General features: G+C 32.9%; 6 protein-coding genes across 29 annotated transcripts; 2 read left to right on the top strand and 4 right to left on the bottom strand.

The window, feature by feature from the left end:
- Positions 1–5,940: 5,940 nt before the first annotated feature.
- LOC107946250 (vignain) lies at positions 5,941–7,880 on the bottom strand. Its single transcript, XM_016880497.2, has 4 exons — positions 7,220–7,880; positions 6,744–6,976; positions 6,518–6,658; positions 5,941–6,378 (listed from the first exon to the last, which is right to left on the bottom strand). The coding sequence occupies exons 1-4, from the start codon at positions 7,680–7,682 to the stop codon at positions 6,109–6,111; spliced, it is 1,107 nt and encodes a 368-aa protein (XP_016735986.1). The 5' UTR covers positions 7,683–7,880; the 3' UTR covers positions 5,941–6,108.
- Positions 7,881–15,011: 7,131 nt separating this feature from the next.
- On the bottom strand, positions 15,012–19,786 carry LOC107946247 (uncharacterized). Of its 20 annotated transcripts, none has more exons than XR_005921723.1 (6): positions 19,241–19,659; positions 18,864–18,949; positions 18,718–18,792; positions 18,251–18,628; positions 16,280–16,365; positions 15,214–15,486 (listed from the first exon to the last, which is right to left on the bottom strand). XR_005921723.1 is itself a non-coding variant. In XM_016880495.2 (3 exons), the coding sequence occupies exons 1-3, from the start codon at positions 19,459–19,461 to the stop codon at positions 15,459–15,461; spliced, it is 282 nt and encodes a 93-aa protein (XP_016735984.1). In that variant the 5' UTR covers positions 19,462–19,642; the 3' UTR covers positions 15,214–15,458. The 20 variants fall into 20 exon arrangements, 3 of the variants coding, with proteins under 3 accessions (XP_016735984.1, XP_016735981.1, XP_016735982.1); XR_005921725.1 differs by having other exon boundaries at positions 18,251–18,631; positions 18,718–18,750; positions 19,241–19,648; XR_005921728.1 differs by having other exon boundaries at positions 18,718–18,750; positions 19,241–19,648.
- Positions 19,787–21,457: 1,671 nt separating this feature from the next.
- LOC107946246 (cytochrome P450 71B36) lies at positions 21,458–35,129 on the bottom strand. The gene is made up of 2 exons (XM_016880491.2): positions 33,827–35,129; positions 21,458–22,405 (listed from the first exon to the last, which is right to left on the bottom strand). The coding sequence occupies exons 1-2, from the start codon at positions 34,739–34,741 to the stop codon at positions 21,773–21,775; spliced, it is 1,548 nt and encodes a 515-aa protein (XP_016735980.1). The 5' UTR covers positions 34,742–35,129; the 3' UTR covers positions 21,458–21,772.
- Positions 35,130–41,174: 6,045 nt separating this feature from the next.
- LOC107946243 (protein PECTIC ARABINOGALACTAN SYNTHESIS-RELATED) lies at positions 41,175–47,121 on the top strand. Of its 2 annotated transcripts, none has more exons than XM_016880483.2 (11): positions 41,175–41,746; positions 42,038–42,088; positions 42,181–42,271; positions 42,927–43,003; positions 43,715–43,803; positions 44,478–44,597; positions 45,150–45,266; positions 45,402–45,545; positions 45,638–45,761; positions 45,853–46,044; positions 46,336–47,121. In XM_016880483.2, exons 1-11 carry the CDS (start codon positions 41,447–41,449, stop codon positions 46,693–46,695), a joined length of 1,665 nt encoding a protein of 554 aa, XP_016735972.1. In that variant the 5' UTR covers positions 41,175–41,446; the 3' UTR covers positions 46,696–47,121. The 2 variants fall into 2 exon arrangements, with proteins under 2 accessions (XP_016735972.1, XP_016735973.1); XM_016880484.2 differs by having other exon boundaries at positions 41,236–41,746; positions 46,145–47,121.
- Positions 47,122–51,636: 4,515 nt separating this feature from the next.
- LOC107946244 (uncharacterized) lies at positions 51,637–57,067 on the top strand. 4 transcript variants are annotated; one of them, XM_016880485.2, is made up of 15 exons: positions 51,637–52,129; positions 53,006–53,161; positions 53,273–53,384; positions 53,490–53,627; positions 54,285–54,389; positions 54,856–54,939; positions 55,057–55,172; positions 55,310–55,411; positions 55,519–55,632; positions 55,728–55,784; positions 55,879–55,945; positions 56,029–56,082; positions 56,225–56,299; positions 56,388–56,423; positions 56,633–57,067. In XM_016880485.2, the coding sequence occupies exons 2-15, from the start codon at positions 53,142–53,144 to the stop codon at positions 56,729–56,731; spliced, it is 1,179 nt and encodes a 392-aa protein (XP_016735974.1). In that variant the 5' UTR covers positions 51,637–52,129; positions 53,006–53,141; the 3' UTR covers positions 56,732–57,067. The 4 variants fall into 4 exon arrangements, with proteins under 4 accessions (XP_016735974.1, XP_016735978.1, XP_016735975.1 ...); XM_016880486.2 differs by lacking the exon at positions 51,637–52,129 and adding an exon at positions 52,206–52,229; XM_016880489.2 differs by lacking the exon at positions 54,856–54,939.
- Positions 57,068–58,022: 955 nt separating this feature from the next.
- Positions 58,023–60,777, bottom strand: LOC107946245 (uncharacterized). The gene is made up of 2 exons (XM_016880490.2): positions 60,269–60,777; positions 58,023–59,521 (listed from the first exon to the last, which is right to left on the bottom strand). The coding sequence occupies exons 1-2, from the start codon at positions 60,347–60,349 to the stop codon at positions 58,427–58,429; spliced, it is 1,176 nt and encodes a 391-aa protein (XP_016735979.1). The 5' UTR covers positions 60,350–60,777; the 3' UTR covers positions 58,023–58,426.
- Positions 60,778–71,061: the final 10,284 nt, after the last annotated feature.

Below are 71,061 nucleotides of genomic sequence, written 5' to 3'. Positions count from 1 at the left end.
AGTACATTGTCTGATGGTGGTTGTTAGCCCATGTTTCCAGACAGAAAGCCCTAGGCATAAATTATGAAGGAATTTATGCGCCTGAAGGTTGTTGCTTATCAATATATGTGTAAACTAAAAAGTAGACATTTTAGATCCTAATGTTGGGATAAGGTAGATTTTCTTATGACATTCATGAACCACATTTTGCCATAAAATATTATGATTGTTTTCTTAAGGAATTAAGTATCTAAAGATCATGTTCGAACATGTTCTCAAAAAGGCAAAAACAAAAGTACAGATGAAAACTTGGATGAAGTAGACAAATCTTAGGGACAAAGATGCATGCATCTATCACCGCCGCTGATGCTCCTTACACGACATTCTCAACCTTTAGGTTATCGAATGTTCTATTTGCCTTTGTTTCCTCACCAAGTTTCAATACTAATTTACTATGTATACGAAGAGAGATTACTTTATATTTCAGTAATTTACTTTGTTTTATAATTTTTTATATAATTGATATAAAAATATTTTTTAACCTGATAATTATATATATTACTTTTTTCATATTTATCTTGTAAGATTATTTTATTTCATAGTTTATTCTTAGAGATAATGAATGTCAAACCTCAAAATAAAATAAAATTTTTTGACATATTATTTATTTGTTACATAAGAGTTTCAATATTGATGTAAAAGATAAATTTTTTTAATCAATATAATCGGAGGAGAAGCTAAAAAAATATGTTTAGGAAGGGTCGAAATTAAATTATAATTTTTATGATAATAAAAATACAATTTTACTATTTTTAAGGAATTAAATTAAATTTTTATTATTTTTAAGGGTACAAAATACAATTTTACTTTTAAAAATTTAAAAGAATTAAATAAAAAATGCCCTGTGACCCCTACGCTCTCAAAATAATATAGCTAATATTGCCACATTTAATGATCAGCTAAATTAAAACACGTTGAAAAGTAATCAATTGACAGTCATGAATATATATATATATATATATCACAAAACAAGGAGATTTGGCACATGGATGAATCCTCTACCGCTTAATATATGCTTTTTGGTTGATTATCCACTAAACTTTGGTAAGAAACGTAGCAGTGGACACACGTTATGTTTCCACGTGCAATGGTATCGGTTCCTAACATATTTTATTATGTTAATAATGTAGTAAATTTGATAGTTTTTCTTTTAAAAATGTTAATCCAACTAATGTGATTAATAAGTTGATATATATAATAAAAGCTACAAACTTGCACCAGCAAGTCTTGAGGTTATTTGTGAGTTCATCTTTCCAGGATAACCATCTAAATAACGAATGGCCTAATTTTCATCGGGAACATGAAACTGTTGATCACCAGACATCACGTGTGCTTAGCTACTCCATATCATCAAGTCAAAACAAGTGACAGGGTTTGCCCCATCACAGGCATCCCCATGCCATCAAAGATATCCACCCCACATGTTTCGTTATGATGGCTTAATGGCAAGTCCAACGCGTTAACTTGACTTTACATTAAACCTTCGCCTATAAATACCTCTAGAGACAAGGGGAAGGGGATCGACTCTTCAATAATACTAAGCCTACACTCTATCAACATTCCTTCAGCCTTCAGTCTTTACATTCTCTTCACCTCCACTCTCGATAACCTTTGACTCTTCACTTCGACTAGGTGAATTGGCCTCTATAGTATCCACCACCCTTTCATCTTTACTCCTCCCTTGTTGTGCATTATATCAACAATTGGTGCAATAAGCATGGGCAACACGGCCTCATAGTTCCAAAGTGGTACCCCCGCTAATCAAACCAACCAAATAAACAACCCAACCCACCAGATCAATTCCTCCGCCCCACCCAACACACCTATCCCACTTGTTTCAAGAGTCTCCATTGGCCTGAACACCACTCAGATTCCTCTCTCTTCTACCCCTGCAAGAACTTTTTTATAGTATACGAGTATCCTCCTCCTTGCCCTAGAGCAATTGATAAAGGCTTTGAAAGATCCTTTAACCAATCCTGTTACTCCTACTGCACCAACAGGATCTACTCCCTTGATTACCTTAACTCCCTTATTGGTTGCAACACCTCAATCACAATCCGGTGTACCCACTCCAGGACCTTTTGACCATATAGCCTGTTGCCTACAGGAAGCTATAACCTGCCTCATAGCCACATAATCCTAACCAGTCGTGACTTCGATTCTAGTGAATCAAGGTTCCCACTAGTAAGCATTTAGCCCTCACCCCCATGACTTAAAAATCCAAAGAAATTGTGACATTAGGAAGAGCAGTTTACTCAACAAGAGCGTCGCTTTAAGGAGCAACTACGCATCCTGAACCAGAGGAATGCCTAGAATGAGCAGCTCATTGCTGAGCTAATGGCTTCACAGGAGGTTCCTAGACGAGAGAATCCAGCTCGCCAAGAAGATGAGGCTCAATCTGCCCTTCGTGAGGAGCACAAGTGCAATAATATGAAAGGCCATTCGATTGTAATTGATATTTTTTTAATTAACCAAATTAATATGTTTACATTAATTATTTTGTTAGTAATATTTTTCGTTCTATTGGGAAAATAAAAAGTTAAGCTATGACTATATTTACTAAAAATTAGATATTATTTTATTTCTTCTAAATTAATATAATTTTATTTTAATTATAATTTTTAAAATATTTTAGCACAAACATAATTTATAATATTTAAAATAGTAAATTTATTATAAAATTTTTAAATACTATTAGTAATTTAAATATTATACAATATTTTAATATTGCGTCTTACTAATAGAATTGTCCATAGCAAAAAAAATGTTCTTGCTTAGCCTAATTTAGGTTGTTTGACATCTAAAACAAGGTGAAAGCACTCACGAATTTTTTTTATTATAGGGATCCACCCCATATTATTAAATGGATGGTTTAAGTGAAATTATAATAGAATTAATATTTATCATTTAAAAAATGACATGAAAATTATAATTTTTTATTGTAAAAAAATATTTCATTTGCATAATTAATCATAAAAAAGAAATTTTAAAATACAATTTTGTTAAACAATAAATTTTAAATCTATTGAAATTTGGCTTTATTTAGTTATTTTTAATAACGCATTGGCTAAATTGATTCATTTAATAGTAGGGAGACTAATTTAATCCGATCTCTATAATTCCCTCTAAAAATATCTTTCAATTAAAATAGAGCAAAAATGAAATACAAATTTTCTATTTTAAAAAATAATAATTTGGAGTGAAGACAAATAATATAGCTTAACAACTCTCTTTTTGGGTTTAAATCTATCTACCTATATAATGAATACATATTCCAATCCTATAACAGTCTTAACATCTTGTTTGAACAAAACTTTTGACTTGGTAATTGCAAATTCGCTTTAATCTTTAATTTATATTAGATCAACATTTCCAGTAAATTAGAAATAATGACACATTTAATTCTCGATATTTACACAATCCTAATTCCAAACAATTCACTACATTTATCCTTTATACTTATAAATTCTGTCAAAATTATAACTATTTTAATATATCTACTTCAATAAAAAGCCAAGGCCAAGCATGGAACCATACTAGTAACCATGATTGATAATACGATGTCTAACGTTATGTAATATGTTGGCATTACAGGAAGGTGCAATAAATGATGCTCTATCCAAGCAAACCCAACCTGTTGGGCCTTTCTTGACCCATTAAAATTGTTTGCTTTTGTGGCAAAATCCTTTACGTGGTCTTGAAAAATGTTAATCTAAAAAATAATTTTGAATAAAATTAATTAAAAAAATCCATCTAATTCACTGTTTTATTTTTAATAATTTTTTGTGTCATATTAATTTAAATGACACTTTGTTCAAGGACATAAAAAAAGGAAACTTTTTTTAATCGAAGGCTCAATTTTTCTTTGAATTTTCCTTCTTAGTTATTACTTTTTCTTATTTTTAAATATTGTAAACTTATCACGAGGAAAAAAATTCTAAATTAATTATCTTATCATTTCCAATTATTTTTATAAACATCTACCCAAAAATTTAATATGGATTTATTAAACATATTATTATTAAATACAATAAATATGTATACAAAATAATTTTAATTATATTTTATTATATCATATCGTATAAATATCTAAAATTAGTAAATTTACAATCAGAGTCCAATTTATTTGGGAATATGAAATTTCCTTCAAAACTTTAAAATTTTACTATTAATAATTTACATGTTTTAAAATAAATGTTAATAATATGGAAAATAATATAAAAAAATTATAAATGTAAATTACAAATACTTGTTAATAGTTAATATTTACCATATTCAAGTTTATAATCAAAATTATAAATTCTCCCATTTCAGATAGTATATTAAACTTATATTCAAAAAAAATAGTTTCAATTAGTTGTAATTAGTATTTAACATCTTCAATTTATAATAATATTTTTTCCTTCAAAATTATATTATTCAATTGACATAGTTTTATAATCTTATTATAAATAGTTTAATAATAAAATAATATATTAGAAAACCTATAAAAAATACAAAATAAAGTCCATTTATTTGTGATATTGTTGATAAATTTTATAAAAAAAATTATTAAATAATATAATAAGATACACAAGCAACTTGTGAATTGTGATACATAGAGCACAAGTAAGGTAACAAAATAATATGTGACAATTTTAGTTACCCAAGCTCTGTGTATCAAAATTTTAAACAAATTCATTGAAATTTTGACCCGTGCTGTATACATCAATTAAACCTGTGATACATATTGCACGTTACATATAAACTTGAGTATTTTAAATTTTAAAGATAATTATCCATGCTCTATGTATAAATTTTTTGAAGAAATTCATTAAAAATTTTAAACAAAAATTAATATTATGAAAATATTATAAATTTAATATAAACAACCAACTTGTGATACATAGAGCACAGGTAACATAACAAAATATCATACCCGTGCTCTATGTATCATTTAAGTTATATTCTGTAAAATGTGAGTGCAATATATATAATTTAGATACTTGCAAAAATATATAATAAAAAAAGAAATTATAAAATGATTTAAATTTATTTATAATATCAATTATAAAATTAAATTTATAAAAAATATAAAATATTTTTAAAATATTTTAATTGATACATATAATCAAACCCGTGCATCACCAGGTAAGAAAACTAGTATATATATAATAAAAAATACATTACCAAAAAATAAATTTATTGTTATCTATAATATATATAAGCACGAGTTTCGAAAAAATTTTGAACCGATAAAAATACTCATTATTTTTCATCATATCACATTTAAAAATAATTATAATATTTAATTTAGAATTATTAGTTTTAAAACTTGAATTAAAATAAAAGTTGTGATAATTATACATTTAAAAATAATTATAATTTAATAGAAGTTATGATAATTGCACATTTAAAAATAATTAGAATTTAAATTACAATTATTAATTAAAAAGAGTTGAACTAATTTTAAAATAAATTTATTACTTGAATAGAATTCTAAGTATCTTAATTATAACTTAATCAATATTAAAGTTAATCATATTAATTAGTTATTTTGAATAATATTACATTGCGTTAATCACGTAAAACTATATTGTAAGTTGAAATATTAAAAATGTTCTTTTATTATTTAAAGAATTTCTATTATAATATTTGAATTGATAAGTCAATATCTTTTAATTATATTCAATAATTCAAATAAGAAATACTATTTTATGTTAATTATTGCAATTAAAATTACAACATTTAAAAAACTAATTAAATATTAAAGACATAAATCAAATGCTATTTTTTTTAAAAATGTATATATAATAAAATAAATAAATTACCAGATTTGGTCACAATCACAAGAATATTTACATCTTAAATAAAAATTAAGGTTTTAAAATTTTAAGAATGTTTCAATTTTAGCTTATCAAGTTTGAAGCATCTAACCGGTTTTATTTTCATTCCAAAGCATTTCACGATAAACCACACATACGTATTGAACATAAGTTATGGCAGAAACACCTAACTTGCGAGACATTTTTAGGCTACTATCATAAAACTTTGGCTCACAAACTCGACCCAGAAAAGGATTGATCTGAATTACAGTTCATCCTTGGCCTTGGATCTGGGGGAACTTTTTCTATTGTTGTTAGACTGCAACTTCACAGGGTAAGACGCTTCTAAGGTTAAACCACAAAGCCCTTCTTCTGCATCAACGTCTCGTTTCATTCGTATGTAGCCCTTCTCTCCCCAGTCTTCGCCCCACGAGTTCTTTACTATCCAGTACTTTGTCCCATCTAAGGTTGCTCCGTATCCTACCACTGCAACACCATGGTTCGGCTCGGTGCCGCAGTCTCCAATGAAAACTCCCTGCAACAAGTTTTGTAGTTATGGGGACTCTAATAATTGCTTATTATCAGGCATTTTCAATGCCTAAGCTTATGTTTTTGCGTTTTCGTGATGCAGGCCTAAAAAGTTACTAACTGCAAGGTTTGAAAACTTTAGTTACCTCCGAGTAGAACTGGAAATCCGTACCACCAGCATCTATAGCAATAGACACAGGTTGGTTTGCAACAGCTTTCATTAGAGCTTTTTCATCCTTTTCGGGAACCATTTCATAGCCATCAATGATCACTACAGGACCATTCAACTGCAGAGAAAAAAAGAACAGTGATAGCATTTTCATTTCACCGTTTTTGCATAAAATCAAAATTAAGGAAGATGTGTTTTGCTACCTTGGATGAGTCACAAGACTCATCTTTGGCTCTGTAGGGATAATAATTCTCAGTTGTTATTCCATCACTTTGCTTGATGAACTGAAATGCTTGTTCCATCAATCCTCCCTCACAACCTTGGTTCTCCTTATCACAATCAACCAGCTCTTGTTCGGATAAAGTCACAAGCTCCCCTGTTTTTATTTTGTTTATACCCTCCACTGCAACGACAGTTGAAAATGCCCAGCAGCTACCTGTGACATCAAATTATTTTTGAGTAACTCCAAAGCAACATACCGAAGTTTTTTAATACTTTGTTACTAGAAGTCATAAAGTTTCAATGATACTATCTGAAATTCTTGGAAGCTTTAAAGATATTCCTGATGGTGAATGCTAACTTGTTCTGGAATTATAACAGTTATGTTGATTTGTAAATACTGTAGAATCTAGTAACACATGACTGCTGGTAGAAAACTTCAAAAGATACGAATCCTTACCACATTTGCCTTGGTCCTTGATACCAGTCACTGCTCCTTTCGTCCTCCAATCAATGGAAGGAGGTAGGTTGTCAGTTTTATCATGTCTGAAATCAGTCATCTGCCTTGGACCATGGAGCATCCGGTAATGGCTAACCTTTGAGCTCCTTGTACTCATGAACTCATGGTTGGTCATATCAGCATACTTGTTCAGTTTCAACTTGTAAGGCTTATCCATCTGGTTCACCTTGTGGATATGTTTAAGATTCTCCTTGAACACATTGAAACGCTTTTGCTTCTCCTCCAGGTCACGGGAGACTGTATGTTGGCTCCTCCATCTCTCATACAAGTCCCACAGGCTCTCCTCTGAGGCCAGGTCGCTCTCATAGTAATCAAAACTCTCAGCAACACCAAAAACTAGAGCCAACAAAAACAAAACCAAGATCAACTTCCGTATATCCATATCCATAGACTTCAATACCATAGATGCAGATTTTGTAAGTGGAATCCTCAACAGGAGTATTTAAGGAAAAAAAAGTCAATATATGATGTTTGGCTATCGTCAGAGAGTGATATCCTTCAATTAACTAGCGATGCAAGCATCCTTTTATGATGATAAAGATAAGGTGTTGGCATCTTAACCTTACAAGGCTTTAACCAGAAATCAAGGCATAAAAGGGCGTGCTCTTTCTGGAGAATACAACTTTACACCTATTTAAAGTGGCCATTTGTTACAGTTTGGTTGCACATACCAACAATCGACATGCTAACCCACGCTGCCTTTGTTTAACTTGATCGTAGGAGACAAGTTGATTATGTACTTTTCAGTTGCCAAGGCTGTAGAATACGATTTCTTGCAGATCCTGGAGAAACACAGTGATTAAATACTGCATGTCTTTTCTTCCGAAGATCTAATGTTTTTACGCGTTGCATATGCATATGGTACACATATTTAGCATTTGGACAGCAACAAAGGGTAGAAAAAACTGATATGCACGAAATATGGGTGAGACATCTTTTCCTTCTCAGCACGAAGATAAAATAACATACTTTCAAGCTTCAAGTTGCCACTCCGTTTTCATATCTGCCTCGTTTCAATTGAGCCCAGTAGCAAAATAAGCATATATGGTTTAGAGAGGAAAAAAGAAAGATCGTGTGAGAAACGAACCATTCGAGCTGGCTAACTCCAAATCAAAGACTTTCATTGGTATAACATACAAATAAAAAACAATCACTGGCTGAATGGCATCCATCTAGCAATGACTAAAAGACACATATGCACAATAATGTGGAAGACATGCAGCAGCAGTCTGTGATAGTTCATGATACGAAATGCTTGAACAAATTTTCGAATTTGGCAGGTCCTCAGCAGCGTCAGCACCAGCATGCTACGCTGGTTGCTGAGTCCATGCATTCATCACCATTAGCATAATATCAAGTCCACTAAACTAAATATCCTATGCAATCTCAGACGCCACCTTAGGGAAGCTTGGCTAAAGGTCGGCCTTGAGATAGAATGAATCTGGCCTTTTCAGATAATATTTGAATACAGTTCGATGACATTCTAGCGTTTAAAATATGGTAAGAAACCATAAATCATTCATTACGAGAAGAGCTATATGTCCAAGGACTTGATGGTAACCTCATATCAGCCAAATCTGTTACCCATACTCAAGTTTAGGTGTCCCATAAGGCATATGCCTAACATAGATGCTTAAAACTTTCTTTTAGAAGTTTTTCTGCCTGTTTAGAGAGTCATATCTCCACACTTGCGTTTCAATATGCGTCAAACATTGATACTTCAAGAAAAATGATTGTTCTATCATAAATGGGCAGGATTGTTGGAGCCTTGATGGCAAATAGGTATGATAATACTAATGCAAAAAGATCACGATGTCTCTTCTTGATAGACTTGAAAGAGTAGCCGGTAAGCCTTTTATACATACACTTCATAACAAAAGGAAAAAAGGCTGCTCACTATACCAAATAAAGTAACGTTTTCCTTTATAGAATGTTGTAAATTTAAAAAGTCAAATGCAGCTTGCTTGAGGATGGAAAAGAACAGGAAACCAAAAGAAACGACTTTTACTTAGTTTTAGGTAAGGACTAACAGATGATGTTAAGGAGGAAGATGGTGCACATCATCAATATCAGCAAGTAAGGTATACATTTCTATCCACAAATAGTGTACTTTTACTACTATTCTTTTCGACTAAACCATTTAGCCCTCATCTGAAAATCATAATCAACATAATCCAATTCCCCAAACATGAACTCAATATTCAACATAATGCAATTCCCCAATTCCAAACGTTGGCCTTCATGATGACAATGAACATGAGAAAGACGCAAACATACATAAATACAAAACGAACAGAAATTTTCCATCAATTTCAAAATTCAAATAGATAAAGATGGCAATTTATAAAGCAGAAAGAAACAACAATTCGTCCATGACATATCATGGGGTTATCCAGCTCATCAAAGCCAATATTATGGTCTTCGATCACAATTCCATGAAGTCTAAATTCAAATGAATCCAGGAAATATAAATAAATAAAATAAAATAAAATAAAAAGACGACAGCAGCAACAAGTAGAAGAGGGAATTGAACGCAGAATTTAGGGGAGACGATCGTTCTGCTTGGCTTGCTGAAGCAACTCTTCCCTCATTCTCCTGATCTCCGCTTCTCTCTCCAATCTCTCTTTCTGCAAACGAAACAATTATTCAAAAAAAAAATTAAAAGAAGAAATTATAATTAAATAATCTAGGGTTTTCATAAGTCTGTAATCAATTAGCAAATAACAAAATAAGAAAGATATTCATCAAAAATATAAAACTAGAAGTGAGAGAGAAAGAGGGGTTTAGAGGACCTTCTCGTCTTGGTGGAGGGCGATCCAGACGTGGACTTTATCCATGGTTTGCCAGAAGATAAAGGCGCCGAATGCCATAGCGAAGTAAGAGGCTACTTTCACCATTTTTGCTGTTTTCTTAGTTTGAGGTTGCAGAGAAAGGTTGATCTGTAGAGGAGCCGATTGATTGATCCAACTTTCAAACTCCAAAATCCCCCAATGAATCTTATAATGGGCTTTTATCTTATTTTCACCCCCATTTCACACACACACTGCATTTCTAGTCGTCCATCCATCTCAGACGTCTGACTCACTAAAGCCACACCGTATTTTACTTTTTGGATTTATATAACTTCAAGTGTTTTTGTATTTTTTTTGGTAAATATGTAAATTAAGATACATAAATATAGAAACTTAAGGCCAGTTATATGTCAGTTTAAAGTTTGCTGCTATTTTAGCCATATGACTTACCTGTTTCTACATTAGTTACTCCCAGCTCTACATTCCAACTATGTTAGTCTCAAAGTAAAAAGGTTGAAGTTAGTTTGTAAGTTGTTTGTTATATTTGTATTTAGTACTATTGTCTCAAATAATATAATAATTTTGTATAATTAGAATTGGTTTTATAATATTTTAGTTTACAATCTAAATAGTTCGCAACTTTAATTATAGAAACTTGTATAAACTTAATTTGAAAAAACACTTCTGCTAAATTATATCTTTTTTTATAATACATAAATTAAGTAAAAATAATATAAAATTATAATATACAACCTTTATATATATAAAAAGTTTTATAAATTGTCCAAAACTTTCATAACACTTCTAATAAATAACATAATTTTTCCATCACTTTAGAAAGCTATTTTTTATAAATAAGTTATGATAAAAAAAAACTATAATATTTTTTTATGAATAAGTATATTATCTTTAAGAATTGTATAAATTGTATAAAAATAATTTCTATAAGTATATTATCTTTATGAATAAGTATATTATCTATAAGTATATTATCTTATAATATAATTTCTATAAATTGTATAAAAATAATTTTTTAAAATTGGATTTGAGTGTAATTACTTGCGTAATTATTCCAATGGTCATCCTCCCTTAAGAATTAAAATGTGTAATTGGGGTGCTCTAATTACATCCAATTTAGTGAGGCCTACCAATTACAATGGTTATCCAAACATTGCATATTTATGTAATTACAAGCAATTACATAATAATTCAATAGATTCTGCTATCTAGCACGTTTTTGTCTGCTCTCATCATAGCATGTTTTTCTAGTTTTTTCTTTGGGGTCTTTTAGGATTTTTTCTTTGAAAGTTTCACTTGACTTGAGTGTGTGGATTAGATCCTGTTTCATTTAATAAAACAGATCTGGGTGGTTTTTTTTCTGATTTTACTGTTGGGAGTGTTTTTTGGTGTTCTGTTGGTTGTTTTGACATAACAGTAATTGAGGGTCAAATGGCTAAGTTACGTATCTCTAATGGAAAGGAGGAGGAAGTCATGCAATTTGGGGGGTTGTCAGGGGGAACGAATAGGTTGTATGATTGTTGTTTGGTTGGATCTTTTCTTACGGCAAGTGTGGTTCAGTTTCAAACCATGTGTAATATGCTTGCGAATTTGTGGCATCCTTTAAGGGGTATCGAAATTTCAAATCTGGGGGCTAAGCATTTTTTATTTCATATTTAATAGGGTTGATATAGAAAGAGTGATTAAATGGGCTCCTTGGACCTTTAATAATCATTTGTTAATTTTTCATAAGTTGCAGGATATGGAGGACCCGATGATAGTTCCATTATTCTATGTACTTCTATGTACTTTTTTGGGCTCAAGTGCATGATTTGCCCCCTGGATTTTATTCTAAGGAGGTGGCTAAGTAGTTGGGAGACTTTATTAGAAAATTCGTTAAATATGATTGTAATCAATTAAGAAGGGGTACCTAGTGTTTTATGCATATAAGAGTTATTATTGATGTTTGCTCCCCTTTACGAATAAGGAAGAAGTTTCAAGTTTCCCCAAATTGTTTCTCTTATGCTCGATTTAAATATGAAAAACTTACTCTATTTTGTTTCCTTTGTGTCTGTCTAGGTCATATTGATAGTTTTTGTACGATCAGATTGCGTATGGATGGTGAAGGATTGGAGTTGGAGTGGGATATATCTTTAAGGGCTCAACCACTAAGGAGGGCAATTGTAGAGGAGAGCATATGGCTTAGAAATAGCCAAGTTCAGGCTTCAGACTTGGAAATGTTCAACAATATGAATAGGGTCCTAAGGGTGAATTTGGATGGTAAAACTAATATGTGTTTTGGGAGTGGAGGGGATTTAGAAGAGGTTCGGGCAAAAGATTCAATGATTCATGATTTAGGGGAAATTTAGATTGGAGCAATAGACGGAAAGAAGAGGCAAAGGAAGAATGTTTTCCCTGAAAAAGTTTTTGAAACCTTAGATTTTGAAGAGAAAGAGGGTGAGGGTTATCTCGCTTACCAAAAAACTTTATCGACGACCACTAAAGGGCAGATCGGCCGACAACAATAAAAATAATGAGTTTGAATGTTCGTGGGTTAGGGAGCCCACGAGCAATAGGGAGGCTGCAACATGAGTTAAAGCTTCACAATCCCCATGTTGTCTTCTTTATGGAGACAAAATTAGACTCAATAAGAATGGAAAAGACGCGTTGGAGGGGTGGCTTTCTAAACGGCATTGACGTGGCAGTAGATGGTATGATGGTAGTTTGAGTTTATTATGGAAATCTGATGTTATTGTTTCTCTGAGAAGTTATTCTAGCAATTATATGGGCGTGGTTTTAAAAGGACCTGAAGATGAAGTACATTAGAGATTGACTGACTTTTATGGTTCGCTAGATTTGAGATATCGTCATGATTCTTGGTGCTTTCTTTGCTTTCTGGGGCAGGATCAAATTTTTCGTGGTTGGTTTGTGGAGATTTTAATGAGATACTCTATTCTTTTGAGAAGAAAATGGGGGCTAAATGAGATGAAAGGAGGATGGACGAATTTCAGAAGGTTCTTTGGGATTGTCATTTGGAGGACCTGGGTTTTGAAGGGTCATGGTTTACTTGGGAAAAGGGAAATTTTGAGCATGATAATATTAGGGAAGTATTGGATAGAGGCGTTGCAAATCCGATATGGTCGGAAATTTTCCCAAATTTTGTTGTGCGACATTTGCCTCATTTTTTTTACCATTGTCCACTGTTGATTCAAACGGATAAGGATGAGAGGTGTTTTAAATGTTTTGGCTTCCACTTTGAGGCTTCCTAGACGCTTGAAAAGTCATGTAATGATGAGGTTCATAGGCTTTGGGAAGGTAGTAGTAGGACGATGCCTCAACGCCTTAAGAGGGTGGGTTTTGGGTTGAAGAGGTGGGCGACTAGGCTTCGAAGTGAGAAGGGGGATAGGAGGGTTATTTGACAAAGAGAATAGATGAGCTTACCATGGGGGATTGAGATGATAGCATTCTGAAATTGTTGAATAGTAGAATTGATTTAAATTAGAGTTGGAAATTGTTGTATTGGGAACAAAGGGTGCATGTTAATTGGCTCCAAAAAGGTGACTGAAATACGAGTTTTTTCCATCGCTATGTGACAAAAAAAACATATGAATAATGTGAAAAGTTTGGATAGAGGTGATGGGAAATTCACGAGCAATGAATGAGAGGTTAGAAATATTGCAAGGAATTATTTTATGAATTTATTTACATCTCAGGGTTCGAGCAATGTGGAACATATTTTGGAAGGGGTGAATAGATGTATAATGGAGGAGATGAATCAATGCCTCATAGCCCGTTATGAGAGGGATGAGATCTTAAATGCTGTTAAGACAATGGCGTCTATGAAAGCTCCTAGTCCTAATGGTTTTCCTACGCTATTTTTTTAAACTTATTGGCACATAGTGGGATATGATGTGGGAACTTTTTGCCTCAAGGTGTTCAATGGAGGTATGTTTTTAGATGATATTAGTTGTACTCACATTGTTTTGATTCTAAAGAATTCAAACCCGAATAGTATGAAGTATTTTCGCCCCATTAGTTTATACTTAGTTTTGTATAAGATTATCTCCAAAGTTGTGGTTAACCGATTTCAAAAGGTGCTTAATTGGTGTATTAATGAAGCACAAGGCTCTTTTGTCCTTGGTAGATTAATCACAAATAATGTTCTGCTTGCTTATGAAATTCTTAAGGTTCTTAAGAGGGAAAGATATAGGAAAAAGGGCCAGTTCGCACTCAAGTTAGATATAAGCGAAGCTTATAATAGGGTGGGATGAGGTTTCTTGAAACAGATACTTTTGACGATGGGTTTTGCAGAAGGTTGGGTGGACTTTAATTATAAATACGTAAGTACTGTTTCCTATTCTTTAATCATAAATGGAGAAGTGGGTAATAAGTTTTCCCCGAGAAGGGGACTTCGTTAAAGGGGATCCGTTAATCCTATATTTGTTCCTGATTTGCAATGAGGGGCTTTCTTCCTTGATGTGTATGACCGTTGCCGGAGTCGAGCACGAGGCATTACTTAACTTATCTTACTAATTCGGAGCATAAAAACTTGGTTTGAAAATTAATTTCGCTATTTACAGCAAGTCTGTCCAATCGCGCAGCAGTTACTAAATTAATTATAACTCGAGCTAAGGGACTCGAAATTTAATTCCGTAAATTTTACCTGAAACTAGACTCATATATCTTCCTACCATAAAATTTTCAAAATTTTTAGTTTAGCCAATTAGTACATTTTATTAGTTAAAGTCTCCCATGTTTCACCACCTGACTGTTCTGACCTCTTGCCACTAAAAATAATTTTTCTCACTGTAAGATTTTCATATAAAGTTATTACTTGTTTCTACAGAAAATAGACTCAATAAGGAATCTAGACATATAAACTAGAACTCTTAACCATTTTTTTACAATTTTTAATGATTTTCTAAACTCAAAACAGGGGAGTCGAAAAACAGATCTGACCCTTTCTCATTAAAATACACATATCTCAAAATATAAAATTCATTTTGTTAAAACGTTATTTTTATATGAAAATAGACTCAACAAACTTTAATTCCATATATCATTCACCCTCTAATTCATTTTATACCATCCTAGGTGATTTTTCAAATTCACGTCACTGTTGCTACCTGAATTCTGTTTCTTTGCAAAATTTTACCCTTTCATAACTTCCATACATAATTTATCACCTAGACCTTTATAACAACAAACATCTTCATCCTTGGCCATTTAAACAACCATTCATCATCAAATACTTACGCATCATTCTATAGCAAAATCATAATTACAAACATACAAAATAACTAAATCCCTATACATGTCATAACTCAAACGTGTTTCATCATAAAATACCGAGCAGTTGTGGTTGATAGTGTGGACGATCTCCGACTTCTTTAGGATCCTTGAAGTAGCTTGGCAATACTAAAAGAGAAAGAGAAATAAAAGAAGTAAGCAAAAAGCTTAGTAAATTTACTAGCAAATAAATAACAACATTTAACACAAATGATTATACTCAAATGTCAAGGTCTCTAGTTTACTCTTTAATTAATCTCATTCTCATTCTCTTGCTTGTTTACTTAGTTAACTCGTGATCATATCTTACTCTTCCATTTCTGAAACGTTGAGTATCATTTGATAATATAATAAGTTCTTAACTCTTATAACTTACCTGAGCTTGCCATTTACGCTTTTAACTGAACTTTCATGTACCTGATTCGTTTACTAGCCCGTTGAACCACATTGGAATAATAAGGATACTCGGGTATCTTTTGATCATAACATGCCAAAGCCATGTCCCAGACATGGTCTTACATGGGATGTTCTCATATCGGTGCCCATGCCATGTCCCAGACATGGTCTTACGGGGGACCTCTCATCTCGGTGCCAACGCCATGTCCCAGACATGGTCTTACATGGGACCTCTCATCTCGGTGCCAATGCCATGTCCCAGAATGGTCTTACATGGGACCTCTCATCTCGATGCCAACGCCATGTCCCAGACATGGTCTTACATGGGACCTCTTTACCCAAATGTCATGACATTCGTATCCAGTACCATCTTTATGTATCAACGGGACTATTAAATTTTAATTCTCTATCATTTCATGCTTGGATAATCATCAAACAAAATTCATGAAATAAATTCATAGTTGCTGGAAAATAGCAACATTAATAATAATTATTGAAATATTACATTTATTTACTGTAAACTTACCTCGGTACCAATATAGCCCAATTCACCAACTTAGTCTTCAACTTTATTCTTTCATTTGTCTAACCTCGAGTTTCGTTCTTCTTAATCTAAAATAGCAAATTTAACTCATTTAATACTCACATTTATCAAAACAGTCCTCGACTCTAACTTTTTCAAAATTACGATTTTGCCCCTAAACTTTTGCATAATTACATTTTTGCCCCAAAGTTTGGAAATTAAACTTCTTCCCTTATTCTTATGTTTTATGACATGCTGAACATTTTTCCCTTCTATGGCAACATCAAATTCCCACTCTAACATGTACTTAAGAACATTAGGTATTTTTACCGATTATGTCGTTTTACTCGTTTTCACTTAAAATCGCTTAGCAAAAGTTGTTTAACATAATTTCTAGCTTCATGTTCTATCATAAAACATCAAAATAAACACTTTTCACCTATGGGTATTTTTCCAAATATAAACCCTAGGTTAAATTATTGCTAGAATAAGCTAAATTAAGCTACCGGGATCTCAAAAACGTAAAGAACATTAAAAACGGGGCTTGGGATCACTTACTATGGAGCTTGGAAGCTTGAAAACCCTAACTATGGCTTCCCCCCTTACTGATTTCGTCCTAATGAAGAAGATGATGATTTTTGCCATCTTTTTCCTTTTTAATTCTTTTTATTACTAGATTACCAAATTGCCCCTAACTTAAAAATTTTCTATTTCACTTATCTCATGTCTATTTTTGTCTACCAAGTTACCAATGGTCTAATTACCATATAAGGACCTCCAATTTAAAGTTTCATAACAATTGGACACCTCTAACATGTAGAACTCAAATTTTACAGTTTTTACAATTTAGTCCTTTTGACTAAATTGAGTGCCCAAACGTCGAAATTTTCGAACGAAATTTTCACGAAATAATTTTGTAAAATCATAGACCATAAAAATATAAGAAAAATAAATTTTCCTCATCGGATTTGTGGTCCCGAAACCACTATTCCGACTAGGCCCAAAATCAGGGTGTTACATCGAAAGTGTTTGGTTAAGGGTGCAAAAATTTATAGGGTAGCCCCGGTGGTTTTTCACCTTTTATTTGCTGATGATTGTATACTCTTTAAGGGGGCTATAGTGAGGGAGGCTATGTATTTGAAAGGGATCCTTAAGGAGTATGAAAAGGCTTCAAGTTAGTGTGTTTGAATTATGACAAATTTTCCATATATTTTAGTTCAAATGTTGGTGAAGAAATGCAACAGGAAATTTCAAGAAGTTTGGGGTTCGGGTTTCTGCTGATCTTGAGAGATATCTGGGCTTATCAAATATGGTTAGCTGAAATAGAAAGAGAGCATTTCAGGGGCTAAAAGATAGGGTGCAAAGGCGTATTAACAATTGGTGTGTGAGACCATTGTCCCAAGGAGGAAAAGAAGTGTTTATTAAAAGTGTTCTTCAAGCTATCCCCACTTTTACGATGTCATGTTTCTTACTTCCAACCTCATTATGTAAAGAGTTAGAGCAAGTTATCTCTCGATTTTGGTGGCAAAAATTTGGGGGGAAATGAGGAATCCATTGGTGTGAATAGTCAAAACTGTGTACTTTAAAGGATTATGGAGGCATGAGTTTTCACAATCTTAGTCAATTTAATATTGCCCTACTTGCCAAGCAGAGATGGTGTTTAATTAATGATCAGAGTTCATTATTAGCCAGATCGTTGAAGGCAAATTATTTTTTGAACACAGATTTGTTGAGAGTTGGTTTAGGAGCTTACCATTTGTTTACCTGAAAAAGTATCTAGTCTATAAAGGGTTTGCTTCTGAAGGGTTTGGGTTGGCAAGTTGGTACAGGGACTAGTATTAACATCTGAGATGATATTTGGGTCTCTAGTTTGCAAACAAAAAAATTTTAGATGCCTAAGATTAATAGGCCTTACAGGACTTATTTAGAATTGATATTAGAGCAAGATAGAAGATGGAATATGGAGCTAATTACCAGTTGTTTTGATTCAGAGGAAGCAAGGAGAATCATTTGTATTCCTCTAGGCTTGCAGGTGTAGAAAGATGTAATGGTTTGGAGCATGGAATCCTCGGGCGTGTATATTGTTCGAAGTGGGTATAGGGTTCTACAGGGTGGTGATGAGCCAAATGCCAATGAGGAGGCGATTTGTTACAACAATTTTTACAAAAAAAAAATATGAAATTTCAAATTACCAGGAAATGTTAAAATTACAGTCTGGCAAATATTCCATAATCTAACCCCTAATAAGCATAATCTATACAATAGAAGGTTAGCATGTCCAAAATGCATAAGGGGTGTTGAAAGCCTGGAGCATGAAGTCTGTGACTGTCATTTTGCTCTGAGCTTTGGAACCTACTAGAGATCAAATGGGAGGGTGAGAGGGGGAACTTATGTTTTCAAAATTAGTTACAGAAACTGTTTAATGTTTCAACGAAGAATACCTGTAGATAGATTGTGCGTGCGATCTGGTTTCTCTGGTCAGCAAGGAATAAGTGGATACATGATCAATTATTCATCTCGACAAAACAAATGGTAAGTCAGATCTCGTCATATTTACTTGAGTTAAATGAGATTAAGGAAAGATTACTTGTTTCGAAGGTGGGGGTATGATGGGTGGAAACCGCCGAAGGCTCCTTTCTTGAAAATTAATTTTGATGCAGCTTTGAAGGCTCACTTCGCAAAATCATATTTGGGGTTAGTTATTAGAGATGACAGATCTAGAATAATTGGAAAAAAGGTCATTTTAAATGAATATGTATAGTTTATTTTCGCGGCTAAAGCCCTTGTATGCCTTCAGGCTCTCAAGTTGGGGGTAGAGATGGGGCTGAGAGATGTGGTTATTGAAGGTGACTCCTTAACAGTGATTAAGAAAGGTAAATCAAGTTCTATGGATAGATCGAAAATTGGGGTCTTTATTCAAGACATAAAATTTGAGCAGAGAAAGTTTAGGGAGGTCTGGTTTACCTTCGTTTCTCGATCAACAAATAGATCTGCTCACGCTCTTGCCCAAAAAGGATGGATAAGGGGAAAAAGTCTGAATCTGGGATGGCGAGATCTGGTGGCGATAGTGACTCTGGAGGCTCAATATAATCTTGTGAGAGGTGTTGAAGGAGAGGAAGGAGTTGTTGGATTATAGTTCTGGAACGATTTTCTGAGGTTGATGTGCAGGAAAAGGAAAATTGCATAAGGAAATGAAAGGATTCTACTTTGAGAGCGTAGATAAATGGAAAATTGATGTTTTCTAAGGGATAATGATGGAACGTTTCTACCTATTAGAGTTCCCCCGAGGGATTTTCACGTGATTTGATCAATGGATGTGAGCTCCTTTCTGTGTTGAGAGAATTAATTGTTTTTTATTGTTTTTTCCTTTAGTTTGTCAAACAGTTTTATGTATGCTTTTTCAAACTTTTTCTTTATGTTAATAAATATCCCGGTTAGAAATTATTCAAACAAAATTACAAGTAATTACACTCAAATTTAATTACGAGGTAGGTTTCCAAATACTACCTAAATATTTTTCTTTTCTTATACTTCAAATGGCTAAGAACTTAATATCTTTCAATGACAATCAACTCATTTTTTTTTGTTAGCTTGAGCTAATTGCCATAGATGAAGCAAATCAAAACTTTTTTTGGTGCTATTAGACTTGATTTTGATTGAATTGACGAAGTAAATACCTTCTTTTTTTTAAGGAATTGAATTAATTATTTTTTTGAAATCAAAACTAAATTGACACAATATATAAATATTGAAGGTTAAAATTGTTATTATGCTAAATATAAAAGTAACTACATCATCTTTCCATTAGCTAGTTGGTGACCATAAATTAAATAATTAGGTGATTAAAAAGAAAAAAATCGATAAATAAATAAACATTTTGTAACTTTTCATTATTAAATAATAATAAAAAATACCAATAATTAAATTATTACCAATGTAGTTTACCCTTTTCTTTTTATCGTTAGCTTTGCCGGATTAGTTTTACTTCTTTAAAAATGTCTCACAAAAATATATGCATATAAAGTGTGTATGGACATGTGAACATGATAATTTTAAATTCTAACAACTTATCTTTTAATAAAATCAATTCATGCTTCGATTGAAATAAATATAAATAAAATCATATTTTAATAATGAAACCTTTTAATTTCACAAACAAAATTAAAAGGTTGTCACGTATATTTAATTAATAACTTAAAAAATAAAGGTAAATTATAGTCACTAAATTATAAGTTGATTTTTATTTTGATCATTTAATTAAAATAAGTTATAATTTGGTCACTAAACTATTTAAAAATTTTATTTAAGTCATTGGGTTGTTAAGGTTTTTTTTCTTAAAGTTCTACAAGTAAGCTCCAAGTGACGATTCGACAACCGGTACGGTAACTCAATACCTATTGATGAATAGAAGAACATACCTTAGATCCAAGTCAATTTGATAGTTAGTGTCGAAGATCACAGAAAAAATTGTTTGAATTTTAGTTCATAGATTTGTAGGGGAAAGAGAGCTTCCGATTGATGCAAAAAATTCTAATAGAGAAAGCCATAGTAGCGATTTAACATATCAATGACTTAATTAAACAAAAACTTTTGAATAGTTCAGTAACTAAATTATAATTTTTTTAATTAAGTGACTAAAATAAAAACTTACCCATATTTAATAAATAATGATATGATTTATCCAAGAATAAAATATCAATAGGTAAGACGTATAGCGACTTTTTTTAATAAATACATATACCGACTTTTTAATCCTACTTTGGAATTAGAAATCTCTACTACTACTACTAATGTATTAAATAATAAATTTATTAACATAACTCTATTTTTAAAAAAGTGACATAAGTATATAAATTTATATATTTTAGACTATCAAATATAAATTCTTCATTTACAGTCCTATATATATATAAAGAGAATGAATTGTATAAAACTGTGATTTCACATCATCCCTATCTATTTCTAATAAGAGAATGACAAATCTGCAGATTTCCTCTTATTTCTTTTAGCATTTTTAGTTGGATTTAGATTTTTTAGAAGGAAAAAATTAGAAACCGGGTGAAAAAAATCTGATTTGTCATTCTCTTATTGGAAGGAAAGAGATTTTGGATAATGTAGAATCAAACTTTCATACCATCATTTCTCATATATATATATATATATATATTCTAACACAAATTATTGCAAAAAATTTGTAGGTTATATTATACAAGCAGTAAGAAGAAGACTTAACAGGATATAGAGCTAATCAACCATATTACTCATCAATCTAACATTACACCCTAAACTCTTAACTCTAATAGCAGCATACCTAGTCTTCTCACTTCTCACCCATTATTTATTTTTCATCTAGACCAGGACTTCCTTACAGGCACAGCCAGTAAAGCACTGGGTCACTCATCCCTCTTATTTAAGGAGCCTAAGTGCTCGTTTAGATGGGGTCGGGTCTTATTATACAAACATCAAGCAAAGGACTTTGGCTCCCATTAAATTTGTCTACGCAGATGGCTGGGCATGGAGGTATTTGATTGGCACAAGGAGAAGAGGTGTCTTCTTGGAGAGGGTAAGGCACTTACCAGCCCATTCCTCCATGTTAATATCTGCCTCATTCATCCCATCAGGCAAAACCCAATCGAAACAATACAAGAGGTTTGCGAGTAAAAGCTCGGTTGTGACGGTTCCCATGTACAGCGCCGGGCACCCTCTTCTGCCACCTCCAAATGGCAACAGCTCAAAATGCTGTCCTTTGAAGTCAACGGCGTTATCGATAAACCTTTCTGGGGAGAATTCTTGAGGGTTTTCCCAGTACTTTGGGTCCCTTGCAATGGCCCATACATTGATTTGGATAAGTGTGTTGGGATAAATGTGGTAACCATTAATGTTGAAGTGTGAGATGGCTTCTCTGGCGATCAGCATGGGCACAGGAGGATGCAATCTTAGAGTTTCTTTTAAAACCATCTTCAGGTATTGAAGTTGATCCAGATCGGTTTCTGTTACTCTTCCTTTCTTCCCCACCACCCCTCGAACTTCGTCCTGAGCTTTCTTCATAAATGTTGGCTTTCTGGCCAGCTCCGCCATTGCCCAGATCACTAAAAGCGCGCTGGTGTCAACGCCGCCCAAGAACATGTTCTGTTATTTAAACCAAGTATCCACTTAAAAAAGTTTAATATGCATCGTGGAAGTTGAATCTTATTATATAATTATTATATTAACAAAAATCACGAAAGGAGAAGAATACCTTTGTATAATGTTTTTTTTATATGTAAGTTTTTTTTGTATATTTCAGTCATAACCTAAGTTATAGTTAGGGTTTAATATAAATATAAAAATTTGAGTCATTTAAATTTCACATAATACATTTTTTTAATTTTTTAATATATTATTTATATCATATAAAATTTAATATAATATAATATAGACTTAAATAATAAATTGATATTTAAATTATGTCAAAGTTTTATTTTCAATTACCTATTTTTCTATTTCTTTAATGCTATATATTTTTTCTTGTTCTTTTCTTTCTTCTCTCTCCTTCTGTTTTGCAGTATGGGTGCAAACCATTTCAAGCAATAACTACACTTTCTCAAACTCTTCTAACACCATTAAGATTCTTATGAACCTTACCCCAGCTTCAACTTAACAAGTTGTCAGTGGCTAAAGATGTTAGTAAGGCTTTTGGTCTCCTTGTTGGCCTTGACTCTGATTATTTGCCCACTCTAATTATCATTCCTACTGGTGCCACTCAAGATAGGTATTGGAAATCATCCATATTTATAGAAAGTCAAAGATATGGGTATCAGAAATATATAGGTATAAAAAATATATGGGTATCAAAATCTGAGATTTAAGGCACCAAAAGTGGGATTGAGATTTGGCATAAGATAATTGTAATTTTGATCCCTGAACCTCAACTATAAATAGGCCTAACCATTTCTCTTCTTGATCATCCCAAATTTGCCATTCTCTACTTAAGGCATTGTTTTCTCTCTCTCTCTCTCTTTGTAAATTCTCACTTGTATTTTGGAGTGAAACATATTTGGTAGTGCCCGAGGACGTAGGCAAAATTTGTTGAACCTCGTTAAATTCTTGTGTTTTTTATTGTATTATTCTGCATGAATTGCGAGTGTGATTGTAGTGATTTATTGTGCTATTAAATTACGATTGAGGATATTCTGGCTAGGAAAGACCTGGTATTTAAGCGATCCTTGTGATCCACCTCTCTTTCTTGGGAATTGAACTTAGTGTGCTTTTTTAGTACAATAATTTTACTCTTTTACACGCTTCCGCACAACAATTAGTATCAGAGCTAGATTCGTACTTGGGGAATACGATCGTTCACAGAACTGTTCACGTATAATACTTAGGATTGAGGAGAAAAATAGAAAATGCATCGTCATCAGCAAAGACTACTGTACCAATGTAAAATTTGAAATAGAGAAATTTAATGGTACCAATAATTTTGGTATGTGGCAATGTGAGATCCTGGATGTCTTATGTCAGCAAGAGCTGGATATAGCCCTTGAAGAAAAACCTGACAAGATGGATGACAAGGAGTGGGTCAAGATCAATAGACAGGCATGTGGAACAATTCGCCTATGTTTGGCCAAAGAGCAGAAGTACTCTGTCATGAGGGAGACATTAGCGAAGAAGTTGTGGGATACACTGGAAGAAAATTTTCTAACAAAAAGTCTTGAAAATAGGCTTTATATGAAAAAGAAACTTTATCGATTCACGTATGCACCCGGTATGTCGATGAATGACCATGTGAACTCATTCAATAAAATTTTAGCAGACTTGCTAAATTTGGATAAGAAATTTGAAGATAAAGAAAAGGCATTACTGTTGTTGAATTCTCTTACCACCACATTGCTTCATGGGAATGATACAATTACATTTGATGTAGTCAGTAGTGCGTTGTATAGATCTGAGACTCGAAAGAAAGATAAAAAAGGTCACAGAGATACAACTACAGAAGTTTTAATAGTAAGAGGCTGTTCGTACAGCAACAAATCTGGCAGAAGGAGTAAGTCCACAGGGAGACCTGCCAAAGATGAATGTGTTTTTTGTTGTGAGAAAGGGCATTGGAAAAAGAATTGTCCTAAGTTACAAAAGGGTAAGGCTATTTCTGATGCATGTGTAGCGGAGCATGATGATGAGTCAGACTTTAGCTTGGTTGGCATGGCAATGGCATATCATACAGATGAGTGGATTTTGGATTCGGGATGTACTTACCATATGTGTCCTAATAAGGACTGGTTTTCTAGTCTTAAAGAACTAGAAGGTGGAGTTATTTTTATGGGCAATGACAGCGCTTGTAAGACAATGGGAGTAGGTACAATCCAATTGAAGAATCACTACAGCTCAATTCAAGTCTTGACAGATGTTCGCTACATACCTAGCTTGAAGAAAAATCCCATCTCATTAGGGGTCCTAGAATCTAAAGGGCTTACAATAACTTTGAGAGATGGATTACTAAAGGTAGTAGCTGGGGTTGTAACACCCCTAACCGTATCCATTGCCGGAATAGGTACGAGGCATTACCGGAGTTTATTGAACATTTTCAGAGAATTCTGAGTCATTTATTATTCATATTTTGAAAATAATCATAACGTCTCTTTATTTGGCCCTCGAAGCCCCAAACATACATTAAAAACCAACCGGAATTACATCGGGATCATAAAAAATTTCGCAAAATCTTAAATTTTATTTTCATCTAAGTACTTACCATTTCAATGCTTCTTATAATTAAACATGTTACCATTCAATCAATAGCTTGACCTTTGTCTAAGCGTCAAGCCACATCATTGTTAGTATACTTGCACATATTTCATATAAATTCAACATTGATATACTTATTTTCTCGACATGTCACACTTAAGTTTAATAATTGTCTTTACTTACATAATTTCCTTGTATCAACATATCAAAGATAATCATATATGTACATGTCATGAAACATATCATTCTCTTATCGTTTCTTCATAAGCATATATCATTCATTTCATTATATCAATATTTTATGCTCCATCATTTCCATATATTTTATGTATATTTATTCCGGTAATAGCTTATATCAAACTTAACATAAATTATATTCCATGTACTTATACTTATTTCGTTTATCTATCTTAATAATTATTTCATATAACCATTCGTCATCTGATACATATTACCTGAATATCAATTGTTCAACAGATGTCATAGCGTCTCCCATCCACGGTCTTATTTATCTTTGACATGATGCCATAGTGTCTTTCAACTATGGTCTTACTCATTTTCTGTCATGTTGCCATGGTATCTTTCAACCATGGTCTTACACATTTCATATCAGATTGCCATGGTATCTTTCAACCATGGTCTTACACATTTCATATCAGGTTGCCATGGTGTCTTTCGACCATGGTCTTACACATTTCATATCAGGCTGCCATGGTATCTTTCAACCATGGTCTTACACATTTCATATCAGGCTGCCATGGTATCTTTCAACCATGGTCTTACACATTTCATATCAGGCTGCCATGGTATCTTTCAACCATGGTCTTACACATTTCATTTCAAAGAGCACACTCCCGCGAACCTCATCCTTACAGTGGGATTACCAGTCCAGGCTAAATCCCCTGTAATATAAACTCATAGAGTATTGTCGGGATTACCAGTCCAGGCTAAATTCCCTGCAACGACAATTACTCAATGAGCTTAGATCTGAATTACTAGTCCAGGCTAAATTCAGACCCTAATTTGGATTACCCGTCCGGGCTAAATCCATTTTACACGTATTCTTCGGGAGGGCTATATCAGAATAGGATCACCCGTCCGGGCTAGATCCTTTTTACCATCAATTCCTTTTCAGAGATCCATCGAATTTTCCTTTCATTCAACCGGGATTTATTTTCAATTTATATCGAGTATTATCAATATTTCATCAAATATCATGAATTGAACATTCAAATCATATTTTCATCACATAACCACATATTTCAAGTATTTAAAATACAATTCAAGTTACACCAACTTACCTCATTGCTTGTTTGTGTTTATAATTTCATTAATCCGATATCTTTTCTTTTCCACGATCAAGTCTCATATTTGAGTCGTCCGGATCTTTATAAATAAATTTGATCATCATTTTCATTCATTTCATATTCTAATGCATTTAATTAATGCTCTAGGCAAAATTACCATTTTGCCCCTAAACTTTTAATTAATGACGATTTCATCCTTAGGGTCAGGAAAATAAAATTCTTGCAATTTAATCCTTATTTTCAGCTATTATTCTCATATATATTGATAACAATCCATGAATTCTATAAAATATCAGAATTTTCCATAATTTCAACACTTTTCAATTTAATCCCTCAAACATGTTTTTCCCCTATCTTGAACTAAATTAATAAGTTTATTCAATTTTATAATTTAAATAATAAAATAATCTATTTCATGCAATTTGGTCATTTCTGACATTTTTACAAAATTGCCCATAAAGTTTTACTTTTATTCAATTTAGTCCCTGAGCCTAAAATATGCAAATTAGCCATGCTAAATGAATATTCATATATGTTTTCCTCCTCCTCCTCTCCATTCCACATCCTTAATGTATATAACACACTTGTAAGTAACATTATCTATATATATATTTTTTTATTTACTTTTATGAATATTCAAGCTGTCCATTTGTGTCATAGTCACTAAATTATTTATATCTGGAGCTATAGAGCTCCAAATTAAGATCAAAAAATTTTCCCTGAAACTAGACGCATATATATTCTTGGCATAAAATTTTCAGAATTTTTTGTTTAGCCAATAAGTACAGTTTATTCTTTAAAGTTACCCCTGTTCTGTTGTCTGACAGTTCTAACCCTTCTTTACTAAAAATTAATTATCTCCTCGTACATAATTTTAATGGTATTCAAGTTTATTTCTATTGAAAATAGGTTCATTCAAGATTCTAAAAATATAAATTTAAGCCCCTAATTATTTTTATCCAATTTTTGATGATTTTCCAAAGTCAGAATAGGGGAACCCGAATTCATGCTGACCTTGTCTCACAAAATTCATTATATTTCATGATTTAAAAATCCATTACTTACACCGTTTCTTCTATAAGAAACTATACTAAATAAGATTTAATATAATATTTTATTCATCCTGTAATTAGATTTCTACAATTTTTGGTGAATTTTCAAAGTTAGACTACTACTGTTGTCCATAACTGTTTTAGTGCAAGATATTAATTACCATGTTATAACACCCTTATTTTCTTTTTCTACACCATTTCTCATCACTTTCTCTTATTTTCTCTTCACTAACATATCAAGAACATAGGACCTTATGTAAGAAAACTCTACTATAACATTATTTCCATGTTTTGTTAATAATAACAAACTTAAAAACATATTGAAATCTTGATGTACTTACCTTTTCTTATTGACTTCAATCTTTAACTTGATTTTTCTCTCTCCTCCAGCTTCTATTTCTTGAATCCAACTTAATATTATTGATCCCTATCATCTTCTTGCTATCTTTCTCTCTTGATGGCTACGGAAATTCTTTCAATTTTTAGGTGAAAATAATGAATTTTTGGAGGAAGGACTAAATTGTAAGAAAAAGAAAACTTTCTTTCTTCTTCTTCTTCTCACGTTAGTTGCATGAGAATGGTGATCCTCCTCCCCTTTCTTTCCTTACATATATATATTATATAAAATAATAATAAAATAATAAAATATCATTTAAAAATTAATTTAAAGTATTAATAAACTAATATTTATTTATTTAATTTATCTAAAATATCTCCAACATCATCATTGTCTCTAGATTTCTCTCTCTTCCAATAGACCATTTTGCCCTTTGTGATCTTTTAAAATTCCAATCTTGAGTCATCACTTAATTTGGTAAAATTATAATTTAATCCCTCATAATTCTTCACCTATTCAATTTGGTCCTAATTCATCAATTTTCCTTGGTTTCTAGATCATTCCACCCTTAAAATATTTGCACTATTAGTCCTTCAACTTTTCATATTTACACTTTAATCCTTCAAATTTTGAGTATTTACTCTTGGGCCACAAAACTTTTCTCACTTTTACAATTTAATCCTTTCTTGAATCAATATGTCATAATATACTTCCCAATATTGACATAACTCAAAATTTCCTTTTTTGTCACTTTATTTCCTTATTTTACTATATCACGGATAATATTTTACTATAAAAATTTTCAGGGTATTACAAGGGTATTGACGGTGATGAAAGGCACAAGAAGGAATAACCTGTACTATTTAAATGGAAGTACAGTTATTGGATCAACATCAACAGCATCTGCGAAAGATGCAGATTCAGAGGCTACCAGGTTATAGCATATGCGATTGGGACATGCTGGTGAAAAAGCTTTGCAGAGTTTGGCGAAGCAAGGCTTGTTGAAAGGTGCAAATTCTTGCAAATTAGAATTCTGTGAACATTGCGTTCTGGGCAAGCAGACGAGAATAAAATTTGGTTCAGCAATTCACAATACAAAATGAATTCTGGATTACGTTCACAGTGATGTGTGGGGACCTACTAAAGTGGCTTCTTTGAGAGGTATGCACTATTTTGTTACTTTTGTTGATGATTATTCAAGAAAAGTATGAGTTATCTAATGAAAAGGAAAATGAAGTTTTGGATGCATTTCTGAAATGGAAGAAGATGATGGAGACCCAGATTGGTCGAAAGGTCAAACGACTTCGATCAGACAATGGTACTGAGTACAAGAATGATCCATTTCTACAATTATGTCAAGATGAGGGCATTGTGAGACACTTCACTGTTTGAGATACACCACAACAGAATGGGGTGGCAGAACATATGAATCGGGCTATACTGGAGAAAGTTCGATGTATGTTGTCCAATGCTGGATTGGGCAAGGAATTTTGGGCTGAAGCAGTTACATATGCGTGCCATCTAATTAACCGATTGCCATCAGCTGCAATAAATAGAAAAAAATCCTATGGAGAGGTAGGCTGGTAAACCTGCTACTGATTATGATTCTTTACATGTTTTTGGTTCCACTGTATATTATCATGTAAAAGAATCTAAGTTAGACTCAAGAACAAAGAAAGCATTATTCATGGGTATAATTGGAGGAGTAAAAGGATATCGTCTCTAGTGTCCTGATACAAGGAAGATTGTTTTCAGTAGAGATGTGACTTTTGATGAATCAGCCATGATGAAGAACAAGTATTCACAAAAGGATAACAAAACCAATGGCACTTTGCAGCAGGTGGAGCTTGAAAAGGTTAATGATGATCCAGCTAATATTGAAGGAACAAATGATGAAGAAGTTTCGACCCAAGAACTTCTACAGCAACATGATTCAATTGCATATAGGAGGCCAAGAAAAGAGATTCGTATGCCTGCTCACTTTGATGATATGGTGGCCTATGCACTTTCAATTGCAGATGATGATATTCCTTCTACTTACACAGAAGCAAGAAGTAACCCTGATGGTGTAAAGTGGAAGCAAGCTATGAATGAAGAAATGTAGTCTCTTCATAAAAATAAGACTTAGGAGTTGGTGACACTACCCAAAGGAAATGAGGCAATTGGATGCAAATGGGTATATGCAAAGAAGGAAGGATTTCTCGGTAAAAATGAAGTTCGATACATGGCTAGATTGGTAGCTAAGGGTTACGTTCAAAAAGAAGGAATATACTACAATGAAGTGTTTTCTCCAGTTGTGAAGAATTCGTCTATCCGGATTTTGCTAGCCTTGATTGCGTAATATGATCTTGAACTAGTTCAGCTCGATGTGAAGACCGCATTTTTACTTGGTGATTTAGAAGAGGAAATCTATATGACTCAGCCAAATGGATTCAAGGTTGCTGATAAAGAAAATTGGGTTTGCAAACTAACAAAGTCGCTTTATGGATTGAAATAATCGAGGCTGTGATACAAGCGATTTGATCAGTTTATGAAAGCTAGGCAAGTTTAACAGTTGAAGAAGGCATTATCAAGTGTTGTTGACAAAGGCAGAGAGAATTGTGTGAAGATAAGATTATTCGAATCAAATCTTCAAGGTGGAGATTATTAGAAATCATCCATATTTATAGAAAGTCAAAGATATAGGTACCAGAAAGATATAAATATCAAAAAGATATGGGTATCAAAATTTAAGATTTAAGGCACCAAAAGTGGAATTGAGATTTGGCATAAGATAATTGCAATTTTGATCCCTGAACCTCAACTATAAATAGGCCTAACCATTTCTTTTCTTGATCATCCCAAATTTGTCATTCTCTACTTAAGGCATTTTCTCTCTCTCTCTCTCTCTTTGTAAATTCTCACTTGTATTTTGGAGTGAAATATATTTGGTAGTGCCCGAGGACGTAGGCAAAATTTGTTGAACCTCGTTAAATTCTTGTGTTCTTTATTGTATTATTCTGCATGAATTGTGAGTGTGATTGTAGTGATTTATTGTGCTATTAAATTACGATTGAGGGATATTCTGGCTAGAAAAGACCTGGTACTTAAGCGATCCTTGTGATCCACCTCTCTTTCCTGGGAATTAAACTTAATGTGATTTTTTAGTACAATAATTTTACTCTTTTACACGCTTCCGCACAACAATAGGTTATGGTGCTCAAAGGCTTGTTGTTAGTTAAAAAATTCAACCAGTTTCTTATTGGAAGATGTGTATACTTATGTGCACAAGAGGCAACGACACGATGTGGATGAACACTGCCGTGTTAGTGACTTGCATCCGCAACTTCCAGTGCAACCATCGTCCAGTCCCCGACATCTTAAAAGGGTAGCACTGCCATCTTCTTCGACCTATACTTCGCCCTATTCTCCAATGACCTTGCTCGATTCCTCATCATGCTCTTCGTCATCCCTTTTGTTGTTCGCCTTCTCGTGATCTTCTTCTTCTATAAAATCCCCCAATCACCACCATCGCTGCAGAGAAGGAAGAAACTCGCTATTTCACAATATTCAGCATAGTCGCTGTCATTGTCGTTGTTTACCTTTTAGCTTACAATCTCATTGGTTCACTAAATCAAGTCTTTTCGCTCGTTTTTACAGTCATCATCTTATTAGCTAGTCTTTTGGCGGTTCCATTGTATTGTTTTGTAAAGAGTTGGAGCTTGGTCGAGTTCGAAGCTGACATGGAGTGACAGTAATCGTTACTGGAAGAGGGAAACTATGTCGACAACGGAGGAGAGAAAGGTCATTATTGAAAAAATTAAAGTGGCAGCTTTTGCTATTGCAGAGGAAGCGACGACATTGGTGGAAAAGTTCAAAGACACGGGGTAGGAGGTGGCGAGGCAATGACAATAGTGCAGGAGTTTTTGGGTAGGAAGAATAAATAATAGAGGAAGAGAGAGTTAGGAGGGCTGAAGATAAGGAAAAAGAAAGGAAGAAAAAAAAAGGGAAAAAGATAGCGTTAAAGAAACAAGGAAAATGAAAAAAAGAGTTAAAAAATTAAAATTGAAGGTGATGTGGCACAATATAATTGATTGGAGAATTTTTTTAATTTCCATTTAGCTTTTGGGTTACTTAGATTAACTGAATATAGATTAAATATCACCTTGAACAAAAAAGAGAATTTTAAGTATGAAGTTGAAAAAAAGTTCATAATTTAAGTATTAATTTACAATTTAAACTTATAATATAATATAATATATCCTAAAAACTAACATTTTTAGGTGCCAATAAAATTTTATCACATCATCAAATTTTAAAAACATGAATTCATTATTATACACTCTTCCGTAAACTAATTATTTTATGAACCATTCCCACCACATTATTCATGGTCCCTTTTCAATTATTTATCAACATTTCAACAATTTTTCTATGTCATTAACACATAATTTTAGTATATTTTTTACTCTAAACCCGAAACTCTGAACATTGAATCAAGAATCTCAAACCCTGAACCCAAAATCTAGAATCTCAAAACCCTAAACCTATAATCTCAAACCCTTAAACCTTAAACCCAAATCCTAAATTCCAAACTCGTAACCCATAACCTCGAACCCTTAAACCTTGAATCTTGAATCCGTAATCCCAAACCCTTAAACTCTAAACTCAAAACCCAAACTCGAATCATTAACCTTAAATCTCAAACCCAAACCTTGAACCTTAGGGTTCGAGGTTCAAGATTTAATGTTCAAGGTTCGAGATTTAGCGTTAAATAATTACCAAAAATACGTGTCAATGACATGAAAAAATTTGCACAAAAATTACTATTTTTTTTAAATTGCTTGCACAAAAATAAAAAATATTAACTTATGGAAATAAATAAAATGATTAAACTTTGAAAAAGAAGAAAAAATATTTGTTTATAATTTTAAAAAATAATTATTTTAAGTAATTTAATTAAAGTTAAATTAAGTTGGAGAAGATATTAAATACAGATGAGTATATAATAATATTTTGTTATCTTTAAAATTTAATGACGTGACACCATTTTATTGATGCCTAAAAACTATATTTTTTAATATGATCATAATATAATAAAGTAATATGATACACTTATCGATATTTAATATCTTCTTCAATTTAATTTAACTTTAATTAAATTATTTGAAATAATTATTTTTTAAAATAATAAATAAACATCTTTTCTTCCTTTTATATATTTTTAATCATTTTTAATTTTTTTTTCTAAAAGTTAATAATTTTTATCAACTAATTTTTTAAGAAAAATTTAATTTATTGGCGGTGGTTTTTTTATTATTTTAAATTGTTTTCTATTTTTTTTAACTTTTAGTCAAATAACATAGTTTAATAATACAAGTAGTAGTGGCTATAAATTTTTTATTTTTGATTTTTTTCTTTTATTTCTTCTTTTAATTTTTAATTATTTATTTCGGGGTTTTCAATTTTTTTCTCATGGGCTATTTTGGTTATAGTTTCAATATATATATATATATATTTCAAAATTTTAATTAGTTTTCTGTAATAGAAAAATACCATAGATGAGTGTTTAGTATTAGGTGTGTATCTTTAAATTTTGATGATATGTCATTATTTTATTGATGTCTCAAAACTATATTTTTTAGGATGATACTAATTTAAGTAATTTGGTTTGAACTTTTTAAAAGCATGTTTGTATATTATTTAAGGCTCCTACAGGCAATTATTGAGCCAGGTTGGAGCCAAAGCTTGTTGAAGCTTTTGCGGTCCGTGAAGCATTATTTTTTGGTTGAAGGCTATTCGTATAAATGGTATCATGATTAAGTGTGGCTGTTTTCAAGTAATTTCCGTTCCGAAGCGGATTGGTGATGATGGCTTTGGGTAAGTTAATTTCGAGCTATCGAGCTCTTGTGTTTTAGTTCCATAATTTGAGTTTTTGTTGGATTAGGTGGAAAGCTAAGAAGGTAGTTCGTAGATAGTCTTATGTCATGCGAATTGGAAAAATGTCTTTGGTCTTTTTTAAACCTATTAAAGTAAAATATGTTAGGATGTGATGAATAGGGTAGATCTAATTGCTTTGGACTTGGTCTTTGTTCTCTCTTTCATTATTAGTGCAAAACATAATTAAAAATGATGGTATTTGGCAAATAATACTTACCAAAAGTACTGCCTTGATATGATTTTTGGTGAGCCAAGCATGACCATGTTCATCAATTTGCTCCTTTTCTATTTTAAGCATGACGTCAATAATGTCTTCGTGATCCTGTGTCCTTCCAGGTTTAAGATGCTCATCGATCACCTGTTGGAACAACGCATCTAATTGACCAAAAACTTTCTCAACTCTTCCATTATGACCGTTTAACCTATCTATAATCCAACCGAATCTCGGAAAGCATTCATCGGAGGAGAAAGCTCCGGCCACCGTCTCGGCATCGTGAACCAATTCGTAGAACTTAGCACGATCGTACTCACTTCCCTGGAAAGACTTGCCGAAAGCAATTCTAAATATTATGCTTCCAGTTAAAGCAAATACCTTCTCTGTCACGTTCACCGGATGGGTTGACGACGATGAGATGGATTCCATTATGGAACCAACTTCGGCTTCTCTAATGAACCGGAAAGACTTCACTCTTTTCACACTGAAAAGCTCGAGAACGCATATCTTCCGCAGTTCTCTCCAATATTCACTGTATGGCGCAAATGCTACGTCTAAATAATTGTATGAAAGCCTCCCAACAGCAGCCAGCCGAGGCCTGCTGCAACAAGCAAGATCATTGACCTTTAAGACTTCCTTCGCCGCCTCGGCTGATGAAACAATAAGCACCGGTATACGACCTAGATGAAGGAGCATGACTGGACCATATTTGCGAGAAAGTTGGGAAAGAGAACTGTGTGGCAATTCACCAAGCTGGTGCAGGTTACCTATAATTGGTAGCCTGGGAGGACTGGGAGGAAGCTTGTAATTGTGTTCTTTCTTAACTTGATGGGTCTTCTGCTTGGAGAGTAGCAGCAGCAGCAGCAGGGGAAGAAGGAGAAAAGGAACCCAAACAAGTGAGCTAATCAAAGGCATCATAACTGAGTTTTGCAAAGCCTCAGCCTCTCTTTTACTGGTGGAAAGGGCTGGCTATGGCACCATCTTGATTACAAGGTATACTTTCTCCTTTTATCCTGTCTTAGCGGTGAACCAGTGCTCCACGTCTCTACAACTAATTATTGGTACTGTAAATAATGCAATGAATAATAATAATAATAATAAAATTAGATATTATAAGGTAAAAAATAAGTTAAATGTATCGTACTGTCTATTTAAAAGAGTCTTAAAGGTCTCTTTGGATAGATAATACGTCTATCTACTGTTAATATAAAACAACGAGAACAATAAAATTAGATATTATAATAATTCTACAGTGTAAGAAAAAAAGATTTAAACGTGAACAATATAAACTCTATCCAAATATCCTTAATTGGTTTTATTTTCCCTTGGTAGTAAATTTTTGAGTAGTAAACATTATGAGTGGCAGTCTAGAAAGAACATGAAAGTAAAAGTTTATTAGATTGAAACTCAAAAAAAACAAAAAAGAAAGAACAAAACTCAAGGCGGCACACATGTAGGCACCAAACCCCTCAAAGAAATATGGGGGAAATTTATCGAAATAATATTAAAAATAATTAATTTCGAAAATAGTCTGAATTCTAAATTAATTACGAATTGCTACACTAAAAAGTGGTGTCCCATATCCCAGGGGCCGCATCACCCAAAATATAAATTAAATAATATTAAAATAATAAAATAAATAAATAATGGTGGTGTCGCACTTGGATGGATCACATTCTCCAAACTAAATTTATTCATAGATCATGTTATTTGTCTAAATCTGAAAGCTCATTTGAAAAATGAAAAAGTTTAGATAAAATATGAGTCTTAAAAATAGACTTATGTAAAATTTAAGGCTTGTTTTTTATAGAGGCCGGCCCAGCCCAACTATTATATTATAAAATAATATTATATTAATTATATATATGTTAAAGTGTAATTATATATATTTAATACAATAAAATATTTATTATATTTATGGTAGTGTTTTTTAATATAAATACTTTTTTAATTTTTTTAAATTTATTAGAAAAAATTTATTTTAGCTTTTTTTAGTGCATATAGTGTATTATATTTTTTAAAAAATAATTTTAAATAAAAATTAATCTAAAAAATCATATATGAGCGGGGCGGGACGGGTTGGGTCCAGGTTTACTTTTCTGAATTTGGGTCGAGCTTGGGAAAAAAGTATGTCTATTTTTGGGCTGGGCTTGGGTTCAGAAAAGTGGCCTAAATACCTTGCATAGGTCTGACCCATGAACACCTCTACTCCAAATCAAGTAGATTTGGCATATTTCTAATTTAGGTCCTTCAATTTTAAACTTTATTTTAATTCGAACATTAATTCATAGTTTTAATTTAATATTTTTTAATTTAGTTTACATCTTATATGATTTTTTAAAATTATGAATGCCTTTGTATTTATATGATTAGAGATTAAATCTGTCTTATATGTATTTTTTAAGTTGTGCCTATTTACAAGTTTCTTTTAATATAGATTAATTGTAGAACAAGTTTAATTTTGATTTTTTTCAGAATGTACAATAATTTTGATTAATAATTAATTCTAACTATTAATGCCTTTGTTTGTATATGGTGAAGATTCAATTTGTAGTTGTGTCTGTCTCTTTTAATATAGATTAATTGTATAATAATTTTAATTTTGATTAATTAATCAAATTGAATCTTCACCATATACATATAAAGGCTTTAATAATTAAAAGAACCACATAAGATGTAAATGAAATTCAAAAATATTAAAAGCAATGACTACATCAAAAAAAAAATGTTAGAACTAAAATAAAGTTTAAATTGAGGGACCTAAAAGAGAAATATCCTGAAAGCCTATATGCTAAACGCACTCACGTGAATTGGTTTGGAGTTTGGAGAGAGGGTGACGCTCAACATTTTAATATATTAATTTATATTTGAGGAGGTTTGCGACGTCGTTTTTATTGTAGCAATTATACATTTTCTTAACACTGATTAACATGATGGGTTCGAAATTAGTTTTCATTTTAAAACATGTTATGATCATAATGAAAATAAAAATATCAACACTTGATGGATATGGACATACCCTCGTCTCCATTTCTAATATTGTAAAACAAATAATACTATGAGAAATTCAATTTTTAAGTAAGATCCAACTCGATTACCCCTCTTGCCTTGCCTTCCATTCCCTTTGATTGAAAGCAAATGTTACTAAATTAATGACCCTATCACAATCTAGCAAACTTGCACGATTTTGATCCATGGCAGAAACAGAAGTTCACATGCAAAAAGTTTACTCCTCTCTTCAAACCCAATTATTTCAGTACTTTTTCTGAATCTCAAATTGTCGGTTTTATCTGTTATAACAATATTTTATTATATCTTTATTACATTAGGTTTTTATACCCTATTTATTAAATGAAAGCTGATTAAATTTTAAGTAAAATAATATTTTATTAAATAAAAATAGAATTAAAGATATCAATTCAATAAATTGTTGAGTTCTCTTATTAAATATTCTACTATTAGTTTGGAGCATTATAAATTAATTAATTTAATTTGATAACTCACTCTATAAATAATCATGTGAAAGAATGCAAAATAAAATATGCATAAAAGCAATAATACATGCTTTTAATTTTGTTGATTTCATTCCTAAGCATAATTCTCACTTACTAATTTATTTGGTGGAAATTCACAATATTAATTGTATGATAAGTTTACAATGAAGATACTAAAGAGAGGGTTGTAAGATTATAATTTTTATTAAATAAATAATATGGGTTTATATATATAAAAATTTGAGATTAAGTAAAATATAATTGGATTTATTTGGGATTACCCGATGCCATTCACGATTAGTGAATGTATCCAAATAAAAGAAAAAGATTGCTTTTATATTTTTGGTAAAAGCATCGGCTTCTGGGCTTAGACTTATTAGGTTATGATGGAGACGACGTTGATTTAGGAGTAGCCCATTCCTCACTTTTATGGAAAAACAAATTTAGGCGGAGTGCGTAACCTAGTGGAATTTCTATATTTCATGTACCATTAAATTTGTTATCTTCATGTGATGTTATTTTTCTTGGAAGTTAGAAATCGCATTTTATTAAATTAAAATAATAAATATCATATACACTAAAAGTATATATTTATATAAAAATTTATTTAATAAAATCCCACATTAACAATTTCCATATCACTTTAAAAAAATAGTGTTAGCACCATTAATATTATATAAATTTACATTAAAATTAAAATTTTAAATATAAAATTATAGTAAATCAAAGTTGAAATATAGTATTATAAATGAATCACAAATTTTATATATATATGTGAAATAAATTTAATGAGATGACGTTATTCAAAATACGCAATTTATATCGATATTTCTTCATTCTTTTTCAAATGGTATCACTATTGGTTCATCAAATGTAAACCGGTATAAATTACATAGATTTTATCACTTGTCAGTCTGAGTAGTTTAGGTTGATTTTTGATTAGATAAAATTGAACCGGTTCATTTAATGTGTTCAAATCATTTTATATTTAAATAATTAAAATTTTGGTTCAAACTTTTTGGATCTCGATTAAATTTAAATTAATACGAGTTATAATTGTTAATTACTGCATCAGTTGCAACTTGAAAAATTTTTACAAAGTGTTATAATTGGTGAAGAGATTGAATTAAGTAAAATTTGTTTTTAAGAGTTTAAGTGTAATTTACTTACCTTAATTAAAGAGATATTGGTGATATGAACCACGGATATTGAATTATAGATATCAATGGCGGAGTAAAGGAGTTGGAGAGCCCCTACCCTCCTATAATTGAGAGTTTAAGTGTAAGTTTATTGTTGATTAACTACTTGTATTTTCAGCCTACAATTAAGCTTAGCCACCTCCCTTGGTATGCTAGGAATAAAGTGTATTTTTTTATGGGTGGAATAATGTTTGTGAGATGTAAAGAGTATTTTAAGGGTTTAAGTGATTTCACTCTTATTATTCCATTGAAGTTTGTTATGCTTTAGTCTTTCCAAAGTTGAAAACTTTTCAACCTTCAAAATTTGATTATCGATATTTTTAAGGGTCCTTCTCTTAGGGTTTCGTAGGGAAAATTCATTTGATTATTGGCGTTTTTGGGAGTAAGTTTGCCAAGGGTTCCATAGAGCAATTATATTCTTTATTTTTATTTTCTATTGTTAAAATCTAAATTTAATTCTATTCGTTTCAAATTAAAAACTTTTGCAAAAAATATCTTTTAGCCTTTTTTTATATATTTGTTTCATGTAAAATAGGATGGTCAACATAAAATGTTTTCCGATCAGCATAAAATTACCCCATTGTTCCCATAAAATGTCTTACCAAAATTTTTCCGTAAGACATTTTCCAAACTGATAAGGCTCTGTTCATTGTAACACCCCCATACTCAACTCGAACATCTGGTCAAAGCACTATGATGTTACATTCTTTATTACATTATTCACTTATCAAATATTTTATTATAAACTTTTATAACTTTTCAATTTAGTCTATTTTTGTCATAAAAGATTAATATTCACTAATTAATCATATTAAATCAATTTTCTTTCTTGTTACAGTTTGGGAAGTAATTTAAGTAGATGAGACCGAAAGAATATTCTACTTAGAACCAATCTAGCCTAGCCTTATTTAATTTCACCAGGTCGAAAGATAAGTGGACTAAGTCAATTAATTAATTTAGTTATATGCCGAAATTTATTAACTAGGTTAGTTTTTAATTAGTAGGTAAAATCCCCGATTTTAGGTTAATCACAACCATGGGCGTTAATCATTCTTCTACTTGTTAAATTTGATATAATTTGGAATTTTGTTATTTATGCACTTTAATTCTTGACACTTCAAACTCTTAATTTTAGTTGTACTATGATAAGTATGCTAGTAGCTGCTTGGACTTAATTTAGGGTGTTAAGATTTAATGTTAATTTAGTTTAAACAAACCTCCATTGGGTATAATCCTCGGAATACTTTTAAAGTATTTCGTTGTAAAATTAACTATGGTACAATTTGACTTGTACACTTGCAGACATGATACATCATTTCATATTTAATTGCATATTTCTAAGCATTAGAGCACGCATGTCGAGGTGCGGTCAAATATTATCACTTAAATAATTTAATTTATTAGTGATAATATAATTTTTTATTATTTATTTTTTAATTAGTTTAAATTAATTAGTGATGATATAATTTTTTATTATCTATCTTTTAATTAATTTAAATTAACTAGAGAAAATTAATTGTGACACAATATATGAAATCATCATTTCATTCATGATAATTTCTGTTTGGCCCATGATAATTACAACTTGACACATGACTTTTTGTAATTGGCCCCAAAATTCTTCATCTACACAAATTTAATAAAATCAAACCAAAACCAAATTAAGGGTGTGTTTGGTTAGGTGGAAAAGTGGAGAGATGAAAGGAGTGAATGGAAAATGTAAAAGGAAAATAAATTTTGAATGTGCTTTATGTGGAAGAAAAGTGAGAGGAAAGAAAATAAGAGAGATGGTCATTTTCCATCCTAATGTATAAAAGTCAATTTTTCCAAATCAGAATGGTGAGAGGAGAGAAAATGAAAGATAAGAATATGTTAGTTCAAAATTATACATTTTTCAAATGTTTCATTTTTTCTTTTTATTTTTCAACTCTACCAAGATGTGGAAAGACAAATTATATTTTCCATCTTTTCAATTTTCTTACTACTCTACCAAGCAAAGGCTAAATGTTGTAATTCAATTTTGATTTCAATTTTTTATTTTATTTTTGCTCGACCATAATAGGGATTAGGATTAAGGATCCAAAAGAGTTAAGCCAAATTCGGATAGTGGTAAGCTTGAGCTCAATTAAGTCCATTTATTCTATTTATATGCTTAACTTTGAGCTTGTTCCATATGCATACTTTTAATGAACATTTTTAAAGATAATATAATGACATTTTAAAATATATGTCAACTTGGATGGTAAAGTGATTAAAGAAAAATTAATTTCCAAAACTTTAGTGTGCAAATAAATTTTTTTTTTATAGTTGGATATTTAAAACAAAAACACTCTAATATTTTGAGTGCGGGTGAAATTTACCCCAAAACAAATAGTGTAAAGCAAAACTAGGTTTTATTTTCATTTTAATTAAATGGTTGTTTGAATTAGGTTGGACCGGTTGATCAGACAAAAAATCATTTTAGGTATCAGTTCGAACAAAAATTTTAAATCAATTTATTTGGAATTCAATGCAGGCTAATTGAATCTAATTAAAATAATTGATTGGATCAATTTTTTAATATTTTTTATTATTATGAATTTTTTTAATAATTTTAAAAAAATATTTTTGATAACTTATTTAATTGAATCGGATAAATTAATTCTAATTACAAATGGATTGGGTAATTGGGCGACGTATTTGGATATGAAAACCTTTGTTAATTTCTAAGAAATATGAAGAGACGAAATTGTCCTTAAAGAGATGAAGGCATTTTGAGTAACGTTTTTCGATGATGCGAAGCAATTTGATCTGAACACTTCACATGTGGACTCTGAAAGAACTTTCTTTATTCCCTCTCGAGTTCTCACCACCACCAACGGCAGCGTAAATCCGAGTCGAAGAAGCCGAGGCAGAGCTTTCGAAAGCTGGCTTAGAGTCGGAAGCCAGTCATGGTAGAGCTAAGACACCCGAGCAGCTCGCTCGGGAGCCGAGTCGCTTCTTCTCCAATGAAACGCGACGAGGACACCTCTCCTCTGATCCATGATCACTTTTCCCAGCACGTCGAGGATCACCCTCGCCATTCTTCACGAGATCGTGAGCGTTCCTTTTGGTGGCAAACTTACTCCTTTTCCCCTTTCTCCAAGGATGATCCTAGGTTTTCTCAACGCGGCTCCAGGATCTCTCTTTTCTTGCTCCTTTTTGTCGCCATTGCTGGATTGATCTCCATTTTCTCGATCTTGCATCGATTAGTAAGAAAACGGTTCCCTTTTTTATTATTAAAGTGTTCTATTTACTCGGCACTTTTTGGTTTCCAGATTTGCTCCTTTTTTCTTGTTGCGTACGATCAGATTATAAGTGATTCTTAAGTTTTTTTAGTAATAGTGTTCTTTATGTTTGAGAAAACAAGATACATGATTAGAGTGAGCTAGCGGGGTAAATGCTGTTGAAATTTAGCCTATTGGAGCTTGCTTAATGGAAATTGTGATTTGGTTTTTAATTTGTATCACTAATACTAATATATGTGTTTTAATTTATGGTAGAATTCCCCGTATTTATGTAAAAAGGATGGCATTGTTCTGCATTGTCCGCGTGTAAGTTTCTTATGAACCTTGTTCTGATTTTTATTACTTCCTGTGCTATTAGTGGCTTCTCCCATTTGTAAATGGTGTTTTATGCATTCTAGGTTAAGGAGAAGCCTTCACTTTGGGAGAATCCTTTCTCTGCAACTACTTCTTGGAAGCCCTGTGCTGAGCGCCGTGAAGGTGGAATATCAGGTATTAGTAGGTTCCTTTTTTAGAAGTATACAACTATGTCTTTGCCTGTCTCTCTGATTTTGCAAAATGCATTTATGCTGTGTTTGGAAAATAAATTTGGATTTAATTTGCTATATAAATTATGATAATGAAATGCATACATTATGAATAAATTAGTTATAATTCAATATGATTATATATTTGAAAGGTATAAAACATGAATTTCGAATTCACAAATATCTATGGGTATTTTGAATTTATGACTAAATAGGCATGCAAATCCATAAATTTGAAAAAAATAAGCATGAATGTTACACATTTAGATGTATTTTATCATTAAATTAATCCAAATCCTAAATTTATAATTTAGATTCCTGACATAACCTTAAGGAATTGTTTGTTACTTCCAAATTGTTTCTTGACTTTTATTGCTCGTTGGAGGAAAGACATTTTGCAGAGATTATATTATCATATATCTTGCTTCTTGAATTTGTATATATATTATCTAGATGGAACTGCTAACTGCTAAGTTTTAGGTTTTCATAAAGTACTAGATCACTCTGAACTTTTTCAGACAGGTTAACAATAGCATTCCTGATATTTGTTATCAAGTTGCTTTGTTTTCTTGTTCATGTTATCACTGCTAAGGTTAGCCACTATTTTGAACACTGTGCAGATCTTCCTCCTGAGAATGAAACAAGTGGTTATCTATTCATTCATGCTGAGGGTGGTCTAAATCAGCAAAGAATTGCGGTATGGATTCTTTTCTTTTGTTGCAGGTTTCTATCCTTTTTCCATTTTTTTATATTTCAAATGTATCTTATGGAGTTGGAAGGAGTTACAGTTTCTTTTGAATTGATGGAGTTATAAATTATTGATTCTTATAGTTGGTATAACTGACCTGATATTTGAAGAAAACTGCTCTTCCCTCACCTTACAATTCAAAAGCATTATAATCTCAATTATGTCACAAGTCTTTTTGAAGTGATTGAGCTATAATTCACTGATACTTATAGTTGGCATCACTGACCTGGAATTTGTAAAAACAAAGGATCTTGACTCACATTGCAATTCTGAAGCGTTATAATCAATCACTGTCACCTAGATGACTGCAACTAAAAGTCCTATGAAATTGAGTCTAAAGTTACCATGTTCTATTGACTTCTTTTGGAGATGATACCTTGATATGAACAGGAAAAAAAGGATGACTATAAGCACGTCTGTGCCTAAAATGGTAAATAAAGTGTTTCCTTAAATGTACTTTTGCTGCTTGTTTCTGTCATGATTTATTGATCTTAATCTGGTGCACTTTCTGCTTAATTCTATTCAAGTTTTATCATTTCCAAACACCTTTTAATCGTACCTAAAATGGAAATTTGGCTGAATAATTTTTGAAAGCTCTACTGATTTGGTATCACGAACAGCCAGCAGCAAACTTATGCACTTATTGAATATTCCATGCAGATATGTAATGCAGTGGCTGTGGCTAAAATTATGAATGCCACTCTTATCTTGCCAGTGCTGAAGCAGGACCAGATTTGGAAAGACCAAACGTGAGATTCCTTGTCCAATAATAGCTTCATTCATATTGTTGGTCTTGTGCACATATATCTCTGAAACATAAGAAGTCATATATGCATTGAAAAAAATGAGAGAAGTAACTGATTATTAGTTTAGTAGAAAGATTTGTTTAATTTTTACCCTATAACTTCACAACCTTAATAGACATAAGTTATGTTTATATAAAAGATTAGTTTTCTTCAAATTACGAAGTTCAGAATTAATATTTGTTTGAAATGTAGTGTCTTTGGTCTCACTTCCAGTGATTTTAAAAGCTTCTATAATATGCTAAATTTCTACAAGAATAGTGTACCATGTGTTAGTGTTAACATTTGTACTCATTAATTAACATTTGAAGTGGCTAAGCACATCATAATTGTTTCTTTATTCAAGTTAACTGAGGTTGGCTTATAACCTTGTCAAGCTGTCTAATTACATATTTAAGTAGCAATTCCTCGTGATTAAATATGTTCTTGGAATCTTGCCTTGAACTTAGCTTTCAAGCTTCGAAGCTAACCATAGGTTTCTGAGAGTTCTTGGTTTCTTTTGCTCCTCACTAATCACTTCATGAACCTAAGTAAATCACTTAATTGCATTACTTACCATCTGACTGTAGCAACTCTATTTCATCCTTTCGTTTGTAATGTATTTGTAAAATCATGTGCAGCAAATTTGAAGACATTTTTGATGTTGATCATTTCATCAACTACTTGAAGGATGACGTGCGAATTGTTCGTGACATACCTGAGTGGTTTACTGACAAATCAGAATTATTTACCAGTATAAGGTGATTATTCATGATTTCTCTGCCTCTCTGCTGGACTTGCTATTTTAATCAGTTGGATTTCAACCGCCAATTCAGAAGCTGTTTGCTTCTATGAATTTGCTTCAATGCGTCATGATTTTCCTCAATGTTGTGATTATGACTTCATTAGTGGCATTAACTTGTGGGAGACAGAAAGCTAGAGGTGGGGCTGACGTGGGCCCTCTGTGGACTTTGAATGATAGATACTTCTTTCATAATGAGTTTTAGCAGACTGCATAACTGAAAATTTCATTTGTTTGTTTTAGATTAATTGATGGGTAATTAATATTTTATTTCCTTTATTTGATTTTGGAAACAATGGCATCTTGTTGTCAATTGCCTTCAAAAAGGAAATGTTAGAAAGTATGTTGCTCACATTTCGTTTGGAGCTTGTAGCCATTCAATCATAGGGTTTATTAGCAATGATGTGTGTACTTCAGATATGATGTGCGAATTCAAGAATGAACTGAATATCTATACCAAATTTTTGCCACTGGAATTGTTTACGAGGAGAGTTTTCTTAATGTGTAATAGGCGGACAGTGAAGAACATTCCAAAATATGCTCCAGCACAATTTTACATTGACAATGTGCTGCCTCGAATCAAAGAGAAGAAGATAATGTCTCTAAAACCTTTTGTTGATAGACTTGGGTAAGTCATTGATGTTGTAGATATGTGTCGTATTACTTTCAAATGTTCACTTTTCAGAAAAGAGACTTGGGCTTGGTTTGTTAATTCTCCTATACTACGATATTTCCTTCCTAATGCGTTTGGGTATTGATTCAGGTATGATAATGTCCCTCCAGAAATTAACAGGCTAAGATGCAGAGTCAATTATCATGCTCTTAAATTTCTCCCAGAGATAGAGCAAATGTCAGATTTATTGGTATCAAGGATGAGGAACCGCACAGGAAGTCCGAATCCTTACATGTATGTAATCTTTTACTTGAGATTCTACTAATATGTCGAATTCATGCTTCTCTTTTCTTAATCCAGAATAACTAACAGTCCATTTCTTTCAGGGCTTTACATCTTAGGTTTGAGAAAGGGATGGTGGGCCTATCATTTTGTGATTTTGTTGGAACTAGGGAGGAGAAAGCTAGAATGGCAGAATACAGACAAAAAGAATGGCCTCGACGGTATAAGGTGATTTAGAACAACTAGCCTTTTCCGCTTTGTTTTTTGAGAGCCAAAAGTTGGTTTGATATACTTATTTCTGTAGTGACTATGATTGCAGAATGGAACCCATCTGTGGCAGCTGGCTCTGCAGAAAAGGAAAGAAGGAAGGTGTCCTCTTGAACCTGGGGAAGTGGCAGTGATTCTTCGAGCCATGGGCTATCCGAAGGAAACACAGATTTATGTTGCTTCTGGCCAGGTTTATGGTGGTCAGAATCGGATGGCACCCTTAAGGAACATGTTCCCAAATCTGGTAATCTTTATTTTCTATAAATGCTAGAAAATCTTCTTGTCCAGAATAATTACTAGGCAAGTTTTCCATGTTCCAAATATTTGGCATTTTCTCTATCCAGGGATTCACTCTTCCTGTCCCACTTCTTATATATGGAAGCATTAAAGCTGTATACTTATTCAGACCTGTTAGTTAACAAACCAGACTATATCAGGGACCGACATGCAAGCAGTTTATTTGACGAACTTGAAATGCAGACTATCTTTTTTTTCTCTGCAAATGTAAGATGATCATTACAAGACTTTCAAACAGGTTACCAAGGAAGAGTTAGCAAGTAAGGAGGAGTTAGCTGCTTTCAGGAAGCATGTAACAAGCTTGGCAGCTCTTGATTTCTTGGTGTGCCTGAAGTCTGATGTGTTCGTGATGACGCATGGTGGCAACTTTGCTAAGTTGATAATTGGAGCAAGAAGGTACGTGGGTCACCGTCAAAAATCCATAAAACCAGACAAGGGGCTTATGTCCAAATCTTTTGGGGATCCTTATATGGGGTGGGCGAATTTTGTCGAGGACGTGGTTATCACCCACCAGACACGAACTGGATTGCCGGAAGAGACCTTCCCAAACTATGACCTTTGGGAGAACCCCCTAACTCCTTGCATGTGTAAAGCCTGATAGCGTACGTATATCATTTCGGCTTCACTAGTTTATTTTTCAGGATCATCACCGAGACGCAACTGCATCTCTATCTGCATTCTGAATAAATGGAAATTCTTTGACTCACAAGCTACGAGGGAGAAAACAGATGAAAAAAATAAAATCATTCGGCCGGAAAAGAGTGCCGACAGAGAGGTGATTGGGCTAATTGGAAATTGACTTTGTGAGGCTGCCTTTACCAATGGGACGCTCAGCGTTTGCAGTTTTGTTTCTCTCCAAAATTAAAAACAAGCAGATTGATTTATTAACATGTTTGCCCCTTTCTTTTATCTATTGTTTTTACTTTGTACCTTCAAGCGTCAAGATTCAGGACGTGTAAATTATTAATGACCTAATTATTTTGTGACCATTTTACTTTTTTTATAGATTGTGTTTATACACAAATATTTTATGTTTTTCCTCTTAATTATACATGAAATTCAAAATTTTAATTTATACATTCAAAAGATAGTCATAAGAAGATTAAAATTTACTATTATGAATACTGTCAGAATTTTTAAAAAGAAGGCTTAATGGTTTAGAAGACTCAAATTTTTTCGATAAAATCAATTAAGCCTTTTTGATATTTTTTCACCCAATTAAATTTTGAATTAATAAAAGTGGTTAAATAAGTTTTCTTGACTAACATTGATTCGCAGCAAAAAGATAAAAAAAATGATTTTTTAAAAAAATAAAAAATTTGAAAGGAATATTTCATTTTTTGGAAAATTTAAAAAATATTTTAAAAGATTTAAATTTTAAAAAATTTATAAATCTATAAAATATTGTTAAAATTTATAAAAATATTAAATAAAATTCAAAAGTTCAAAAAATTAAAAATAAAAAAAATTAAAAGTTATGTCCAGAATGAATCTAGACATATTGTTGTCCAGATTCTCATTGAATTTAATCAACAATATGTCCAAGTCATTCAAGATGATTTTTCAAAATTATATAAAGTTTAAAAAATATTAAAAATTAATTTTCTTTAAAAAATTGATGTGTATCAATTTTTTTAATTCTATTGGTACCTTTTAGGTGTATAAAAAATTAAAAGAAATATTTTATAAAATAAATAAAAATAATATTAATTTTTATTAATTGTACATGTAAAGTTTTTTTTAAATATATAAATATATCTAATTAAAAAAGCGTATAAATTAGTTGGTTACATGGCTTTCCTAAATGGTGTATCAATTATTTTATAACCTAAAAGTTTTAAATAATTTGATGTATTCATACATTTAAAAAAAACTTTACACATATGATTAATAAATTAAAATTATTTATATTGATTTATTTTAGAAAATATTTTTTTATTTTTTATACATCTACCAATACATTGATACACATGTCAATTTTTGAAAGATAATTAATTTTTAGTATTTTTAAACTTTATATAATCTAAAAAAATATATTGAATGAATCTGGGCATATGATTGTTCAGATTCATTTTAAACTTTAACTTTTAATTTTTTTTTAATTTTGTAACTTTATTTAGTTTTTAATAATGTTTTAAAAATTATAAAATTTAAAATATTTTTTTAAAACATTTTTTTTAAATTTTTATATGATTCCAATAAAAAAAACTAAATATTCCTTTTTAACTTTTTTATTTTTAAAAAGAAATTAAATCTTTTATTTTTGCTAATGTGCCACTAGCAATTATTGCTGACATGGAGCGTCGTATCAATGTCATTTACAACCACATCAGCACTGTAATAATAAACGTTAATCAAAAGACTTATTTGACCAGTTTTATTATTAATTCAGAAATTCAATTGTGTGCAAAAAAAAATCGCAAAAATTTAATTGAATTTTTTTCTAAAAGGTTTAACAACCTTTTAAACCATTAAATCTAAAAAAAAAGTGATACAATATATTAGAAATTTAGATATCAACAATCATGGTAGCTGTTCCGAAAACAAAAACGGATTATTTGTCCAATTAATTTTGAAACTATGACAAAAACCTACTCTCTTATTTTCAATGGGTATATACTCTTTTTTAAATATTTTTGGTTTTGGGTTGGTGGTGAAATTCGAGGAAAGGAAATTTTAAATAAAATTTGAGTGTTGAAATAGAGGGTGTTGGAGTGAAGAAGGCCAATCAAATATTGCGTATTACTTTCGTTCTGAAGGTCTTTCAATCCTTGACTTGGAAAAACAAATAAACTCATCTTTTAAATTTGTTAAGGTTTGGTTAGCATTGTTTTGAAAATTCTGTAAAAAAATATTTCTAAAAAAATTGGTTCAAGGTTTAGGTTAGTTGGATATAGCAATGGGAGTGCTAAAAGCATCTAGATTACGTAAGCACTCCCAGAGAAATTGCTTCTGCAACCAAAAGCACTTTCAAGAAGGGCTTAACCAGCAAAACAGCGTAGCTGGTAAGGAGGTGCAATGGCTATTGGCTTATGCATTTTGGGGTGGAAGCACCTTTACTAATTCTTATCTATCCAAGTACAAAGTGAAATGATAGAAGCCTTCATTCAAGCTTCCAACTGCTACCAGTTTAAGATTTTCAGACCCTGGTATTAAGTACAAATTGCAGAGTAGTTCTTCAAGGTATGCCTAGCTCCTTTTTCGGTTATTTCTTTTGGTCAAGTTCTCGATGAAGACGCTGCATCTAATAAACTTCAAAGGCTGTCGAGGCTAAGGTACAATATTCCGAATCAGTATTAGATCAAACCATTGTTTTTTGTTCCTTCAAACACCATGAGATGAGATTAGGGCCATGAAATTCAACACAAGTCGAGGTACTTTTCCTGTCAATTTTGTCACCTCCCCAATCCGCATTAGAGAAAGCAAAAAGAGATGAAGAACATGACGATTTGAGTAGGAGACCATGGTCTATTATACCTTTTAAATATTCAAGTATTCATTTCACAACTTGCCAATGGTTGACAAAAGGTGAGTGCATGAATTGAGTTGCTTTGTTGAATGCCATGGTTATGTTAGGTCAGGTAAGAACCCACCACTTGTCCGAATAATGTAGGATCTTCAAAGTTGTTGGAAATGTCTAGCTAATATTGTTTGCGGAGAAGATGGTATTGTCATAGGACTAGAACTTAAGCCTAACAAATCACACGACTTTAGGCACTTCTTTTGCTTCAAATCTGCCTAAGTTAGTCTTACTCTTAAAAATGAGAATTTACAAAGTAATTTCTCTAAGGCATTGAAATAAAGCGGGAACAACTTGAAAAGACAAAGAAACTTGAATCAAACAGAGAAGTCACAAGAAAACAATAGCACACCAAATGTTTGAGTAAATGCTCTAAAAAATATTTTTAACTCAAGAATGAAGTAACGAAGGAGATACAATGAGATGATTACAAATGAGGGGCAAAACCTTTATTTATAGTTGAACTCTCCCAGATCTAATGATACTATTTAAATTATATTGACGGTCAAGATTAAAACCTATCTATAATATGAGAGTACTAAGGGATTTAAACTATATACAATCTTATCTCTTACGATTTACAAATATTAATTATTGGAGTGCTTTACTGAGCTACCAATGTTTCAAGTAGATAGGTTTCTCCATATGTTTCACAAGTGGAGTCAGTTCAAGTGGGTCAAATGAGCCTCATTTAATCAGTTGACCTCCATGAGACTATTTGTGTACATTCATCATGAGTTTTGATTCGCGGCCCGTGATATAGAGATAAGGATAGCTTCATGCATATTCACACGCCTCAAAAGATCCCAAATATACTTTGATTGAGAGAGTTAAAGTCCATTAGGTAGTCAAGTGACTTTAACACCAAGAAAATAGGCAAGGGAACATAATCTTTAAGGGCAACAATTAACTCAGGTTGTCAAATGATAAGTTGAAGAAGAGTAGTTATTGAACTTGTCAAAATGAGATCATAAACATACACAAGGCAGTAAGTTGTTTTATTTATAGAAGAATAGATAAAAAGAGAGTTGTCAGCTTTGGATCCTTTAAAGCCAATTTTTTGTAAGCTAATGTGAGACAAGAAAACCTAGCTCATGGGGCTTGTTTAAAACCGTATAAGGACTTCTTCAAAGAAAATGAATGGTATAGCTTGGTGGGATCTCTAAAGCCTATGGATTGTTCCATGTAAACCAACTCTTCAAGTGTCCCATGTAAAAATGCATTGGATACGTCGAGTTGACGGATAGACTAGTTAGAATGGATAATAATAGATAAGACTAGACATGTCCATGGGTCGGGTTGGGCCCTAATAATAGATAAGAAAAGAAGTATCCAACCTTTCTCTCCTTTCACAACCCACACCACATGCCATATACTGCTTCAAATACCCAAAACAGGCATTGAGTCGCTCCAGTCTGAAGCAATCTGACCCTGCTATCTAAAATTGAACCTTCTAGCCTCCTCCGTCATCATATCAATGGACCTCAATTGACCTGAAGAGTGGACTGTCCCTCCTCACCGGTCCCTCAATCATTTTCGGGACATCCTCCATCCATCAGACATCATGTTTCCGTTGAAACCTCTCTTTGGCCAACATGTAAGCAACTCGATTGCCCCCTCTCTTAATATGCTGAAATTTACATCTCTCATAACTCAACACAATTCGTTTTGCTTCCCATATGTGGCTACTTATTTCCGATCGATCAATGCATGTCGAGCTTCGTTATAACCACCAAGGAATCCCCCTCAACCTCCACTGCCCAAAATCTCAACTCCCGTGCAAATCTGAGAGCCTAGGTACTAGCCAACGCCTCCGTCGCCGTCGCCAACGCATTCGGTACCTATCTATTCCATAGGCAACCTGCTCCCATTATGAGAGCAGTGTGCCACCAACGCATCATAATTTTCTCAAAATTAAATTATTTAAAATTTGTCATTAATAAAGCAAACAACAAAAAATGGGAAGTAGAATTTGAAAGAAATAAAAAGATTAGATTAGGTAAGGTGAAGGGTCAAATGTCAAAACCAAAGCAAAACGCTACCAATATCTCTCTCCACACACGATTTTCGGCACAAATCCATTCACCAATATACTGTCGTCGAATCACCCAATGAAATCAACATAAATTATTAATAAAAATGAATTCGCCTATACAGAGACACAAGAACAGACATTCTTAATATTTTGAAGGCACAGCCTAAAGTTGCCTTTGCTTTTTATTTAATAAAACCAAATAATCTTCAGTGTTTCTTTATGTAGAAAAGAAAAAGGAGATAATTGAAATTGAAATCCATCGTTTAGTTTCAAGTCTTTTTCCTTTCACACGTTTTCAATCATTTTCCGTTTAGGCAGCTGATCACGAAATTATTTCTGTCCGAGAAAGCTATAAACTCCTTTCCACAGATTTTCACTTTAAGGAGTTGGAAAATATTAGATTTCAGAACCTTTTTAAATACACTTTCAGTTTTTGCCAGATCTTGCTCTATTCTTCACTATCATCTTTCCGTTCAGGTAAGTAAATATTTGTAGTTTACTTTCCTTTTGTTTAAATAAAGTTCAGTTTCTGTTTGGTTCCCAAGAAAAAAAAATCGTTGTCTCATCTACAACCTGTGTGAGCATTCAGTGTCTTACACTTGCTTAAACTAGATTTGATTATTTGAATGTTGTTTTAGTATTTCAGTTGTTTATGCTCGAGCTTGCTATTTTTTTTCTCTTCTTTTTCTCCAGTCATTAAGCTTTCTTGATTATTTGAGATATAATGATATTAAAATAATCGAAAAGGTGGTTGAAATCGGGAAAAAATGATTACAGTAATAAAACCCGATTTTAAGCTCTAGTTTTAGGTATTGTTTATGTTTTTGGTCGTTTTGTTTTGTACTTCTCAACCTAAGCAAGCTCGGTTACCGCTCTGAAGTATTGCAGTTATTTTAATTTTTTGAATTCAACAATTTTAGGATTTCAGGTTTTTAGTTAAAAAGCACATGTTTACTTGACGACTGTAGAGTTATTGAATCCAGGACAGGACTGGAATTTGTCTGGTTTTTGTGTTTGCCTGGTAACTTCGATCTTTTGTCAAAGGACTAGCACATGGTTGCTTGCTTTGTGAAGTTACTGGTTGAAGATTATCTGGATTCTTTGGTGGTAGTTAGGCTGATTCTTGCACATTTACTATATAATATGATCCTTAGAAAACGAATGGAAGGGTCTCGTAGGTTGTATTTTGTTGGCTGCTTTCTGTATATTTTTGGTAAATTTGATTGAACTAGGATCTCATCTTAGAGTTAATGGCTGTAAAGTTGCTGTTTGAATCTCAGATCTTTGTTAATTTATTTTATCTGTAACTATTTGGTTTTGCTTTATTTTAACACAGTGTTTTGAAAACATCAGGTCTTTATGCTGAGGGTGTCTCTTTCTTTTATGGAGAATTGGCAACTGAATGACTACTAAATAATGCTTAAAGGCTCTCACAATCTGAATTTTGTGTCATTTGTTGTGCATATATGATCAGACGAATTTAAATAGTATGGGGATCTTTACACGCAGGTTCTCAACTTATGATGGCCTCTTTATTAGAAAGAATTATGTGTTTATGTGTAGAAAAAGTTACATAGATGTGGAAGTTATTTAACTTTTATTCTATCTTTGTGACTGCAGTGTAGTTAGTAGAAAGCCGAATGAGAGCATGAGGCTTATTGTAACAGCATTTGTTGGAGTAGTTTTTGGCTTCTTGATAGGATTATGTTTTCCAAAATTGTCGTTGACAAAGGTAGACAAACTATCTCTTAATTTTATTTTCATCATTTTGCTTCAATTCAATAATGATCTTTTTCATCTATATAATGGAACTTCTATATTTGTCTGAATATGACAGTTCAGTCTATCAGCCAGCATTCTTACTGCTATTGATTTCAAATACACCGAGTACACTAAGTTGGGCCCCTCAAGCTCAACTCGTGTGTCCCATCCAGTTGGTAATAATGGTAGCTCTGCTAACGTCACATTAAAGAAGGTATTCCTTCTCTCCTAATCTAGGCATTTCAAAATTATCTGAGAGTTTTTTTTTAAACCCTTGTTGTACAGTTTAGTTTTCTGCACTTCCACTTTATTTATTCAGGTCGAGCTGTTTCTCCTGCATTATAGGTTTTAGGTGCTTGTTGAAGTGGGATTGGGAGGTTTTCCTTGTGAAAGACACGGAAATAGTGTGGCCTACATGCCATTCAAACTTTTGGATGCAGAGGCATTTTCTTTTTCTTTCTTCATTCAGTTTCTTGCAGAATAATGGTTAAACACTATAGTTCTCATGGAAATCCTGGTTTACCTGTTGAATAAAATACCTAGACTATATATAAGATGAAAAAAGCCATCTATTGCACTCTTAGCCTAGCATGTCTCCTACCTGACTGAATATGTGCATGTATCATCTATATATGCACACATCTAGACCTATGTGTGAGTTGTGTGCATATTACTAGTACTTGGTATTTTGGTAGACATTGCTTTATTTAGTGCTGGCTTATTATCCAAATGCGTTATTGGAATACATCTTTTACAACCACCATGTTCCTAGATGACATGATTTCTGTGTTTGATGATTTTGTAGGACCTGAATAATATGGTGCTAGTCTGATATGCCATGTTTTGTTCTTCCTTTATGACTCTGATGCAGATTTGGGTCCCATCAAATCCTCGAGGTGCAGAAAGACTACCACCAGGAATTGTTAGAGCTGAGTCAGATTTATACTTACGCAGATTATGGGGCAAACCCAGTGAGGTGTTTTTCTTGAACCCGTTTGGCATACAACATAATTTGAGCCCTGAACTTTATTCAACTTTCAAATGCACATATGACTATGTTTAGCTTTGTCCTGTGAAATTAAATTAGTTTTGTTTCAATTGAATAACTTTTGTAAATGGACAACCTTTCGTGGAATTGCTGGAAACATCTCTTTCTACAAAGCTTCTTGTTCTCCATGTTCCACAGCATATGCTAAATTATAACTAAAAAGATCAGACTTTGCTGAAAACATCTCTTATACAAACCTTTTCAAGATGCCTAACACATTGCAGTATCTAAACAAATTGAAATATTAATGTCTTAAGAGGTTGTTTGCATTAATAAGTTTATTCATGTGATCAAAATCATTATCATTTCTACCATTCCACAAATTAACAAAGAACTACATCAGATAAGTTTTTCTATTACCATGGTTGTGTTTTGACAATATTGCCATCTGCAGGATTTGACCAGCAAGCCAAAGTATCTTGTCACATTTACTGTTGGTTATGATCAACGAAAGAATATTGATGCTGCAGTTAAAAAGGTGTCTCTCTCTCTCTCTTAGGGGGGGGGGAGGTGCCGAGATAGCATGGAGTTTCTGTTGCCCATGTGTTTGTTTTGCGCATTTCAAGTTCTGTGACTAAAAATGTGCTTCCTACAGTTTTCAGGGAATTTTACCGTCCTTCTCTTTCATTATGATGGTCGAACAACTGAATGGGATGAGTTTGAGTGGTCAAAGAAGGCAATACATGTAAGTGTTCGTAGGCAGACTAAATGGTAAGTAATTGTAATTGGAAAATAGATTTGCAAATCCAAGTCCTGCTTTTACTGGCTGGATGAATGCAATGCTTGGTAATTCTTGGTATTGCTTAAAAGTTTTAAAGATCTAACTATTAGGAATTTTAACTACATAGGTGGTATGCCAAGAGGTTTTTGCACCCTGACATTGTCGCAACCTATGACTACATATTTATCTGGGATGAGGATTTGGGGGTTGAGCATTTCAATGCTGAAGAGTGAGTATTGGACATTGCAAGACTTCTTCATAAATGCTTCATTTCAAGTTCACTTTTCCTTTAAAAGAAAGTTATACAAGACGATGTTTTATTTATTTCATTTTCAGATATATTAAACTGGTGAGGAAGCATGGACTGGAGATTTCACAGCCTGGTCTGGAACCAAATAAAGGGTTAACCTGGCAAATGACAAAGAGAAGAGGTGATCATGAAGTTCACAAGTAAGAAAATTGGGAAAATTATACCATGAATTGTTGAAACCAGACTATTCAATTGAATGATACATAAATATTGTCATTTTCATATTTTGATTCAGAGAAACAGAGGAGAAACCGGGCTGGTGCAATCATCCACATGTTCCTCCATGTGCAGCGTATGCATATCTTTGAGCATTGTTGCTTATTATCATGCCTTAATACTCCATAGGTTTATTAACTAATAGTATTTGTTTTCTTTCATAAATGTAGGTTTGTTGAGATAATGGCTCCCGTGTTTTCACGAGACACATGGCGGTGCGTATGGCATATGATTCAGGTATAAGGGTGTATTTCCCGCTTGATAGGTTTCAAATTGTTTTCCTGGCGTACATTTTATTGGTTTTGGTGTACGATGTCCAGAATGACTTGGTCCATGGCTGGGGTCTTGATTTTGCCCTCAGAAAATGTGTAGAGGTCAGGGTCCTGTTATCCTTTTTATCTTTTTCTCTTATTCTCTCTGTATTTGTATGTTCCCTTTACGAATGAATTATTTGTTCAGTGATCGAATTACAATACAACTATTTATTAAAGTATGGGTATGTTTCTTTATAAACAGCCCGCCCATGAGAAGATAGGTGTAGTAGATTCTCAATGGATTGTTCATCAATCCGTTCCCTCTCTTGGGAACCAGGTAATGACAACATTGATTTTCTCCTTTATTATTATTAAACGTTTGATATGCTTGAATGAAGCACTTAACATAATTTGGTTTTTGTTAGGGAGAGTCATTAGATGGGAAGGCACCATGGAAAGGGGTATGCAAACTTGTTTCTTGTCTCCCCTTCGGCTTTTTTCTTTCTATAATATATATACAAACGCACACAGGAGGGAGGTTGCAGTTATTTGAATCTCAAATTTATAAAATGTTGCATTTTAAAAGCAGTATTTTTCTATTATGGAGAAATATTTGTAAGATGGTAATTGACATTTAAAAAATTAATAATGTGAGTTGTGGAATTGGCAGGTGAGGGAGAGGTGCAAAAAGGAATGGAGTATATTTCAAACGAGGTTTTCAAGGGCGGAGAAAGCATACTTGAAGGAAATAAATTCAACATCTCATTAGGAATATATATATATAGCAAAGCAAAACTAGAAAAGCTAACCCTATCATTATTAGTTATTACCCCACCCCCGCATTGGGATTTCATCGGATCTTCCAAGTATTCATTCACAAAACCTCACTCCCAATACCTGCAATGGTTGCGTTACTAAGCGAGTCTCAGATTTTATTTTAGAACAATTCTTCTTCTTCTTCTTATTCACATAAAGTTTGATGAAATGCATCATTGTTTTTGTAACCACAACTTTCTGGTCCCCAAATCACATTGAGACTTCAATTTCCATTTTTTTTACTTTTTGAAATTGGAATCGGAATCAAAATATTCGTTTGTGTGGGTAATGAATTTATGAGTTTGGTTGATTCGGGTGAAGTTTTGGTTATATTTCTATGAATAAAATTATTGAGAGCATCTTGGCCAGCTTCATTGCCACCGCATTGGCTGCAGCTTCCAAAAACATGATAGGATTATGAGGACATCTGTGTCTTTGCTTACTGACTGTAATCTTTCAGATTTTAAGCCCTTTCAAAGATTGGAAATAAAAATGGGAACAAAAGAAGTTTGGGCAACAGTTATGAATTAAGAGAAATGATTTTATTAGATTACGGAAAGTGGTATGGCAAGAACGAACATGATTAATATGAACAAAACCAACGTGGCATCCATGACATTGAATGAGCTACAAACACTGGAAAACCAGGGTTGTTGAGGCACATCATATTCCTGGATTTGCAAGATTTAGCCCCCCCAATCACGACTAATCATTTCAAATTGGCAGTTTGAAAAAAACCCAACAAAAAACTGGGTGAATTAGAGGGCTATAAACAATTTATCAAAATTGTTCTGCTTTTTTAAATGAATTGATGCAAAATCTATGAAGCAATTCCGAGATTTTAACTTTTTAATTCAGCTGTTGGATGATTGAGTCTTTTAACTAATTTTCTGGTTAAAATTAAAATAATTGCCTGGAAAACCCACTCTGATACTTGTATTAAACAAATATCGGTTAGTGCCACACATCATTATAAAATTCCAATAATAAAAATTATCTTATTTCTAACAGAGAGGAGTATCATGCCATGGCCATGCTGCTTTCCTTGACATTTGTGTTGACTCCAGAATTAGTCCCACAACCTTTTGGCCTGTCTTGTAACTTCTATCTATAGAAATAGAAATTGCCTGGAAGTTAGCTCATTTGCTAGCTCCAACTTGTATTTCAACATAGGGTTGAAAATGAGCTGTTCTTCCTCCTCAAATCCAATAATTATAAGCATTCTCATAAACAAACAATCAAGGGGAACAAATTAAGGAATTCCATAAGAACATGTATGAATAAATTGTCTCAAAACAAAACTTCCCAACATAGGGAAATCACAGGGATCTCAAACTAATGTATCAGAGACTCATTCTAAGTAATAATACATCGCTCAGTGAATGAAATATCCTCCACCAAGTAAAATCTCAAATCATGAAAAAGAAAAAAAGTTATATACAAACCGAGAATTTCCAAGCATTTATCCAACTCTTCAATCATTCTGCCAAGGAACTGGAAAAACATTTTAAGCTGGATAAAAGACAAGGCTGCTCAGTGAGGTGTCGCAGTCGTTAATCATTCAATCGAACCCTTTGTCAAGAATCGCACACCGGCAGCACCTCCGACTAGCCTTTACAGGTACAAACATCTCAAGTTATTCCAAGAATCACCCGTTTTCTCTAATACAATTTCCAGGCAAAAGAAACTTGTATTTATCTGCATTCTCTAGAAGAAATGATGGAAGATGAACGGCTGAGTAGGAATGAGGGATAGGTCCCATTTTCCCGATTATTTCCTTGAATGTGTACTCCTCCGGAAGCATGTCGAATAGATCAGCACCCTTGCAGATTACTCTCTGAATCCTTTTCGGGTTCAAATAGTGTGAGAACCTCACTCTATCATTATGGCTGTAAGCTTTCATCTTAAATATGAACTCACTGATGTGGCGAAAGCAAAAGCTGCAGTGCCAACCCGCATCTGCCAGAATCTCATCTGACTGGCGATAATGAGCATACCTTGTTTTCCCTGTTTGATACCTATGGACAGATGCCCTCCAGCTGTTGTTATCCACAAGAAACTCAAAGGAATAAAGATAATTCTTTAGCCGAAGATGAAGCACTTGAGGTATGTCATCACACCACCTGAGGAGGTTGATAGTATGTCTGCTTGGTATCTCATCAACATCCGACATTATCAACAAGTCATCGTCTGTAATTCCTGCAATTTTGAGAAGTTGGTCTAATGCTACTCGCTGCAAAGCCTCCTCAACAAAGGGGTTTTCTGCTTTCTTAAACCTTCCTCCGATTGTCCCATAAGTCAACCGGGGCTCAACAAACTTGAATTGATCTCGATTGCTAGCAAAAACCATAGGCTTTGGAATTCCAGTAAATGTGGAATTAGACTCGAGAAGAACAAACTGTGTAATGTAGGGGTACAACTCTTGCCACCGTAGAGTAAGAATATCCACCTCATTACTAAACAACACCGCATCATAAACCCGTCTTGGAAATTCACGAATCCCCCAACCGTGAAGTTTGCAGAGCGTCTCCATCGACACATTTTCATGATAATAATGTGGGATATCATGGAAAGGTTTGGGTGGTGATTCCCAAAGTGGCCGAAGAAAGTACGAAATCTTCTGGCCATGAAGATATATACCGAATATACATGTCGGAATCATAACAAATACAAAAATGTAAGTTTTGAAATCAATGCCGCGCAGTATACAACGGATTCTCGACATGCTCAACCGGCTTGATTCCTGTAGCATACAGAAAATACTATTATTAACACTAATCAAATTATCAACATATATATAAATATCAAACTAACATTTAAAACAAGTCAGTCCAACTCCAAATACACTAAAGAAGCGTATAAATCTAGCTGGGGAAGTAACCATCCGTGCCCCCAATAAGTATATCATAATGTAGAAGGGGAAATTTAAAGAAGCAACGGAATATATGCAGCGTAATGAGCTTTCAGATTCTTAGAAAAGTATGATAGAAGCTAAAAAGTATATATAAATTTATTTATGTAATAAATAAAAAAACATAAGATTCCTTTCAAAACTAGCAATCCAATACCTTAAAGGCAAGTCAAAAGTTTCGTAAACAGAGTCCCCAAATATTTTATTTGTTGGCTTTCTTACATTTTTGGCATCAATTTCTTTTTTTTTTTAGAGTTTTGGTTGAAGAAAGCTAAATTGTATTAAGCTCTTCAAAATAGTAATGAATAAAACTCAACAAAATAGTTAAATCTGATTAATTTGTAATCGATAACAAAGATCAAGGAGCAAACTGTGAATGCCCAAATCAAAAGCAAAGACATTTGTGTGAAATTTAATTGAAACCCCCCAAAAAACAATAAGATCAAGAGCAATACCTAGCAGCTAAGCCGTAGATAAATGATGGATATAGTTAAGATCTAAAAATTTTGAACCCCTCACATTCCCACTTAAAATTAACACCTAAAAATCGAATAAAAGAGATGAGAAAGAGTAAAATACCTGGCCACAAACATCTCCACAGATATCATCAGATTTTTTAGAACAATAATGTCCTCCTCCTTCATTCATCATCCACCACATATTTGTTTTTCAGAAAAAAAGAAAACCCAAGAAAGAGAAACCTTTTTAGCTTCCGCTAAAAAAAAACCCAGATAGATCAAGTTGAAAGTGTCTAGATCTCCGGCTCCCTCTTTTCTCTACTCTAGCGGTTAGCTATAATCTCTGTAAAAGAGGAAAACCCAAAAAGGTCCAAGGGAGAGAGAGAGAGAGAGAGTGATCTGTGATGTTAATGAAAAGGATTAACGGAAAAATGACGCTTTAAATAGTTAGTTTATAGAAGCGCAAAAAAGAAAAAGAGGAAAGGAAAAGGGAGTGTCTGTCTATCTGTGAATGGGTGGCAGTTGTTAAGACCAATGCCCCAATGGAAGATAGAAGATACAAAATAAATAAGAAGGTTTAAAAAGAGTGAAAATAGCCGTTTCTCTTGTCCTCTACCCTCTCTCTCTACCTTTCCTTTAAATAAATTTCTTCTGTGGAAGGAAAGAAAGCATCCTGTTTCTCTGCGTTTACCGTTTTACCCTTGGGTTTTCTTTTCTTCGTGGCTAAGTCACAGGTGATGGGGTGAGGGTAGTTTAGAGAATATGGATAATTCGACCGGGTTGGATACGCGTTGGAAATTGGGGGAATTTGACTTGGCTCACTTACGTTTCATCACTCACTAATCTCATTTCATTTGAGTTGATGCGACTGTGTCGTGTCCTCCATTCCTCCTCCCTTTTTTTGCTTCTATCCAGGTAAGTTTACGCCTACAGACACGTGGCTCTCTCCCATCTCCATTGAGCCGGATTTTTTCTTTCTTTAATTAAAATGGTTGAGCCGGGTTCTTGCTAATCTTGCCTTTTTGGCTTAATCTAGTTTACCTTTTAAAATTTCTAGTTTTATTGGGGCTCATATTAAGATTTACATATTTTTTTATTTTTTAAAATAATAAAGATTAAATTAATTATTTTTATTAAAAATATCTATTTCTATTATTAAAATGTTATACGCCACTTGTACTTTATTTTAATAGAATGACTAATTTAGTTTAACTCGTAATCCTTATAAATATTCCGAAATTTTACAAACATTTGGGCTTACTATAAAAAGAGTTTCAGACATATAAGAATATTAAAATTTTAAGGCTTCTGCCATGATTTAATTAAAAAAATATTTTACCGATTGGATAAAAAACAACTTTTTGGTTTCAAAAGCTGTGCCAACAATGGTAAAAGTAAGAATGATTCAACAAGTCCTTCCTCTTTTGATAAAATGGGCATTAGTATTTAAATTATTTTGATTAAACTCTGTTTAATATATTCTTAAATAGTTTTAAGAAAATTTCAATTCAAGCTCAAAAAACAAATAATTGGAATTAGAATTTAATTTAGATTATTTTTAAAAATGTGAAATCCGGTTGAAAATCATATTTTATTAAATAAAAAAACCAAATAAAATAATTCAATCTGCATCTAAAATTGAAATATTTTTTAAAAAAAAGAAGAAGAAGATCAAAGCCATGAATTTGAGCTACCTACAACTCCACTAATCTTAAATTAGATAGAACAGCAAAAGCAGCGAAAATGATTAATTATAATAAGGAAAATAACAAATATAAAAGAGGAGGAATGTGGGTCCTACCATGAGGATGCCCGGTGATTTGGGCGCCCCTCGCTTCTGTTAAGCTTCCGGAGCACATGGTTTAATCATTCAATTTTTCTCTACTTATTATTCCTTTTTAATTTTATAAAAAAACAATTTCCCTTTTCACATTATCTTTCATTTTTATTGTTTTTCGCAGGGTTAATATATAGTTTCTCCCATGAATTCGTTCCATTTTTCCTACATTGATATTTAAATTTGTATTCTATTATGTAGTAACTTATTTTTAAGGATTAACATATAATTTGTCCCTTAAATTTGTCTAAAAGTATCTAGTTGGTATCTCAATTTCTCTAAAAAATTATACATTTTTAAATTATTTATATTTTTTAATTTATGTCCACCACATATCATACTAAAAAGCTAACACGTGCCACTATAGGATTGACAATGCCATGCTAGCATAAACTAGCAATGTTAGTGTGAGAGTATTAACCTAGATAACGAAATACAAGTTCAGGTACTAACTAGGTGTTGGGATGAAAACGAACACGACGAAATATCGCAGAAACACAATCGATATTCTTTCGCTCACGAAAAATCAATTTGGTAATTATGGCAAATCTAATAACACAATATATCAACAATCAATGAAAATCAACCACAATATTGCAAGCAAAAATAATAAATTGAGACGAGCATTTTTTACGTGGAAACTCCCTTAACCCGTCTCCGTTGTCGGATTAGGGTTACGAAATATTAGAGAATAATTCAAAACATTTAAGTTCAAATAAAAACAATTATGTATATCATCTAATAACATTTAATAATTCATTTTAATCAAGAAAGATATACACTTATGGGCCTTAAACCGAGCCTACGGGACCCTAAAAATAGTTTGAAACCAATTAGGGACTATTTTGAAACAAAGTAGAAAAAATATGGAAAATTTGAAAATTTTTTAAAATAGAGGTCACACGGCCGTGTGACAGTGTCACGGGCCAAAGTAAAAAGCCCGTGACCATGGCACAAGATAGGCCCATGGAGGTCGATCGATTAGATGAGGATCATTTAGCCCACGAGAACTGGCCCGATTCTAATAACTATTGGGGAAGCTTGTCAGATTGAAGTCTAGTTGGCCCGATAATGAAAATATGGCAACATAGGCTATTTTTAATAAGTAGGAGAATCATATCTTGTAGATTTGATATGATATGATGTAATCTTGTAAATCCCCAAAATTAAAGGATAGGCTAATCTCATCCGTCGATATAATTTGATCTTAACCGTTGGTTTTGGGAGAGCTCAACTATAAGTAGAGAGCCTTTCCCTCACTTGTAAATGATCCATTGTATGTTGAATTATTAAGAGTAACAGAATTCTTTTAGCATTTACTCAAACACTTTGTGTGCATTCTTTCTTTGGCTTTCTGTTGTTCATTTGTAGCTTCTTTTGGCACAATCGCTTTCGCTATACAAATTAGTGTCTTAGAGGAATTCTAAAGGAATCTTCACTTTTGAGTGTAAAGGCTGACTTAGGCGAGTTTGGAGCAAACGGATCGCCTAAGGTCGTACGAATTACGAGACAAAAGATCTAGCCCCGTGACAAGTGGTATCAGTGCTATTAGTTCGAAGACACTATTGGGATATCGAAAGAAGTTGTTGATCAGAATGAACCAATTTAGACCCGTGGAAGGGCCAGAAAAGCAAGTCGCTCGAGGGACATGCTAACTGTTTTAGAAAATTAAGTAGGTAATCTCGAGGAGTACATAGGGAATATGAAGGAGACGCTTGAGTTGGTCGAAGGACACATAGATGGGTTTGACTCAATGGAAGAGCAAATCATAGAATTTGTGTTGGATTATCTCGGTGCCAATGTAAAAAAAATGAATGGATTAGTCAATTCCACTGCGAAAAAGCTGGCAGAGAGGGATGATACTCTCGAGGATATGGTGCTAGCCATGAAGAAGGAAATCGAAGAGCTTAAGGAGGAGATCACAATTTAAAAAGCTGCTTTGAGTAATGGGATGTTGTGTTTAAGGTTGAAGCAACAAGCAATGAATGTTCCCAAATTAGAGAAGTTCAAGGGTGCAAAGTCCGCAAGGGACGTGGACAACTTCTTGTGGGAAATAAAGTAATACTTTTGAGCGATGGGCATCGAGGATGATGTCATTAAGGTAAACACTACTTTAATCTATTTTACTGATGTGGCTCTCTTGTGGTGGCGTCGTAGGTCTACGAATGAAAAACGTGGTGGGAACGCAATTGGGACTTCGGAAGAGTTCCAAAGAGAGTTGAAGAAGCAATTTTACCCACAGTATACCGAGAAGGAGGCTCAGGCTAAGTTGTGTCGTCTCACGTAACAAGGCACTGTTCAAGAGTATGTTCGGACATTTAGCGAACTAATGCTTCAAATCTCTAACCTAAGCGAGAAAAATGTGTTTTATTGGTTCGATGATGGGTTAAAGTTGTGGGTAAAGCATGAGTTGAGTACACAAGGAATCACCAAACTTACTGTAGCCATGGCCGAAGCAGAGTTCTTTGTTGAGCTTGATTCAACGAAAAACAAGTTCGAGTCGTCTAAGCCCAATGGAAAGGGCAATGGTGAGAGAAACCATGAGGAAGATGAAGAGGGACATAGCGATGATGACAACAGTACCGATAACACAAGTTGCAATGGGAAACCACGAGATGCGAAGAGGGGATCCAACAACCCAAGGGACAAGAGGAAGATGATAAAATGCTTCATTTGTCAATGACCATACATGGCGCGAAAATGTCCGAAGAAATCGATGATTTTGGTTATCAAAAAGAAAGATGAGCCGAAGAAAGAGGCGAAGCTGTTGAAAAAAAGACATCGAGGGTTAATTCGATGGTGGTCATTCCTAAGAAAAGGAATGGTAGAGAAGGGTTAATTTTTGTAGATGCCGACATTGTAGGTTAAAAGAGGAGTGCTCTTGTCGATATGGAAGCATCGGACTTGTTTATATCGGAAAAGGCTGCGGAGAAACTTGGTCTCTCGATTAAGAAATCAAATAAAAAGATCAAGACGGTAAATTCTAATGAGGCCCCAACTGTGGGAGTAATTCGTAATGTAGAGCTGTAAATTTGCAATAAAAGGGAATGAAGATTTTGAGGTAATCCAATTAGATGATTACGATTAAGTACTTGGCTTAAACTTCCTTGTCAGGATTCAGACAGTTTTGTATCCATGGATCGATCAAATTCATATTGTCACTGGTCCATTATCAAATGTTATTGTGCTGGTACATCGGGATATGAAGGTTAGGACCAAGGTGTTATCATCAATCTAACAAGTCGAAGATGTTTCGTATAAGAGAAACATTAACTCAATAGAACAGAATACTACGAAAGCCCTTTCGAAAAAGTTAGTAGAGCATGAGACCGATATGAGATCTGTGGAGTCGGCTATGGAGCCGTCACTTTTAGGAAATATGGGTTGTGTACCGGACTTCGAGAGGAAAAAAGTAATACAAAAATAGTCGAAACGAGAAAATGTTATAAGTAAGGTACATTGCGAACACTCTGATAGTGTTTTGAATTCTGACTTGTTGGCTTGGCAAGGTCGTAGAGGCCCTTTCAAAGTTCTTAAGCAAGAAAGCCGAGGGACTGTAGGCGGTACAAAGTCAAGATGTAAAAATCCATGGGATTCCAATGGGTCGGGAAGAGGCCAAGGCAACGAGAGAGTTCCAAGGTGAATCAAGTCAATGCCATTTGAAAGTCACAACGAGGACGTTGCGAGAATGGGTGGGGAAGAATGTCACAGGCCAAAATACAAATCCCGTAACCATGGCACAAGATGGGCCCTATGGAGGTCGATCAATTAGATGAGGATCATTTAGCCCACGAAAACTGGCCCAATTTTAAGAACTATTGGAGAAGCATATCAAATTGAAGCCTGGTTGGCCCGATAATGAAGATATGGCAACATAGGCTATTTTTAGTAAGTAGGGGAATCATATCTTGTAGATTTGATATGATATAATGTAATCTTGTAAATCCCCAAAATTAAGGGATAGGCTAATCTCGTCCATCGATGTAATTTGATCTTGACCATCGATTTTGGAGGAGCTTAACTATAAATAGAGAGCCTCCCCCTCACTTGTAAATGATCCATTGTATGTTGAATTCTTAAAGTAATAGAATTCTTTGAGCATTTACTCAAACACTTTGTGTGCATTCTTTCTTTGGCTTTCTATTGTTCATTTGTAGCTTTTTTTAGCACAATCACTTCTGCTATACAAATTGGTGTCTTAGAGGAATTCTAAAAGAATCCTCACTTTTGGGTGTAAAGGTTGACTTAGGCGAGTTTGGAGCAAACAAATCGCCTAAGGCCGCACGAATCGCGAGACAAGAGATCTAGTCCCATGACAACAGAGCCCAGACCGTGTGGCTCAAAAACATAGTCGTGTGACTACTTCACATTCTCGTGTAACTAACTCTGCCTATGTCACATAAGGTCACACGACCATGTAACTCATTATGACCGTGTAGCTTAAGATCACACGGTCGTGTCGCTAGGCTATGTAACTCTCTGTGCTCGTATGGCTCAGGGTTACAAGATCGTGTCACCAAGTCATGTAACTTTTTGTGCCCATGTGGACCAACTTGTACTGAAAACAAATACGACACACGGCCGTGTGAGTAGACCATGTGTGACACACGATCGTATGGCAGCCCATGTCCCAGGTTGTATGTACCTTAAAAAGTTTGCAAAACAAGGCACATTTTCATCCAAAACTTAAGTAGCAAGCCAAATCAAAATCAACCAATTCCATATCTTAAAAACACATTTAATAGGCCTAAAACATGCCAAAACATTCATTTTAAGTACGTAACAGATATGTCCACTTTGGCACCACAATTCAATTACCAAACCAAAATCTCATTTCAAACCAAAGTGATTGCATTCAAAGTTCTCCAACACCTTTAATAACTTACACCAAAATTACCATTCCTGTAACACCCCTTACCCAATACCGTTGCCGGAGTCGAGCATGAGGCGTTACTTGACTTAACTTAAAAGTTCGGGCATAAAAATTTACTTTCAAATTTAATTTCATCATTCATAAGAAAGCTGTCCACCTGTACAGCAGTCACTAAAATAATTATAATTCAAGCTACGAAACTCGAAATTTAGATCCGTAAATTTTCCCTGAAACTAGACTCATATATCTATTCACCATAAAATTTTCAGAATTTTTTATTTAGCCAATTAGTACAGTTTATTAGTTTAAGTCTCCCCTGTTTCACTAATCGACTATCCTGACCACTCATCACTAAAATTTAATTATCTCTTATTACAGACTTCATATGGTGATTAAACTTATTTCTACTGAAAATAGACTCATTAAGGAATCTATACATATAAATTATAACTCATAATTCCTTCTGTACAATTTTTAATGAATTTCTAAATTCAGAACAGGGGACTTCAGAAACATTCTTGCCCTGTTTCACTAAAATTCAAATATCTAAAAGTATATAATTCTTTTGCTTACTCCACTTCTTTCATATGAAAGTAGACTCTTTAAGCTCTAATTTCATATCTCACTCAACTTCTAATTCTATTTCCACTATTTTTGGTGATTTTTAAAATTTACATCAATGCTGCTGTCCAAGAACTGCTCCATTGCAATTTTTTAAAAAAAAAATTCAATATAACCCCTTTATAATTGTCTAACCTTCCTTGCAATTTTCAAATCACAACCAATTCCAGTATTTCATCTACTTCATTTAAATACTAATGAAGTTCAACCAATCAACCATTTCAAACTAAAAACATGTATATATTTCGATATCTAACGTAACCATAACATTCAAATTTACTTTTTACTTCAATTCCCTATACATGCCATATAAATCCAAAAAGTTGCTTAACATAATCTACCGGAGTATATCTGGATAGTGTGATTCTTGATGTAGATCCGATCCTCCGAATGTATAAATACGTTAATCTACAAAAACAATAAACACACACATGTAAGCTTATAGAAAAGCTTAGTAAGTTCATAGGAATAAAACATAAATCTTACCAAACACTTGTACACTTATACAATATACACCATTACTAAATTTACCTGTCAACCACAATCTTTGGTGAGTTCCATGGTATAAACTCACTACTACTTATTCTTTTACCATAATTCCTTTGGGCCCATTTATCACTTACTATCATTGATCAAAATTAAGGAACGGTTACGGAAAATTGAGTACTTCACTTTCACTTTAACATATGACCTCTTATCACTTGTCCTTGATTAGATAAGTGTAGCTAGGCTACCACTTATCACTTTGCCACTTGATCAGATAAGTGTAGCTAAAGCTACCACTTATCACTTTATCACTTGATCAGATAAGTGTAGCCACTTATCACTTTGTCTCTTGATCAGATAAGTGTAACCACTTATCACTTTGTTTCTTGATCAGATAAGTGTAACCACTTATCACTTTGTTTCTTGATCAGATAAGTGTAGCCACTTATCACTTTGTCACTTGATTAGATAAGTGTAGCTAAAACTACCACTTATCACTTTGTCACTTGATCAGAAGTACTCAAATCCGGCGTTCCACTTAATTTGATCATTTATTCGATTTTCACATTTTTATTTTATTCTCACTTCAACAATAAATGCATTTCATCATACATTGTATAATTCATGAAATTAACATTTAATCATTAAATTTCAGCCATATGAACTTACCTGGGTCGATTTGCAGAATTTGCAAAAGTTCAGGGACTAATCAACTACTTTTTCTTTTCCTCGGCTTGCTTCAGGTTCTCGATCTAAAATACAAATTTATTCATTCATCAGCATATAATTCTATTCTAATCCATTTCACAATTTATGCCCTTAAGTTTTCGAAATTACACTTTTACCCCAAACTTTACAGTTTTTACAATTTGGTCCCTACTCAATTAACCCCTCAATTGATCTAATTTTTCTCAATTAACACCTTTTCCAACTATTTTAAACTACTACATAGCCTTTCATACTCAAAACCGCAACACCAAACCTTAATTCTCAACTTTTTTCACAATTAAGTCCCTAAAATCAATTTCTATCAAAATTACTTAATAAAATCATCATATAACAAAATTAAAGCTTTAATTCCATGTTCATTCATCATATACTTCCAGCATGTATTCATAGAAACTTTCAAAATCAGCCATGAAATCAAAAACTAATGAAATAATTAGTTGGGCCTAATTGTAAAAGTATCAAAATCACAAAAATTAGAAGAAAAAAATCAAGAATTAAACTTACATAATTCAAATATATGAAAAACCAGCTTGTTTCAGACCTCCTATGGCGTTTTTGCTGATAAATTGTGAAGAGATCTCTAGATTTTTCACTTTTGTCTTTGTTTTAAATGTTTAATTTGTTAAGTTTCCAATTTTGCCCCTATTTCTACTTACATTCTGCTGATTTTTCTTACCCAACCGTCCAGCCCATAAAATTTGGGCCTAATTGCCTTTTAAATCCCTCCTCATTAGTCACTTAAGCTATTTAATCACAATTTAATAAATTTTACACTATTTTCAATTTAGTCCTTTTTAGTTAATTAACTATCCAAACGTTAAAATTTTCTAACGAAACTTTAATACCAACTCAATGACACTCTATAAATATTTCTAAAAATATTTATGGCTCAGTTTAAAATCTTCGAGGTCTCGATACCTCATTTTTTTATTTTAATTATTTTAATATTTATTCCTAGTACACTATTCACTATTTCAAAAATTTTTCTAACTTCACATTTAACTTATACTTACTAAATTTATAATATTTTCTACTCGTTTGTCAGATTTAGTGATCTCGAATCACCATTCCGACACCACTGAATATTCAGGCTATTACAACTCCGTTCAATCCATAACTCAAGTTGCTATATTCAAACACTTTCATATGACTCATACCAAATATATCAAACAATTCTCACAACATATACATACCAAAACCAACATATTCACATGTACTAAAATCCAGCCAAAGATAATTATCATTCAAGCTTAACAAACTCACAAGTAACTAACATAATTACAAATCACCTATTACATACCATATAACCAAAAGTGAACATTCAAAAACTATTAAAAGATTTTCGAATAATGTGATTTCTTCAAGTTGATCCAACCGTCAATTTCCACGAAATGCTATCTAGAAGGAAATAAGATAACAGAAAATAAACTGAAATCCTTTCAACCACAATAAAATCACGGGTGAGCTTTATGCTTAAATGCAAATTATACAATCTAATCAATTACGTTATACCATAAAAAAATACCTAATGAACGTTATAAGGGATTCAGATACTCGGTTAACCATCCAGAACACACCAAAATGCTCAAATGAACTAACCATCTAAAAACACACCTAGGCACCAAGTGCTAAGGCCGTAGGCTAACATCCTTCTGAAACATACCTCGACACTAAGTTTCTTATCTTTATAATTTCTTATCTTTAAATATTTGGATTATAGAAATGCCACTGAGTTTTACCCAGTGTACGGTTTTATTTTTTGTGCGCAAGTTAGGTACTTAATTTTGATCATCAATTCAGCATCCAACAATGGTCCCGATCTCAAATGTGGTGATGTTTATCCTTTTGTGCCGGCATGTACCTAGGGTATCTAACTATTAATTATTTTGTGAATTGATTGTAAATGAGGTTATAAATATAATGTTAGTTATATATATAATTATGTGAAATAAATTGATGATTAGGTGCTTATGAATTAGGCAAAAATGGATTGAATTTGGTATGTTTGAAATTTGGATTTGAATGGTACTTTGACGATATGTTTTGATGATACAATTGTGGTACCAATGAGGGTACATTGGTTAGACACCTAGGATGTTTGTTTGATATGATTTGGATGTGTTTGATTGAGTTTTGAATTGGTTAAACGAATGATTTTTGAGTTGCTTATTGTCCAAGCTTGCAGGGAATGGTAAATTTGTTGTTTAAGGTACATTTTAAATCCACACGGTTAGCACACGGGCGTATGAGGCCATTTCGAAAGGGCACACGGTCTGGCACACGAGCGTGTGGCTTGGCCATGTGACCCAAGTCAGAAAGTTACAAGGGTATAGACACAGGTTGGGACATGGCTGTGTGTCTCTATTTC

This window comes from Gossypium hirsutum, chromosome D12 (genome assembly GCF_007990345.1).
Source record: "Gossypium hirsutum isolate 1008001.06 chromosome D12, Gossypium_hirsutum_v2.1, whole genome shotgun sequence".
Lineage (NCBI taxonomy): Eukaryota > Viridiplantae > Streptophyta > Magnoliopsida > Malvales > Malvaceae > Gossypium > Gossypium hirsutum.
The sequence above is the reverse complement of the archived record's forward strand: the minus strand, read 5'-3'. Positions and strand labels throughout refer to the sequence as shown.

Excerpts from the sequence above, each read along its gene's own strand:
- LOC107946247 (XM_016880492.2), bottom strand. The coding sequence starts at position 19,461 with ATGCAATTTTCCTTTTCCTGCACATCAACCTCAGAAAATCGTTCCAGA. Across the intron at positions 18,751-19,240 it reads TTGTTGATCGAGAAACGAAG|AGAAACCAGATCGCACGCAC; the intron begins GTAAACCAGACC and ends CTTGCTGACCAG. Across the intron at positions 18,632-18,717 it reads CACGCACAATCTATCTACAG|TAGGTTCCAAAGCTCAGAGC; the intron begins GTATTCTTCGTT and ends TTTGATCTCTAG.
- LOC107946244 (XM_016880485.2), top strand. The coding sequence starts at position 53,142 with ATGGGGATCTTTACACGCAG. Across the intron at positions 53,385-53,489 it reads CAAAATTGTCGTTGACAAAG|TTCAGTCTATCAGCCAGCAT; the intron begins GTAGACAAACTA and ends TGAATATGACAG. Across the intron at positions 53,628-54,284 it reads CTAACGTCACATTAAAGAAG|ATTTGGGTCCCATCAAATCC; the intron begins GTATTCCTTCTC and ends ACTCTGATGCAG.
- LOC107946250 (XM_016880497.2), bottom strand. The coding sequence starts at position 7,682 with ATGGTATTGAAGTCTATGGATATGGATATACGGAAGTTGATCTTGGTT. Across the intron at positions 6,977-7,219 it reads CAAGGACCAAGGCAAATGTG|GTAGCTGCTGGGCATTTTCA; the intron begins GTAAGGATTCGT and ends TTGATGTCACAG. Across the intron at positions 6,659-6,743 it reads AGTCTTGTGACTCATCCAAG|TTGAATGGTCCTGTAGTGAT; the intron begins GTAGCAAAACAC and ends TTTTCTCTGCAG.
- LOC107946245 (XM_016880490.2), bottom strand. The coding sequence starts at position 60,349 with ATGTGGTGGATGATGAATGAAGGAGGAGGACATTATTGTTCTAAAAAA. Across the intron at positions 59,522-60,268 it reads GTGGAGATGTTTGTGGCCAG|GAATCAAGCCGGTTGAGCAT; the intron begins GTATTTTACTCT and ends TGTATGCTACAG.
- LOC107946243 (XM_016880483.2), top strand. The coding sequence starts at position 41,447 with ATGGTAGAGCTAAGACACCCGAGCAGCTCGCTCGGGAGCCGAGTCGCT. Across the intron at positions 43,004-43,714 it reads TAAATCAGCAAAGAATTGCG|ATATGTAATGCAGTGGCTGT; the intron begins GTATGGATTCTT and ends TATTCCATGCAG. Across the intron at positions 45,546-45,637 it reads GGAAGTCCGAATCCTTACAT|GGCTTTACATCTTAGGTTTG; the intron begins GTATGTAATCTT and ends CATTTCTTTCAG.
- LOC107946246 (XM_016880491.2), bottom strand. The coding sequence starts at position 34,741 with ATGATGCCTTTGATTAGCTCACTTGTTTGGGTTCCTTTTCTCCTTCTT. Across the intron at positions 22,406-33,826 it reads ATATCAAGGCAGTACTTTTG|AACATGTTCTTGGGCGGCGT; the intron begins GTAAGTATTATT and ends TTTAAATAACAG.